We start from the raw sequence: 72089 nt of genomic DNA, 5'->3' as shown, positions 1-72089 counted from the left end.
TTCAACAAGACAGGAAGTCAGAAAGATCTGAAAAGAGCACCAGTTGTCAAACTGGAAGGCTGGGGGAGTCAAGCAGAACATTTCAAAGCAGCCATGCCTGCTTGTCATTAAGATGAGAAACCAGATACACCCTTTCCTCCTGCAGCACCAAGTGATCTTAACAAGGCAGCCCAAACTCACTGGCCCATCAGTTCCAGTGACAACGTTTGGGTGAGAATGGGATTCGACTCTCTTCATCTCCCAGGACCAGATATTGATTTAGGTTTCTGACGGGAATAGAATTTTATTTTCTCAGTGATTTAAACAGACATTCTTTAGAAAGAAACGTCGGGGCTGAAAGTGCAGTCCTGTGAATGGACTTACTCTTTCAGCCTTCCCTTCTTTCCTGGTTGGCTAGGGAAGCACCTCTCAGCCCCTCCATCTTCGGGGATTCTCTTTGAAAGAGCTTGTGGAAACTCAGCAGAGGAGGGGGTTAAACTACATTGCCACTGAAAACAAATGAAAAGTGAATGATTACTTGGGAGCTGAGCTGAAACTGAGCCCTGCCCTGGCAATACACTCCTGATGACAATGTGTAGTTACATGAAAGGCCTCCTTGGATTTCCACAGAAAAGGGCAGATTAAAAGCAAACAAAGGGATAAAAAGCATCAACCTTAAATAGCTGGAGAAAAGCCGGGTAGTAGGAACAGCCCTTGCCAGGTTATGTCTCTTGGGGCCTCTGGGCCAAATCCCATTTCACACCAGATTTAATGGAGAATTCTTCTGCAAGTCAAAATCTGTCCTCTGCCTTTGAACATCTTCCTTTAAAATGATGTGAATGAGCTTGACTTCCTCTTCAGGACCACCAGGCCCCACCAATGCCCCTGTAAAGTTGGTGTTCATCCGGGGCCTGCCACCTGAATTCTCTCATTTGGAGATACAGTTTCATCACTGATTTTTTAAAAATTCCTTATCTGAGAAGAAAGGAATATTGAGACATTTAATTGGCATATAATGAGATAACTATAACAAGTTAATTAGTTCTCAATTAAGTTGCATTTACCATACTTCCTGAATGTGTTCTCAGCAATTAGGGGCGTCTAATGAACCTGCAGGAGTTGCTTGGCTTCCCACAGTAAGCAGGAAGATGAGACCATCTCTCCTTGAGTCTGAGGCAGCGTGGCATTGTTTTCTTGAAAGTCAGCATCGGAGTATACATCCAACCTGTCTCAGAAGCAATTGAATGTAACTGCTGGTCAATTCAGTGAAACAATAAGCTGAATGAGGTCTGTGACACAGGAACAAAGTCATGGGATTAATGTAATGGAAAGAGCACTGACTTTGGAATCCAATGGATGTGGGTTCAAGCCCTAGGGCTACTGCTTTCTAGTTACGTGACTGTCTTAGTCCATTTGTGTTGCAATAAAGGAAAACCTGAGGTTGGGTAATTTATAATAAAAAGAGGTTTATTTGGCTGATGGTTCTGCAGGGCTGTTCAAAAAGCATGGCATTGGCATCTGCATCTGGTAAGGCCTCAGGAAGCTTCCACTCATGGTGGCAGGTGAAGAGAAGCTGGTATGTGCAGAGATCACGTGGTGAGAGAGGAAGCAAGAGACAAGGGAGGGAGGTGCCAGGCTCTTTTTAATAACCAGCTCTCTTGGGAACTAATGGAGTGAGAACTCACCCTCCACTCACAAAAAGAGATTTACCCTATTCATGAGGAATTTATCTCCATGACCCAAATATCACCCGCTAGGCCCCATCTTCAACATTGGGAATCAAATTTCAACATGAGATTTGGAGGGGTCAAACTAGCCGAACTATAGTGGTAACTTTGGGCAAGTATCTTAGAATCCTGAAACCTCAGATTCCCCATTTTTATGCGAGGCATTACAATGCTGGCCTCACTATAAAATTGCTGTGTAGATCGATGAGAGAATACAAGGTAAAGTCCTACAGTTTCCATGTATAGTAAACTTTTTTTTTTTTTTTTGAGACTGAGTCTTGCTCTATTGCCCAGGCTGGAATGCAGTAGCTCAATCTCGGCTCACTGCGATCTCCACCTCCCGGGTTCAGGCAATTCTCACGCCTCAGCCTCCTGAGTAGCTGGGATTACAGGCGTGCACCACCACGACGACTAATTTTTGTATTTTTAGTAGAGATGGGGTTTTACCATGTTGGCCAGGCTGGTCTCGAACCCCTGAACTCTAATGATCCACCTGCCTTGGCCTCCCAAAATGCTGGGATTACAGGCGTGAGCCACCACGCCTGGCCAACACTGTTACTAGTTTGTGAATGTTTCTCTATGGCTTCTGTCATTTTGAAAGATTTGGCCAAGAGATTACCTGGCTAAACCCTTGGGGTGTTAATTGTCATATTTAGTCATTGCAGGAGCCCACTAGTCAAATTTCACTGCCCTGTTAGTGGAGAAATCATCATGAAAGCATTAACAGAATATTACAGCATGGCCAGGGAATGTATGTGGAGAAGGTTAATTATTCATTTTATCCTGGTGTTTCCCTTAAGACCACATTGTTCAGTGAAATTGAGATCTGAAAAAATGATTGAGTGTTATCAGCCAAGCACCGTGGAAGAATGAGACTGAAACTGTCCTCTCTGGGGAGGAAATGGAGTTATGGAGGGGAAAGGAAGGGATTACGGTTCTCGGAGAAGCATGTGCCCCACAGCTCCAGGGTTCTGGCTCTCCCTCTGTATTCCTTTCTAGCCACAGGTTTTCACCTCTCCTTCAGCTCCAGCTATGATTAAAAAGCCATGTTGAGGAATCATCAGAAGGAGGGAAAAAAATTTACAAACTAATTTGCATTTTAATGAATTTTTAATTGAACCAAAATCTGTTGTTTCTGTTTAAAGATGCAGTGCTGACTTTGTGGTCTCTGCTGCTGAGGGCCAAGTGGGAACTTAATGTGATAAAAACAATGATAATGCTAAGCTTAATTAGGTTTGAAAACTTGTCTGGAAAGGCTGCAAGGAGCCTGGGAATGGCGAGCATTTGCTAGCAGCGGGCTAAGAAAGAGGATTGGATTGGTAGAGGCTTTCTGCCTTATACCAAAACCACAGCCAGGCACTCATCATGGGCCAGGTGATTGGTGTCATGGCTGTAGTGCTTTGGAATTTCTAAGTACGTGTGTCAGACAAGTCCAGCCAGTAGTTGGTGGACAATACATTTCTACACTGCCTTTTTTTTTTTAATCACCAACATCTCCTCCTTTTCTATATGTTACTTAGCAGGGTCTTAGTTGAGGTCATTCATGGATAAGACACACATATGGTGGTTAAGGTGATTGACATGCCCTTTTGGAGGAGGCATTGAGAGACCACCATTGAAAACAGTTGTCAGTGGTCTGAGATTTTACCCTTCTACCCTATCTGGGACAGGGACAATGAACTTTATTACTTACAGGGAAATCTGTAGCCAGAGTTTCATGTTCATGCCAGTTCTCCATGAGTCCCATGAGGAAGGGAGGAAGTGACATAGGTGTGCCTTGATGGGTACCTGCACAGGCAGTGGGCTGGGTGACAGGGGATGAGCCCTGAGCTTGGAGGATTTATCATTTTTATAGGGAGGGAAAGAAAGCCTACTCTTTGGGGAGAGACATGTCCCTGAGAAGCAGCGCAAGTGAAGAACAGTCAGGGCCTTGCATCCTGACACAGCCAGCAATAATGTGCAGGGATGCTCAGGGGCCATGATTGGTCCCTCTCCCAACAACTGTGGCCACACACTACTTTCAAAGTCAAGGACAATGTGTCAGCTCATTTCTTTCTTTGCTAGAAAGGAGTAAGATATTTGTTGAAATTACTGTGCCATTAGTCCTCCATTTTGGAATATTTGTGTGGTGGGGGAGAATTCTGGAAAGTTAACTGTTGTGTACCTCCTTCCCCTCTAAATGTTAACTGATGAGTACCTCCTTCCCCCATTTGCTCCTCCAGGCCTGTCTGCCGTTTCTCCATCTCCCACCTCCAGTTTTCAGCCCTCTGTCCAGCAGACAGAGGTGAGCCCACTTTCTCCCAAGGTGATGACTGTGGTAGGCCCAGAGGAAAAAAGACTTTGCATGCTTCATTTTAAAGATTAAAAACCCACTGCCCGGTAGTGTGGCCGAAAAATTTTGAAAGATTGTTTCCCAAGTAAATGTTTTTCTTTTGTAAACACAGACTAGATAGAAATCCCATGGGCTGATGCCAGGGGAGAACAGTCAGAGAGGAAGTACGAAGTTTAGGCCCTTGTGAACTGTCTCTTCAGGCCAAGTTGGCAAGTGCTTACCTGATGGAACCCCTAGAGAAATTTGGGGATAAATCACACTAGGAGAAAAATGGTAGCCCAAAATATGATAGAAAAAAACTGAGAAATCCATGAATTTTCTTACGGTGTGCATGAACAGTTGAATTTTCCCCGTGGCCCAAGGCCAGCTGCTGCAGGACATCAGGGTTGACAAAGGTTTCAGCCCATCCTGTGGGTTCCAGCGTGTCCTTGGTCTCCCTCATATTAGGTCTATCTTCTCTTCCCAAAATACTGCCCTGAAGATTTCAAATCCAACATTGGACACGAAGACAACAGTGTTATAGGGACTGCTTACAGCTGTGTAAGATCAAATCCGTGAAACAAACTTTCCATCTATCTGCTAGCCTACCTATGTATCTATACATCCATCCATCCATCTACCCACCCACTCATCCATCCTAGTGGTTTGGCTTCTCTGTGGCTTAGAAAGGTCACTATGGTTACATGGAGAAGGAAACATCTAGAAACTGGGGGGTCTGTGAACACAGAAAGGAGAGAAAACATTTGAGAGAAATTTCTTCCCTGTGCTCCCTTCAGTCAGTGAGCTCTTTCCTCCCCCAAATCCTTTGGACTCCTAAGTCCTCTCATCCCATAGAAGCTCTAAGAGAGAAGGGAGAAACCAGGCCATTTTCAAGGTTATCCAAACCGTGGGGCAGGGCCATGTCAGGGGTTGCTCCCTACCAGGGTCAGAGGCTTGTCTCAGCTGCAGGAGGCGGAGCGGCCCTTGTGAATTGACAGCTTTTCAAATGCATTTCTTATGATCATTAGTCTAGTCAAAGAGCATGACTCACAAACAAACCTAATTATTTTTAGCATCTCTTTTTAAAAGGTAAAAGAACGATTTTTTTTTTTTTTTTTTTTTGAGACGGAGTCTCGCTCTGTCGCCCAGGCTGGAGTGCAGTGGCCGGATCTCAGCTCACTGCAAGCTCCGCCTCCCGGGTTCCCGCCATTCTCCTGCCTCAGCCCCCCGAGTAGCTGGGACTATAGGCACCGCCACCTCGCCCGGCTAGTTTTTTGTATTTTTTAGTAGAGACGGGGTTTCACCGTGTTAGCCAGGATGGTCTCGATCTCCTGACCTCGTGATCCGCCCGTCTCGGCCTCCCAAAGTGCTGGGATTACAGGCTTGAGCCACTGCGCCCGGCCAAGAACGAATTTTGTAATAGCCTTTTCCAGTGGCTTACTGGGAATTTTTAAAGATAGGTATAGAAAACTCCCCTACATTTTATTTTGTTTTACTTTAAAATTAAGATTCAATCTAGGGAAGACAAAATCTAAAGATATGTTAGAGATGATTTAAACACTTGGTTAAGATAGGTGTCTGAAAAATAATAGTTTTTCAAAGTGAAGGTGAGAGAGAGTGCATCAAGGAGGAATGGTTGAACACTTATAAAACCTTCAGATCTCATGAGAACTCACTCACTATCACAAGAACAGCATGAGGGAAACTGCCCTTATCATCCAATCACCTCCCACCAGGTTCCTCCCTCAACATGTGGGGATTATGGAGATTACAATTAGAGATGAGCTTTGGATGGGTACACAGAGCCAAACCATACAATTCCACCCCTAGCCCCTCCCCTATCTCATGTCCTTTTTACATTTCAAAACCAATCATGCCTTCCCAAGAGGCCCTCAAAGTTTTAACTCATTCCACTATTAAATGTCTCTCAAAATCTCATCTGAGACAAGGCAAGTCTCTTCCACCTATGAGCCAATAAAATAAAAAACAAGTTAGTTCCTTCCAAGATACAGTAGGGGTACAGGCGTTGGGTAAATACACGCATTCCAAATGGGAGAAATTGGTCAAAACAAAGGGGCTACAGGCCCCAAGCAAGTCCAAAATCCAGTGGGGGCAGTCATTAAATCCCTCCTGCACTGCCTTGGCAGAGGTTCCCCATGAGGACTCTGCCCCTGCAGCAAACTTCTGCCTGGACATCAAGACATATCCATATACCCTCTGAAATCTAGGCAGAGGTTCCCAAACCTCAACTCTTGACTCCTGTGCATCTGCAGGTCCAATACCATGTGAAAGCCTCCAAGGTTTGGGGCTTGCATCTACTGAAGCAATGGCCTGAGCTATACCTTGGCCCCTTTTAGCCACACTGGAACTGAAGCAGCTAGGACACAGGGTACCAAGTCCCTAGGTTGCACGGAGCAGCAGGGCCCTGGGCCCCGCCCACAAAGCTATTTTTTTACTCCTAGGCCTCCAGGTCTGTGATGGAAGAGGCTGCTGCCAAGATCTCTTACATGCCCTGGAGATATTTTCCCTACTGTCTTGGCAATTAACATTTGACTCCTAGTTACTTATGCAAATTTCTGCAGCCAGATTGAATTTCTCTCCAGAAAATAGGTGTTTTTTTAGTTTATCATATCATCAGGCTGCAACTTTTTCAAACTTTTATGCTCTGCTTCCCTTTTAAACATAAGCTCCAATTTCAGATCATCTCTCTCAAGTTCAAAGTTCCACAGATCTCTAGGGCCAGGGCAAAATGCTTCCAGTCTCTTTGCTAAAACAAAGCAAGAGTCACCTTTGTTCCAGTTCCCAAGAAGTTCCTCATCTCCATCTGAGACCATCTCAGCCTGGCCTTCATTGTCTATATCACTATCAGCATTTTGGTCAAAACCATTCAACAAGTCTCAAGCAAGTTCCCAACTTTCCCACATCTTCCTGTCTTCTGATGAGCCCTCTGAACTGTTCCAGCCTCTCTGCCTATTACCCAGTTCCAAAGTCGCTTCCACATTTTCAAGTATCTTTATAGCAAGATCCCACTAACTTAGTGCCAATTTACATATTAGTTCATTTTCACACTGCTATAAAGAACTTTCCTGAGACTGGATAATTTATAAAGGAAAGAGGTTTAATTGACTCCCAGTTCTGCATGCCTAGGAGGCCTCAGGAAACTTAGAATTATGGCAGAAGGCAAAGGGGAAAGGAAGCACCTTCTTCACAAGGTAGCAGGAGAGAGAGAAAACAGAGGGGGAAGACACAGAACTGAACCATATCAGCTAGATATTCTACTGTGAGCTTTACATTCATTCTCTCATGCAATCTTTTAATAATAACCCTTGAAGGTAGGTACAGTTATTGTCACTTATAGATAAGGAAACTGTGGCACAGAATGAGAGAGTAAATAGCTTAAGTTGACATACAATTAAATGCCAGTGCTGGGGTTTGGACCTGGATCTGTCTCATTCTTAGGCTTAAGTTCCTATATTGGAGAGGAATATTAGGTCAAGGTTCTGGAAGCTTTTGAAGGTGAAGTTAAGGAGTTTGGGCACCTTTTAGGCAGGCCTTTTCTGAAGTTTGTTTTACAAGCTCTAGTCTTTAGATTTTAGCAGATGTTTCAGAGGGCAAAGGGCATGCATTTCTGTAATCCAATTCATTGAGAAGACCCAAGGAACACAGGAAAACAAGTCTTTGTACTCCCTCTAATAGGCTAACATGCACTGTGAGCTGGAAAGAGGGGATCTGGTTTGCAGCATTTCCCAAACTTATTTGTCCACATTTTCTTGCTCAGAAAATCATCCAGGGACTAAGTGCAGTAGGCAGTAGAGACCCTCAGTTTCTGAGTAGTGGACTGCAAACATGTCAGGTTTGTGTTTATGAAGGCATCTCGGGCAGTGGATTTGAGGATGGACACAGTGGTGCCAAACCTCAAGACAAGGAGACCAGTCAGAAAGTAGCTAATTCTATTAAGGGGAGAGGGAGAGGGAGAGGGAGAGGGAGAGATGGAAGTAATCTCACTCATCCATCTGCTAATGAAAATTCTGGGCTCCAGGAACTCAGATTACCAGAGTATCTTCAAGATTCTCATCCAATTAAGAAAGTATTGAGCCATCTCTTAGGACAAAGCACAGTGCTTAGGGTTGCGAAGTGGTCTTATAATAGGAATAGGGAATCTAGAACCCCACAAGGATCATGTTCGTGGTAACAAAGACTCATTAACATCAGCAGACTGAAAACATGCACATGAAATTCTGAGATGGGATAAAGACAGATTAAAGTTTGGGTGTCTGGCTTGGGGGCAGGGGTTCATGGAGAGAGAAAAAAGTGTGGGAAGACAGCAGACAAATGTAAATAATGTATTAGATTCTTTCTGGTTTGATTGGGGGTGGGGGTGCAGTGGAAAAGCAGGCAGTGTAAACAAGGAGATTGGATATAGTGTAGTGTTTGATAGGGATGCCACTGGGATCAAACAGACCTTGCTTCAAATCCCAGCTCCACTTAAGAGCTCTGTAACCCTACCAGGTTACTTTCCTTTTCTATGCCTCAATTTCCTGTTCTATAAAATGGAAACAATAATGCCTAACTCCTAGGATTTTTGATAAGATTAAATGAGATAATGTAAGTAAATTTAGCAGAATAGAGCCAGCTCTTCCCAGCCCATGAGAACTGGGTACCTATTTCATAACTCCATGTTCAATCGCCTCATGACAGTAGCTTGAAATCAGCCATGATGAGAGTGTTTACATCGTGAAATTGGCAAATGCTACAAATCAGATTTTTTTTTTCTAGAGAGCCCATAGTTAAACATTTACCAGCACATTGCTACATAGAAACCCCAATTATGGAAACGTATTTTATGTGAGTTTGAGAACAAGGGAGCCAGCGTCTCTCTGAGATGAGGCAAGATCTTCCGGTATGAGAAATGGGAGCATGCCAAATTCTCACAACTTTTCCTGAACCTGACCCTCTAGCTCTTTCAAAGGTGTGGGCTAAGGAGAGCCAAGTGCAGAAGAAGGTGTTGTGCTGTGAGGTTACGAGCACAGCTGCCCACTGGGAACCGTGGAGCTGACTCTGATCATACTCAATAAAGAGTCCCACATTTAGAGAGTCCCACATTTTCATGAAAATTTTGTCAAAACTGTATGGGATGGCTACATACTGATGTTACTCTTACAGAGGATTTATTAATCAAAGGTATGGATGTTTTCTTACTGAATTAAACAGGGTTAGAGCTGGGAGAACTGTCTAAACCTGGCAGAGGGTCATCTAGAACATGCCCCAGACATCCCACTATGGCGCAGCCTTGGTTTGAGTTTCCATGATCACAATAGAAATGTGGAGGGCACAAGGCTGAGAATGCCAGAAACAATTTCCTTTTTCACCCCATATCACAAATCTCGGAAACTTATCCAGTACAATGGAAAAACTACTGGTCTAGAAGGAAAAAGAAAAATAACATTTATGGACACCTAGGCACTTTACATATATTAATTTATTTAATTTCTACACTCTGAATTAGATACTATTATCTCTATTTTACAGATGAAGAAATGGGAGCTTGCAAAGGTCAAATAACTTGCTGAAGTTGCCCCAGCTCATGAGAGGCCAGGTTTGAATCTAGATGAACCAGATCTCAAAACTCTCTCTCTGCCTCTTATTCCATGCTGTTCCCCGAGTCAGAAGACCCAGGTACCCTCCCAGGTCTGTTACTTTCTCTTCTCTCTGAGGCAGTTTCTTCACTGATTAAAAAAGCAGAAAAAAAAAAGATGTGGGTTGTGAGTGGGGATGTGGATACAAATGTTTTTCATCACAGATTGGTTTGAGGCTCAGATAAGGCCATTGTGCCTACAAAAGAGCACTCTGAAAACCATGAAGAGATATCCAAGAATGAAGATTAGCAAAGGCTAGACCTTAGAGACACCATGTGAGGATATAGACATACTCTAGCTGCAGTTCCTCCTCGGTCTGTACACCTGGCCCATTGCCTCTGCTTTGATGTCAGCTATAAGCGTGCACGGTTCAGCTATTGGCTCCCATTCCATGGAGCCAGCCTCTGGGCACACTGCCGACAGTCATTTGCCTTATGGTTCACAGTTCCTGTCCACACCAAGGCCAAGCTAGCTCATCCAGGAAGGCCATAGATTGGCGAAGTGCATCCTCTGCAACACCCAATGCTCCACTGCAATGGAAACACTTGAGGCTGTGAGTGCCTTTGTTTCCACTCACCTCATCAACTGATACCTTCATTTCTTATTTCCCTTGCCAGGCACAGCTGTGTGTGTTTTGTTCTGTTCTTTGAATCTAATTACTTTTTCTTACCATCATCACAGGCTTCTCTGGATTGTGAGTGGGTTCTGTTAAAATGTCTACTTTGGAACACATGAGTATTTTGACTATGGCTTTTGTTATTTACTTGTAAAGGATCTGTTAAAACAAACCAAAGCAGTGCATAAAGGGCACATCTGGGTAAACTGTCCCATACTCCTACCCAAGTGCAAAAGTGTGTGGTGGAGGAGGCAGCATAACTGCCTTAGAACCAGATAGGATAGATGGGATTCCCAACCACATGTCTTGCTGCCTGTGTGGCCTTGGACAGTTTCCTAACCCTCCCTAAACTCCAGTTTTCAAACATAAACAAATGGGAATGCTGGTGCTCTTTTTATGTCAGATGAGAAGTCAAAGAGGCTAAAATGCTCAGTAAATGTTAGTGCCCCACATCTGCCCACAGGGAGGACTTGGTGGTGAGCACAATCGGCTTCTGCCATCAACCCAAATCTCTTTCTCATTTCACTTTGCTTTTGCTATCATTTATTGCCCATTCAGGTCCAGCATTCTGATGCCCAGGCAGTTGCCTCTGCTAACTTATCCAGATGCTCTGATTCTAGCCATATCTGATTCATATCTCCACCTTGGGGATTTAAATGAAAATTGCTCTACTGTTGCCTTCTAAAAGAATGTCTGTCAGTTCTCTTAACTCTGGAAATTGCTGGGCTCCAAGCTCCCCCTCAAGGAAGACTTTCAGCAACATGGCTTGGATAATAGTACAACTAATGCCTAGTGAACACCTGCTGTGTGCTAGACATTATGCTCTGTTGTCTCACTAATGCTAGAAAAAATGACTATTACTTTATGGTACCATTGATAGCTCAAGGGAGTGCTTATACATGTATGTCCAATCCAGTAGGGTGAAACTCCTCTTTCTCTCTTGTAGGGTGATATTCAAAATATTTTCCAGTGACTAGGGCTTGGATACCAATCAATTGGGATGAGGCATTGAGGGATGGCACTTGGGAGTTTTGGGGACAGCAGCTATTTAACCACCAGAATGGAAACATTTTAATAGTTCAATTTTTAATATTTTAACAATTGATATAGCTGAGCTAGGTGACCTGTGTTAATATCAACCCAAACCTCTTCTTTAATGGTTCAGACACTGGAATGGTGATGAAATATTTCTTTACATACGTTAGTTGCTGTTAGGGAAAATGCTGCCCTTGGGCTGCCAGAGGTAGAGAATGAAAGCCAGATCTGCGGCCTCTGGGATTTCAGACAGGCAGAAGCAGGTGGGCTAGTTGAGGGCATGCAGCCCAGGGGTTAAGAGCCCAGATATTGGATCAGATGGCCTCTCTCCATCTCTTACTGCCTTTGTTATTGGCTTGTTGAATCTCCAAGTTTTTCTGTTTCTGAAATGGCGACAACAGTACTACCTCATAGGCTTTTAATGCAATTTTATGAAACAAGGTATGTAAGTCACTTAACACTCTACTGGTTGTTCATATAATTGGAATAATATTTTTAAAACACCTTTCCCAGTTTCTTTTCTTTTGAGTAATCTTGTTTTTTTCTTCCCCCCCCCCTTGATTTTTTTGTCTTCATTGCCTGAGGGAAAGAAAGGACAAATGTATCTAGAAAAGAAGAGGATATGTAAGAGGCACAGCTCCTATCAGACCATAGGAGGAAGTAGAAAGTCCTTCTATAGTTGGGAAGGGTGAGGAAGAGTGAGAGGATGAGGAATAGCAAGAGGGAGAAGGGCAGAGAGTCAGAGTGTTCTTGCTTTATTCCTGCTCCAATTCTTCTGGGAAGCTGAGGAGGATTTTTTAAAGAAATATCTAAGGAATTTAGGTGAATTCCAGAGTAAGACAGCTTGCTCCTTGTTTCCAAAAATGCAGCCCAGGAAAACTCAGCTTGGCACCAGGACAGAAGGGTGAAGCCCAAGAGGTAGAGGACAGGGGCTGAGGATTTCTGGTCCTGAGATAGTGCCCCGTTCCCCTGTACCTACCCCTGGCATCTGGGGACCCAGAAGTTCCTGCATGTCCCAGTTGGGGGGACACAAAGTACTGAGAGATTCTGGTGTCCAGAATGCAATGGAAAAATAGCTCCAGCAAGCGAGGACCTCCTAAGTGGAGGTGCATGGTAGGGACTCCACACTTCCCCTTGGACCTCAGCAAAATACCCAGGAAACAGGTGATAACAGTTACTCCCAGTGAATACCAGCACGGGAAAGCCAGCAATGAAGTGAGAAGAGGGACCACGTAGCAGTGGGGCCTGAGGACCCGGGAATAGAGTAGACCAGCGGTTCTGCTCCCTTCTGCTCTTGAGTACCAGCTTGGGAAGAAGGGAGGGAAGAGATCTCTTAAAGGGAGAAAAACGAACCAGATAGTGTGGAATTTGAATCAAGAAAGAACTGAGAAACTGCTACCTTCAATAGATAATGATACATTTTTCTTTTTCTCAGCACCATTCTACTGTCCTCCAAAATGGGGCTCACATGAAGCCAGTTTCAGACATTGACTTTTTCGTAGGTATGTTTGGATCAGTCGCATTAGCTATTATTAGTAGCAATGAGATGAAGCAAATGACTTCATTGGCTCCAATACCATGCCTGGCAATGGTTACATGTGAGGCAAGAATAGCACAGCACCAGGGAGCTCTTGATACTTCCCACCCAAGAGCAGCCCATCACACCCCTCCAAGGAGAGCCCAGCAGGCCAGGAAGCCGCTCCCACACAAAATCTCAGGGCCACACCCCAAGCTCCTCCTGTCTTTCAACATCTTCTCTTCTCTTCATCCCTTTGCTGGGCCTGTTTGTATTCATGGCCTGAATTCACACTTTTCTTCCTGGACCTGACCACATGCTTCTCCAGTTGGCAGGTATCAGAACTCATCTATGAAATCATCTCATTCTCTGATCACAGCCCTGTCTCCTCGAATATGGTCCCTAGTTACCTTCTTCCTTGCTCTGACAGCTGTCACAGCTTGAAGTCCAGGACCTACCCATAGTTTCAGCTACTCTCTTGCCAGCATCCTTGCCTCCAACCCCTTCATCTCACCCTCTTACCAAAGTTCCAACTCTGTACCATTCAACTCCCAGCCCTCCCCTGGTAGGTGGCATAGGATGAAGCAAGCACGCACCCACCCACACTGGGATGGATGCACATTCCCAATATTCCACCCTAAATGAAGCTGGGCCACTGCCCAGGAGCACTTCTGTTTTCACCAGCCAGCTCTTGGTCCCATTCTTCATGATGGCTTTAATCCGATCACTCTTGTGCCCACTCAGTCTCAGCAGGTGATATGACTTTACCACCAGAGAAAAGGACCACCACCAGAGCAAACATCCTCAAGACTTCCTCCAGCTGCCTGACGTGCACCTGAGCTTAGCTGTTTCTCCTTTCCCTCTGCACCACAGACCAGGCCACCTCCAGTGCCTCAGACTCAACACCCTTCTATTCCCTTTGGACTCTCAGCTGGTCACTAAGTCCCATGAGTCTTTTCAGATCTTATCTAGTTTGACATTTTGGGAGGATGACTCCCTTAAAAAAACCATACCACCCCCTTTTGATGCCAATTCATTACACTTTCTAGGATCTCCATGTACATTGCTGGCTACTTCTACTCAATCCCTTTTTCAAGGGAGGGCTTCTTTGTCCTTGAAACCCGTCCTTTAACCCACTGGTAATTAAATGCATCCAAATCACCTGGAGGGCTTGTTAAACCAGGAACTCCTGGGCCCACGTCTCTAGAGTTTCTTACTCTTAGGTCTGGAATGATGCCTGAGAATGTACATCTCCATCCAGTTCCCAGGTGATGCTGATGTGTTGGTTCAGGGACCACACTTTGAAAGCCATGGCTATAGCTACTGGTGGCCTGAAGTGTTTGTGTTAGGCTCACTCCTCTTCTCTACACCAGTGGTTCGTGACCTTGGTTGCACCTCAGTATAACCTGGGCAGCTTTTAGAAGGACATGAAGGTCTGGGTGCCACAAAGAGCAAGTTAATTAAACTCTCTGGGGATGGGACTCAGGCACTGTCATTTATAAAAGCTGCCCCAGAGATTCTCAGATGCTGGTGGGGCTGAGAACCACTGCGCTACACTTTTTTCACAGGTGAATTTGTGCGCTAAAATGGCTTCAATTACTCTCTACATGCTGGTGGTGACTTGCAAACTTCAAACATTAGCCTGGATATTTTTCTGAGCTTCAAGCCTGCACATCTAACTGACTGCTGGAATCTACGTTCCGGAGAACTCACATTCAGCATGGCCATGCTGGAGCCCTTTGTTTCCTACCTGATCCTCCACGGTTTCCATCTCCATGAAGGTGACCACCCTCCACCTAGTTGCCTAGACTAGAAAATTGGCAGTTAGATTTTACTCTTCAGCTTTGTATTAGTTTCCTGTGTGGATGCTGTAACAAATTTCCACAAATCGATAGCTTAAAACAATAGAAATGTGTTCTCTCACAGTTCCAGAGGCCAGAAATCCAAAATCAGCTTCATTGGGTTGAAACCAAGGTGTCAGTAGCAGCCACATGCCCTCTGGAGACTTTAAAGGAGAGTATCTTGCTGGCCTCTTTCAACCTCCAGCCAGCATCTCTTGACTTGTAGCCACATCAACTCCAGTCTCTGCCTCTGTGGTTGCATTGCCTTCTGCACCTGTGTGTGATCAGATCTTCCTCTGCCTCTCTCCAAGGATACATGTGAGTGTATTTTCAGTCCACCCAAAAAATCTAGGATAATATTTCCCATCTCAAGATTATTAACTTAATCACATCTGCAAAGTCTTTGTCTGCCATTTAAGGGAACATTTACAGCCTGCAAGGATTAACCCATTTATGCCAGAGGTTGAAAATTTTTGTGTGTGTGAAAAATTAGACCTTGGCGATGACCTTGAGCAGTAGGATATACATAATTCCCACAGGCTTAGTGTTCCAATAATGGAACACTGGGCATAAATGGGGTTAAGACCAGATAACCTTGAAGATATTGTTAAGAAGTCCTCCACAAGCTCCCTCACCCTCATTTCTCCATCTTCAACTAATATCTGAATCTTGCCTTTTCTACTGCCCAAATGTCTCTTAAGTCTCTGCCCTTCCCTCCATCTCCATTGCTACATTCAAATCCATGTTCCATCATCTCACCTGAAGCACCCGGTAATTCTGTAACTGATGTCTTGGCCTCCTCCATTGCTACCCTCCACTTTTTGCCATAGGCAGAGTAATTTACCCCAAACAGTGTTGCTGTTCTCCTGCTTTACCCGCTGTGGGGGGCTGCTCATCATGATGCCATTAATCATGCCTAGGTAATGAAGCCTCCATAAAAACCCAAAAGGACTGGGTTCAGAGAGCTCCTGGATTGCTGGGGACATGGGAAGGGAGCGTGCCTGGAGAGGGCATGGAAGCTCTGTGCCCCTTCTCACATGTCTTGCCTTCCCTCTACAGAAAGCCCACCCTCCTGCTTCTGGCTGTGGGGCCCCGTGACCGCCGCCTCCTGCCATAGCACATCTCTTTCACTGCTCAGGTGTGCCAGTCTCCGTGACCTCACTGCCCTGGCACACATACTCCCTTCTGCCCGGAGCAGCCTTCGCACCCTCCCAGCCCTCACCAGGTCACTGGCATAGGTTTCCATGGCTACCTCTGCCTCCTGCATCACACACTGGGGCATAGGTCAATTGTAACTGAGGTTTAATTTTCTGTTTCCCAACTAGACCATAAGCTTGGAAGGTGGGGAAAGGTTTGTGTTTTTATTTGAAGGAAAAAACCCAAATTAGTTTTTTTCTCTCTATTCTCATGCTCACAACACAGAACGCTTCACCTCTGGTCACCAAAATGTATGTGGGAATTTCTTCCCATGACCAACCAATCGATTTTCCAGTGGTCACTGACTGAGTATTCCTTAATTTAACTCAATTCTGACACCATCTACCTGGTGGTAGAGTCAAATCCCACAGGTTAAAGGCTCAGTCCCAGAAGACCGCCCACCTTCAGACACACCAATCACAAGTAGTTGGTTGTCACCTACACTTCTGACTGACTGGCTATAAATTAGGGTTCCCATTATCTCGGGTTTGATTAATCTGCTAGTGCAACTAGCTTTGCAAAATTATAACTGAAGAAATTATGACAGTGAAAGAAATCAGACCTAACCGACTCCATCTTGCTTCTGACCTGTAACCTATCCGTTTTCATTCCTGGGTGTAGGTTGAACTAACTTTGGGAAGGAATTCAGTTAATGGTTTGACTTTGAAACAAAATTGATAATAGCCCATTCCCAAAAAGACCCCCTTCTTGCCTGGGGTCCAGTCTACCTTTGCAGGACTAACAAATTAGCTACAGGATTAGAAATCACAGTTTAGGGGTCATGCAGCCTCTGGCTCCAAGAGTCTGAACCTCTCCATATTGCTCCTGGGGGTAACATCACTATTGTAAAACCTAAGATCAGTGCTTGAGATATTTTGCAGACCCTGAACTGGATAGATCAGCTGACACCACCCCGACCAGTAATCTGGCTCAACCAGTTCTGCCATCACACCCAGGAACAGAAGGCAGCAAGAAAAACTCACTTGGACCCCCTATGATTGCATCTCCAACCTGGCCAATCAGCACTCCCCACTCCCCAAGCCCCTACCTGCCAAATTATCTTTAAAAACTCTGATCCTGAAATTCTCAGGGAGACTGATTTGAGTAATAATGAAACTCCAGTCTCCCACACAGCTGGCTCTGCGTGAATTACTCTTTCTCCATTGTAATTCTCCTGTCTTGATAAATCGGCTCTGTGTAGGCAGTGGGCAAGGTGAACCCATTGGGCAGTTACACTAGGATGGTTCACAGGACTTAGGGACATACTTGTGTTTACCCATTTATTATAAAGGATGTTACAAAGGGCAAAGATGGACAGCCAGAGGAGGAGACGCAAAGGCTAGACATGTGGGAAGGGGCACAGAGCTTCCATGTCCTCTCTAGCCACACTCCCCTCCCACATGTTCAGCAACCAGGAGCTCTCCAACCCAGTCCTTTTGGGTTTTTATGGAGGCTTCATTATAAAGTCATGACTAATTACATCATTGGCCATTGGTGATCAATTCAACCTTCAGCCCCTCTCCCCTCCCTGGAGGTTCAGGGGTGGGGCTCAAAGTTCCAACTGTCTGGTCACATGGTTGGTTTCCCTGACAACCAGCCCCCATCCTGGTGCTATCCTGAAATCCAGCAAGAGTCACCTCATTAAAACAAAAGACGTTCCTGCCACTCTGGAAATTCCAAGGGATTTAAGAGTTCTGTGTCAGATGCTTCTATCACTCAGGAAATCACAAAGTCTTAGGAGCTCTGTGTCAGAAACTGGAGTCAAAGATCAAATATTAGAACAAAAGATTTTCCTAGTACCCCTGTCTACAAGGGTTTTAAGAGCTCTGTGTCAGGAACTAGACACAGAGACCAATATACATATTTCATATTATATCACAATTTCACAGTACTGCCTGCCTCAGAGTAGACATGAAGCAATACTTATTGGGTTGTCATTGTCCTTCCCTTAGCCCATTGCCCTGCAGGGTCCAGGACACCATTTGGACTATTTAGATATCACTAGTACACAATGAAAACTCAGTTCCTAGTCGCAGGGGCCCCAGGTGCATGTTTCTTCACATCACTGGAGCACACCTGTGTACTCTCTCCCTCCATCAATGGCTTTGCAAGAAGCCCAGTCAGCATGATGTTGTTTTTTTCCTGCTTGGCTGGAGACTGATCCTGCATTGATTCTAAGCCCTGGCCCTAGTTCCCACACTTACCATTCCAAGTCCTTGAGCAAGGCCAGATGCTACAGAACCTGTAACCCTAAACTCAGACATTACACCTACAAAATTCAGTCCTATGCCCCCGGGGCCTCCCTGCCTGCTGCCTTTCCCAAAGCTAAGCCCTGCATACAGGCAGGGAAGGGGCACAGGTCAGATGGCGTTTGATAACAAATGAATCTCAGTTAGTGTAAGCAAAAGGGGATCAGGCTGTCTCATGGACACAGCACAAAACAAGAATGCAGATAGAGTCCCAGGCATGGTGGGAGTCCCAGGCCCTCTCTCAGCCCTAGTCCAACTGACCGGCGTTCCTTCCTCTTTACTTTCTGTGTCCAGATCTTATGACTTCATCTCCAGTTCACAGCCCCTTGCTTTCAGCATTGATTTCAGAATGTGGTACTTACTCTCTGCCTCTTGCTAGTTGATTATTGTATCAAGCACCCAACTACTAGAACTTCATCATCTAGCCAGCCTGCCCACCCCTTGCCCCACAAAGTGGGCGTGGGCAAAGCATGTGCATGGCTGGGGGTGCGCCTGTATGTATGTCAGTGCAGTTTCGTGATTTTCCTTGTTTATTGGTCTATAGGCCTTCCTCATCTGCCCCCTGACCAAGACTGCCAGCTTGTAAGACCATCCTCAGCCTCACTCCCTTACTTCACTGGCCACATTTCCCTACACCACGTTTCAGAACTGTGTGCTTGCCATGTGCTGTTCCTCTCCTTGCAATGCCATTCCTCATCTCTGCCTTGTGACCTTTTACCCATTCTTCTAGGAAATGCTCCTCGTTTTCTGAAACTTCCCTATTGCCACAACAGAGTCAGGCATCCCCTCCTGTGTGCATTCACGACACTCCATACTAATCTTCATTAGAGCATTTGCCAAATTGCATGGCCATGGTCTGTTCACAGGTCTGTCTCCCTGATTAAAACATGAACTTGCTCAGTAGGTCTCATTCATCTCTGATTGTCTATGACAAGCCCAAAGCCCTGCAGATAATTGGTGCTCAGCATAACTTTTGTTACAATAAAGCACGGACCCCAAAGAGAAAAGATCCCATTTAGCAAGCCTAGAACAACCTCAGGCAAGAGGAGTAAGTGCCCCTGGGAGAATCAGTGGCAGAGGCTTCTCTCCCTCCTCACTTGTCCTTCCACTACTCCCACTTCTTTTGTGATTTAATTGGGATTTGGCACTTCAGCCTCTTGGCTGGCCCCTTTAGGAGGAGAGTCATCAGCAAGAAAAGCTCTTCATGTTGCCTCACACCTACAGGGCTTGCTGAAATGATGCCTCTGCCCCTCCTCACCCCTCTAGCACCTGAGCAGGCTGGCCAGGGGCCCTGCACTGGGTTGGATTGGTGAGCAAAGTGGCTTAGAGGAGTCCCTGCACCTGGCAGCATATTATCTAGGCAGCGCTGGAGCTTAGGAAATTAATGAAAAGGGAGGGAAGTCGCTGGGATTTTAGATTTGCAATCAGGGGCTCTGCGACCCCCGAAGCTGGCAGTGTTAAGGGAGCTAATCTGCTGACCGCAGGAGCTCAGCTGGTCTCTGTTTGCTGCGCTCCGCTTCACAGCAGGAGCCGGGCACTTTTTTCTCATGCCAGACAATGAGATGCTGGTGGAGAGGCAGCAGGCATGCCACTGCAAATGCCAGGCAGGGGCAGCCGTGCCAAGATTTGGAGGAGGAACAGATGATTCCCTGGCAGCCCACGAGGCTTAACCCATCCGGCTACTGATTCAAAAGGAAATCTGGAAGGAAACTGATGTTCCTTGAGCACCCACTATGTGCCAGGCACTTTATGTGGTTACCTCACTGAGTCTGCTTGACTCACTGACTCTGCCTGTCAACCCATCTGACAGAGGAAAAACCCTGGGCTCCTGAGGTTAAGTTCCTGCTTACAGCAGGGCCACCTCTTACTGTCCTGCAGGCTGTGCTCCGCAATAGGGCCCTTGGCCAAGCTGGCAAATGAGGGCTATAATGCAGCCCACATTCTTGAGTTGCCAAGCTGCACCTGGAGGGGACACGTTTTCTAATTTACAAAGTTCTCCAGAGACCAGCTACCACCCTGCTTCACAGCTGGAACCAGGATTCAAATCATGTTGGTCCACATCCTCAGTCCTGCTCCCCTGTGTATTTCAGCCTTAATTGCAAATCCAAAGGAGGTCTAAACTCAGGTCACAGCAAATGAAATAGAAAGTGGGAGGGACTCAGTGGTGGAAAGAACAGGATCCATTGACCTGGTTTTCCCCTGACATTTTATTTCTTCTAATCATGGCTTGATTCTTTGCTTGTGAGTCCTCTGGCTGCTTCTCATTTTTCAATAAAAACTTTGGGCTGCAATTAGATAGAGCAGGAAGATGGAGACATCCTTTTGCCTTTTTTTTTTTTTTTTTTAATCTGTCATCAATAACCAACACTCTTTCAAAACTTGAGTTTTTCTGGCCATAAGGCAGATAGCTTGATTGGTTTGCTTACCTATAATAAAGTTAGCTCTTGGAGGTCAGAACCTTCAAGAAATTGCTGTAAATAATACAGTTAAGCCCAGCCAAACACATCCCAATTGATAGCTTTACTGCTGTCTCCTTAGTGCCTCGCCCCTGCCTCTGCCTCCGTCTTCACCCTCCCCAGCCCATCTGACAAACCTCTGGCAGATAAGCCTTCATGAATCAGCTCATCATTTTTTCTTCCCAACTCAGAAGCCTTCAGGGGGTTAATTAGAGGATAAAGTCCTAACTTTATCCAAAGTGATTCTCAAAGTGTGGTCCCCAGGCCAGCAGCATCAGCATCACCTGGGAACTTGTTAGAAATGTGAAAGTTTAGGGCTGCCCTCCAGACCTGCTGAATCAGAAACTCTGGGGGTGAGGTCCAGCATTCTGTGTTAGTACAAGCCAAGTACTTCCCAATTCTTGCTGAAGTTTGGCCTATCCTAAGTTCTGGTCTGTTCTATATTTGGACTTGCCATCTCTTTGTTACCTTTTACTCCAACTTCTCCTGGCTCTCCTGGTCATGGAGACCAGGAGATATAGCTCCTGGTCATGAGCCATATCACATCTGCTTCTGTGATATCCCCCAAGTGACAGAAGCAGCTAGATGCCTCCACCTTCTGCCTCTTTATTAACATATCTGTATCATGAAGACACTATTGTACCTAGTTGACCTCTACATTTCCTTTGCAACTAGGTATGGTCACATGATTCAATTCTAGCTAATGATTTTTTTTTTTTTTAGACAGAGTCTCGCTCTGTCACCCAACCTAGAGTGCAGTGACGTGATCTCCTTTCACTGCAACCTCCATCTCCCAGTTTCAAGCGATTCTCATGCCTCAGCCCCTCCGAGTACCTGGGATTATAGACATGCGCCACCTTGCCCAGCTAATTTTTGTATATTTAGTAGAGACGGGGTTTCCCCATGTTGGCCAGGGTGTCTCAGACTCAAACTCCTGACCTCAGGTGATCCACCTGCCTTGGCCTCCCAAAGTGCTGGAATCACAGGTGTGAGCCACTGTGCCTGGCCTCGCTAATAATTTTAAATGGAAGTTGTTGGGAGGAACCTCTGAGAAGGAAGGACAGACGGCTGGGATGAGCCCCTTTTTGCCTTTTTACTTGTCATTCTTCCTCATGACTGCTGCCTGCAATATGAATATAATGCTGGAACCCTAACAGACTTTTAGAACTTTGGGGTAGCCTCAACAGGGAAGCTACACACAGGCAAGCAGAAAGAAGGAAAAAGTTTATGTCCCTGATGATCATGACACCACCATAGCAGTCGTGAATATCTGACCTCTGGGCTTGAAAGGAAAGAGAGAAGTCCTCATATGTACAAGCCACAGAAATCTGCTATTAATAGCACCCAAAGCAATTTAACTTCAAATAGTTTCCAAGCCTCTCTTCATTTGTACATATCCAACCTGCTGTTCAAGGCCCAGTTTGTTTCATGTCTTATTTACTTTACAGATCATTTAACACAGCATCATCATAGGCTGTCATGGCATAGACTTTCTCCCCTGCCAGTCTGCAGGGCTGTGCCTGCTCTTTTAGGGCAGGGGCTCAGACTCATTCATCTTTGTATCTTCAGATACTAAGCAGGAATCTGAGGGAGACAAAGCCTAGGGGTTCCCCTGGTATCTGTGCCTGAGTTCTTATGTCCACACTGTTTTGCCAAACCCTGTTAACCTCCATAGGGAAGGCACCAGGTTCAAGAGGCTGAAGAATAGACCCAGAGCCAGCAAACAAGACATGGGGTTTTATTAGGGGCTTACATACAGGGGAGAGAGTCCAATGGCAGCGGATTGGACAAAGTACCTGCCTTACATACAGTCCGGTGGTGTGGGCTGGCCAGATAACTGCACGGTCCAGTGGTGGTAGGAAGGGTGGGAAAACCACAACCACTTGCAAACAGCATACAGCCCATGCAGAATTTTCACTTAACACCCTCCTCTTAATGGCCTCCATCAGGCAGCCTTTGTTTAGGCTCAGGGTCTCAATGCAGTCTCCAGCCTGTGCTCCACGGGATGGGCCGGGGGCTCAGGTGTTTCTCATAGACAAGGAATGACTCTCTGGGTTAGCCACTCCTGGACTCCCTAGCTCAGAACACACACTCAGGTGCATCTGCCATAAAGGGTCATTCTTAGGGTCTGCTTAAGTTATTGCTATCAGGTGGGTTTACCCTAGAACCGTTCAAAAGGAAAGTGGCATTTACTCAGCACCTATTGTATGCCATGTACCATGTTAGGCATCTTTTCCCACTCATGATTTCATTCCTTTCTCTCAGGCACCCAGAAACATTTGGAGTATCTTCATGGTACATTTGAGAACTCTGAGCTTGAATGAGATAAAAATGACCTGTTGGCTTATCACAGCACAGCTGGTAGCTGATAGAAGTGGGGTTTGGGATGTTTCTGGTTGTAAGAAACAGAAAATCCAATTTAAACTGTCTTAAATGATAAAGGGAAATGATTGGCTTATTATAAAACCCAAAACCTCCAGAGGTAGGCTGGATTTAGGCAAGTGTAGTCCTAGAAGGCACCTTCCTCTACAATCAGTAATATCACTGGATTTCACTCTTGTTGAACCAATTTAGCTTCCTTGCCTACTCCTGAATCATTTGCAGGGTTGATGACAATGGGATACACATTTGCAGCTTTCAGGCAAGTGTGCCAATAGAGGTTTCCAGGCAATAGCCTGTCCCTTTTCTCATCCACCGCCTGATTCCATTCCACATATGGGGACACCCCCACCCTAAGTGCAAACTCCACATCTGGCCTAGGGGTGTCCCACTGGCAGCACAATCTGGCTTTGGGAGGACAGAACTGGAGAAGAGGCCAGTGGGTGCCCTAACAGGATAGCCTGAACTCCTTGGCCATGGTCTGCAAAATGGCCTGCAAAAGGAGGTGCAGGCTCCTGGTGGGCCTGTCCCCTTAGTCCCCTCAGACTCTTACCTTGTAGGGAAATAATGGATGAAGAAGGGTCAGAGCTGAGCCCCTTAAAGAGGGGCCCAGGGTAGGGGCTATGTTGCCTAATTGTGGTTCTGGATAGAGTGAGCCTCAGCAGATGGCTTTTCCCAGACCTGAAAGTATCATCACAGACTTGAACCCCAGACCTGAGTAAAGTGGAGTATGTTTAGGAAGGAATGACATGAGAATGGATGCTGAAGGGGCAATCCCGAACTATGTCTACAGTGGCCCAGAAGAGCTTACAGGCAGGGTCTGTGTTTTGTTCACCGTCGATTTCCCATCATCATCATAGAGCTGGTGCTGAAGTGAGTACTAGATATATGTTTATGAAATGCTGAATGATTGATTCAAAAAGGCTTTCTGTCATCCCTGTCACTCATAGTTTTTTTTTATATGTGTCTAAGTCTTTTTGCTTTTCTTCATTTCATGCAACCTTTTGAGTTGCTCCAGATGGATCTGCTGAGCCTCCATCCCTAGGTCAGAGCTGCAGGTGGGCCAGGCTTAGTTTCCTCCCTTGGCAGGAGTGACATCGATTGAGGCTGCACACACAATTCCAAATGAGAAACTTGGTGCCCTTAACTAAAGGGCACCACATCTCCTGTATACTCCACGTCCTCAAACGTTGAATCTCCAAGTGTGGCATGCATCGTAGTCGGTCTTCTAGATTTTTAGATCTCAACTTTAGAATTCTTTTCACATGAGAGGTACAATCCTGCTAGTCATCACAAAGCATTTTGCTTGTCCAGGTTAGTGCTGTCAATGGCCATGAATGGAAATAACTACACTTTACTGCTCAGAATGGCCAGGCCTGTCTTCCTTCCTTTCTTCACAATCAACAAGGGCCAGCCCTGTGCTCCTTGCATGCCAGCTCCTGGCAGTGCCTTCTCTGAAAGGGAATTTTCCTGTCCCTGTGATGAGAGCAAAATGTATGTCACCTCCTGCCCCCAAGAGATAGCACTGCATTTTCTGAAACATGAATTTTGACCTGTGATAATGGCCATCCTCAGATGATGGCCTGTCCCTGGATGGCTGGGACTGGGGCTCTGCTGAAACAGTTGCACAAAACACACTGAAAATGAGACCACTCTGGTTCTGCATTTTAATCCTTTGAGTAAGTAATTTGAATCAACACACACGAACCCAGTGGAGTATGATGTAATCTACATATTCTGAAGTCTCCAAACAGGTTCCCAGGGTTGGCAGAATCTGCAGTGTAGGGACCCATGTTTCATTTAACTTGTTCTTAACTCAAATCTTCTTCCTACTCGTTGTACCCATCAGTTCCTCCTGAATCAGCAGATTGGTATAAATTCTCTGGGGTAATGGTTAGAGGACTATAAGTACAAGAGCTGCATTTCAAATACATTTTCTGTTGACTGGCCTATAGCAAGTTCTAAATAAAGGGTTGCAAGTCTCATGAGGACATAAAGCCAGGTCTACTTTGTTGCCTCTTATATCTTGAGCACCAGCACAGTAATAGGTGCTATGAGGCTTGTAATTAATAATGAATGAATGAATGAGTGAATTCTCTGTCCCTGGATCCAGTAGGTTGTAAACTAATTAACTCTGGCGTAGGCTTCATTTCTTCTCTGTCCCTACCCTACCCAGAAGATAAAGGAATAGTTACCCCCATGGCTTGAGAGTGTCAACCTTAGAGAATTGCCAGTTCTGACATGTTCAATGTTGTTGATTTCAGGGGATTTCTCTGTTGCGGGCCCTGGTGCAGAAGTAGGCACTGTGAACTGAGCTGGTGAGCCTGAGTGTGAAGGTGCATGCAGCGCTGGTCTTCACTGTCATTCTCATCATTGCCAGGGTGGCCAGGGCAGATTAGGAAAAGAGGTGATAAAAATGTAAGTGTTCAGGAAGTTAAGGCCTAATTTAAGCTTTGGACTTAGAACAAATGTTCTCTAATTTAGAGTGAGACCCTGCTAACGAAATGACATTTACAGTTTTCAGTTTCAAAGATGCAAGGGAAAAAAATCAAATCTCGAATGCAATGTCTCACCAGTGAAAGATGAAACCCACACAAGTTACAAATGACCATGTAATGGATTTCTGACAGATGACTGTGATATGGTTACATGGTGTTTTGAATGTGACAGGATCTGAAGAAGGAGACAAGGAAAGTATTGGAGAAATATTCTTGAGTTTAGGTGCTCTCTGAACAGATGTTGCTGTAGGCTGAGTAATGGTCCTTCAAATACATCCATGCCCTACTCCGCGGAACCTCTGAATGTTACCTTATATAGCAAAAGGGACTTCGCAGATGTGATTAAGTTAAGTCTTCTGGGATGGGGAGATTATTCTGGATTTTCCAGGCGGTTTGATACAGTCACAATGGTCCTTATAAAAGGGTGGCAGGAGGAGTCGGAGGAGAAGGAGATGTGACCTTGGAAGCAGAAATGAGAGTGGTGAGTTTTGAAGATGGATGAAGGGTCATGATCCAAGGAATACAGGCGGCCACTAGATGCTGAAGGAAGCAAGGAGCAGATTCTTCTCCCCTCAGAGCCTCCATCAGCAACCAGCCCTAGTGATGCCTTGATTTTAGTCCAGTGAGACTGACTGCAGACTTCTGATCTTTAGAACTGTAAGGGAGATAACTTGTGTTATTTTGAGTTGCTGTTTTAGTGGTGCTTTTTTACAGGAACAATAGGAAACCAACATAGAAGTCAACCCTGAATTGACTCCTGATCTTATGATGAGTAGTTTCTTGTATGTCTGTCATTTTTTTATTTGGCATTTTGATGACTTGGTGTAGATATATTAATACATAAAGCATAAGGGGATTGCAGTGGGGAGCAAGACCATGTCACCAGTTTGCAGAGTTATTCTGCATTCCAGTTACTTGAGAAAGTGAATCTGAGCTTTTGTGGCCTTGGTAGCCAAGGGTGGTTCCCACTTCCAAAGAAAGCGTTAGAAAACGTAATTGTGTTTTATACAAAATAACCTTCTCAGGTTGGACCCTTCTAAACCATTCACCATAAAACCTTTGAGGATGTCGTTTTAAGTCTCTGTAACTTGGTGTGGTAAGATGGTTAAAAGCATGGACTTTCAGGTTACAAAAGGTAACCTGGGTCCAAACCTTAGATACAACACTCCAGCTTTGGGAGTGCTAGCTAAAGAATAACTAGCTCTGGGGCTAGTTAAATAATACTTTTAGGCAATGTTTCATCTGTAAAATGGATAATAAAACAATCTTCATAAGATACGTTGAAGACGGAATAAGATATGTGTAAAGGGGCTAGCCTGTAGCCTGCCACATATTGATCATTTAATCAGTGGGTGTTATTATCTACTTGTCTTTGGAAGGGCCATGGTAATCATCCACATGAATGAATGCCACAAGGGCCAATACAAATCCATTTTGGGAACATTTGTCATCTTTTGATCATCCAACGGATAAAAAAATCAGGGACAAGTCCTTGGTACCATTGTACAGCCCTAGCTTGGATTAGGCAACAGGAGTGTGCAGTGTGTCGTGCTTTCTTTCCCTTGACTCCTCAGTAGTAGGAGCACATGCCAAGTGAAGCCTTTCTTGGCCTGGACCCAGGAGTGACTGTGATGGGCAGAACTCCCTGCCGACCTGCAGTGGCCACATAGACATGTGGCACTAGGGAGTTCTCTGAGCACCAGACTGACATCTATCAGCATAAGTGACTGCTCCAATTGCACACCTCTGAGTGACATTTCAAACTGAATATGCCCAAACCAAATTCTTACTTCCCTCTCTTCTCAGGACTACTCTCCACAGCCTTACCCACTTCATCATGCGGCACCATCACCCTCCCAATTGTTTAAGCTAAAACCTAGAGATCTTCCTGGATCTTTCCCCATGTCTATTTCATCAACAAATCGGTTCTATTTCCAAACAGAATAAAGGCTATTCACTAATCTGCATCTCCAGCACAACCACCCTAATCCAGGCCAGGGGCAATGCAATTGCCTCCTAATTTCATTCTTTGCTTTTATGCCTATCTTTCTACACCTGTTCTCTGCACAACATCCAGAGTGATCTTTTAAAATCAGGAAGTATATCTTGTCAATCTCCTGCTTAAAATCCATTCATTCATTCACTACCACATTTTTACAGATAAATTATTAAGTACAAGGCACTCTTCCTACACACTGGGGATACAGCAATATAAAGGCATTCCCTTTCTTATAGGTGCACATACAGAGGCTCACGAACAACTGCTCAACAGAGCAGAGAAATAAAAATCAAGGTCATCAGCTGAAAATGAGGTGGAGGGGAAACGTTTAGGTGGTTTAAGGCAAGAGGAGAAGGTATGGGAGGGTTGTTTTGGAGATGAGGACAAGTTGACTAGGGGACTAGGGTAGAGTTGCCAGGACAACCCTTGAGGTTGTGTGCATAAATTTAATGCCGAACAAGCTCTCTCCAGCTACATCCAGCTCCTTCAAGGCAAATCGAGTATTTTTGCAAGTTTGGGATTTTGTTAGACAAGTGCAATGGCAGAAAGAGGGGAAGGAAGTTGAAGCTATAAAAAGAAAGAGTTTATTGTGATGGGATATGGATTTAAGTTGAGAAAGAAGGAGAATGAGAACTTGAGGGAGCGATGGATGATAAAAGCATGTTGCTGACTGGGTGCAGTGACTCATGCCTGTAATCCCAACACTTTGGGAGGCTGAGGTAAGCAGATTGCCTGAACCTAGGAGTTTGAGACCAGCTGGGCAACACAGTGAGACCCCTTCTCTACAAAAAGTACAAAAGTTAGCCAGGTGTCGTGACACATGCATGTGGTCCCAGCTACTCAGGAGGCTGAGTAGGGAGGATTGCTCCAGGCCAGGAGGTCAAAGATGTAGTGAGCTGTGATCATGCCACTGCACTCCAGCCTGGGCAACAGAGTGAGACCCTGTCTCAGAAAAAGAGAAAGAGGGAGCGAGGGAGGGAGAGAAAGAGAGAGTTAGAGTTAGAGTTAGAGTTAGGTTCCATGGGCTGGAGTAGTCTTTGTGGGGTTAAGGAATGGTTGGGATTAATACTACAAGGAATAATGATGGAGAGATGGTGATTGCACTTAAAATACAATCCAGACCATAATGCATCTTCCAGCTCTTCTCCACCTCATCCCACATTCCACCTTAGTCCTTAGCTCAGCCACACTGGCCTCTTTTCTCTTCCTTGAACATGCTCAAACTCCCTCTCCTCCTTTTTCCATCCCTATTCCATATACCTGAAAAGCTCTTCCCCCAAATAGTCCAGTGGCTGCATCCTTCTCATTATTCAAGTCTTTCCTGGCCCCCCACCACCCCTCATTCAGAATTCAGATTGATCATACCAATCCTGGAGTACTTACCTGAACCTGAAATAATCTTATTTGTTTTTTGACTTGTTTAGTGCTCATCTGTCCCTCTCAACTAGCAGGCAAGCCTTAGGAGGGCAGGGGTCCTATGTGTCCTGTTCCTGCTAAATTCTTTCCTCTTGCAACAGTACCTGGTGCATGGGAAGAGCCTAACTGAGAGCTGATTAATGGACAAAGGCATAAATGGATTTTTCTGAACAAACTTTCCCTTTATCATTTTAAAACTTATTGATCTACACTTTTTTCCCCAAGAAGTCCCAGTATTTTTGCTGAAATCAGCTGGAAACCCTTTCTAATAGTAGTTCTCAACCAGGGGCAGCTCTATCCTCTAGGGATATTTGGTGATGTCTGCAGACATATTTGGTTGTTACATCTGGGAGTGAGAGGCATACTATTGACCTCTAGTGGGCAGAGGTTGTGGATGCTGCTAAATACCTCACAGTGCATAGGCTACCCCCACTCCCCACAAACAAAGAATGCGCTGGCCCAAAATGTCAATAGTGCTGGGGCTGATAACCCTGCTAAGGGCTGAGAGTAACCCACCCTGTGAGAACTGCTGGCCAGAACAAACCCTATGTGAAGTTAACTCCATAAGTCACTGTGAGTAACTCACATGAGTCCATGTGAGTTAACTCCACGGCTTCCTGGAGATGTGGTGCTCTCCCCAACACTGTGAAATTTCCCCATAAATCCTGTCTTCGGACTGTATCCTGCAGACTTCCAGGAAGGAAGGATGTGTGCTATGAGGGAGCCACCAGACTCACACCAGGCAAGATCAACAATCCAGAGATGTTCCCATGTCTTCTAGGAAAGGACACAACCCAGAGGGCAGAGCTGCATTTGTAACTGGTTGTTATCAGCCAGCTGAGGCCCTGGCAACCTTGAAGTGGCCAAGCATATAATGATGTGGATGTGAAAGCCCATACTGCAGGCCCTGAAGGTCCAGAACTAAGGGGTTCTCACCTCCCAAAGCCCTTCCTAGTCATCAGGAGAGATCCTGTTTGCAAAATATTTATTCAAGGCTTAATTACTAATAGATCCCTGCATGGAGCCATTCCATGGAGAGACTGCACCACAGTGTGGTCTAGTAATCAGTGCCCCATGCATGCGCTTATCAGAGGGGACATATGGGTGGAGAGAGCAGGCCCAGGGACCAGAGGAATCTCCTCTCCTTCCTTCTGGGCTCCTCTTTAATGAGGGCCCTGTTGGCATGCTAATCAGCATGGGATCCCTGGAAGTTAGGGAGAGCCCTGCCCCGTTGAGTTCCTGCTCCTCTACCCAGACACGTTCAACCTTGTGGATTTCCTGCAGCCTGAAACATCAGCCCTGCTTCCAGCCAGTTGGTGTCCTGAGCCCTGTTTTGAAGAAGGCTGAGGATTACCCCTGAACTAGCCTCGACCCATACAGGCCCACCATCCTGTGGCAGTCAGTGGGAATGGGCTCCCTAGGTACATTGTTCTATTTAACCCTCATCACAAGTATGGGGTATGGTTTTATCTTTATTATCCTGTTGATAGAAAATACAACACTGAGGTTACTTGACTCTTCCCAAATCATATAGCTAGAAAACAGGGGAACTGGTCTCCTACTCACCAGTGAAATTAAACACTTTATTTTTGGCACACATGATCCAGGTACTGGAAATGGATTCCAATAGGGAGGAGAGGACAGATTTAAAAAGCAAATAATTATCACACCATACACAGGGACTCATGACTGGGCTCTGCTCCACTCTTAAACCCAGTGTTCTTCTGTACCCCGGTACCAAACCATCCTTCATTGGTAATCCAGGTGGGAGATAGTAGTGACTTAGACCAGGGTGTAAACGGTGCAGAGTCATCAGATTCTTGTAAGAAACAATCAATTCTTACATTATTAAAGTTACTCCAGATAAGGACAATAGGAGAAAAGAAATGTATAGTCTTATTTTATTTATTAATGTAGATACAAAACCCTACACAAAATATTAGCAAACTAAAACCAACAGTGCACTAAAAATATACAAGGAACCCCTTGCAGATAAATAAGAAAAATAGCAAACTCAATAGAAAAAATAGTCAAAGGATGTGGACATATAATTTATGAAAGCGGAAGTCTAAAGCATCTGAGGAAATGCTCAAAATGATTACTAATCAAAGAAAGACAAATACAAAATAAGGATAATGCCAAATATTGGTGGAGACTTAGGGAGGGGAAACCTTGAGCACTGCTGCCAGGAGAGCAGACGTACATGGGCATTCTGTAGAGTACAGCTGGCTCTCTTAATTGAGTTAAGTTAAGTAAATACACACTGCATGACTCAGCATTTCTATCCCTTGCTATGCAGTCCAAAGAAATTCTTACACAGCTCCCCAAGGGACATACATATACAAGGTTTTTCACTGCAGCGCTGGTTGAGGTGCCAGGAAGCTGGAGACCACCTGGCTGTCTGTCTTCTGTAGATTGGATAGGTAAATGTGGTGGGTGTGCACAGTGGAGTATGGTGCAGCAGTTTAGAACCCACATATTAGTTGTAGCCATAGCAACATAGATGAACTGTTTAAGAAATGGTAATTAGTGAGAAAGGTAAAATGCCAAAAGAAATGCATAGCTCAGTTAAAAAATGGAAATACATGCATACAAAACAACACTATTTTGCAAGAATACGTACAAACAGAAGCGCAGAATCACATAGGGATGGTTTTCATCATTGGAAGGGAACCAGGAGCGGGGTATACCAGTCAAAGTTCCAGCAGGAAACAGGTGGCACCTCCAAATGAAGATAACTCAAGATAGGTGTATGTACAAAGGTGTGGGAGGGTGTAAGGAAACTCCCAGAGGTAGTATAAAAACCTGGAGTTACTGGAAGTAGAACTGTTACTTCAACACAGCCTGAAGGGAGGGAGGAAGGAACAGTTACTACAGGAATTCAAAGGGAAGAGAGAGTTCTCGCCCCAGGAGAGCAGTAGTGGCCTTCATGGTCAAGAGACTTAGTTAGGGACCTTAACCTCATCTCCTCTCTTCCTTGTCCGGCTACAGCTCACCACGGGCCAATCCAGCAGAAAGCCAAAGGGCAAGGAAAGCCATTGATATATCCACTCAAGCCTGCCTCTTGGACAGAAAAGTGTGAAGAAGTGTATTGGGGGATTGGGTCTAGAGGGACAAATGGCAGCTGTGTGACTAATGGGCTATAAGGAAAAAGGGCACTAGTTAATAAAACAATCAAATAAATATAAACATAGAGGGAGGGCGAATAAAGACAATTTTCTACCTAAGAGGAATCCAGGGCCAATGGTAAAAAAAAAAATGAATTTTTTAGACCATATATTGATATCCTATACTGTGTGTGTTTGACACAGGTAAATTTGTTTTCTATATTCATATTTATCATATTTACCATAAAGTTTGTCAGTTAACCTGTAAATGAAAACACCAGTGGTCTCAAGTAATAGTAAAAATTTGAAAATGTAACCCTTGAGTATGCAAGTTTTTATTAGACTTTTCAGAAACAGTTACATACATGGAATTTCTGAGCCAAGCTTTTGTACAATCCTTCAGACCTGCAGCATCCCCTGGGACCCTAGTGTTTTAGGGCCAGAGTTTAAAAATTACTTTCTTGAATGAATGCATATCTCTCTGTGATTATCTAATCCAAGCCATCAATCTCCATAATGTCTTCTCTCTTCCAGCTCTGGCCTTTGATTAATCCAAATTTCTCCTAGTTTCTTTTATTACAGAGTATTAATGTTTAAAATACCATAGTCTATAAGAGTGCAATTAAGTGGCCTCTGGAAAATTCCACTCCTTCTACTTGAATGATGAAGCTTCTGAAAATGACTTGACCATAACGTAATCAGAGGATAGGCCTTCTTCCCCCCCGCCCCCCACCTTTTCCCATAGTTGGATGTTAAATGTGGTATTTGTGAACATCACTGGAATTTGCTAGGTGAGACACAATGAAGTCCAGGCTTTGAGATCAGCAGTGACTTCACGAGGCCTGAGGCAATGACAAAGAGCCCCCAGGTAAGGTGGCTTCCATTAGGGGTGCTTCCCCCAGACACTACAGGGAGGGACCAGGCCTCAGTAAGGTCCACAGGCCAGCTTTCTTTAAAGTGAGAGTCTGGCAACAGACAAAACCAGTGCATAGTTCAGACAAATGAAACACATTATCTGCATGCTCCACGTAGAGGAAAAGACTGTCTTGAGGCTTGGAAATGCCACACAGATCTCCGGAGGACTAAAAGAGGCTTTGCGATGGGATATCAGAAACACCCAGCTCTTTGAAGGAAAATATGAGTGGGCTTTAGGGACAGAGACAGAGTAGACGGGAGAGCAGCTTCACTGAAATGCTTAGACTTCTGAGACCAGAAGAACAAACTGGGATCCAAATTAGGATGGAAAGCAGGCTTGGGGGAGGTTTGCTTCACCCCAGATTTGAGCAAGCACAACCTCTTCTACCGAAGGGATAGATGAGACATCTGGACTTAGAACAGGTTTCTTGCAGGCAATTCTGTCCAGTTCACTTGATTGCTTCATGGTTTCTGAGTCTGTTTTCTGTGTTTTGTTTTTTCCTGCTTTCAGGGAAAAATTATCATTGTGTCTTAGCATATTCAGCCTGCTGTAACAAAATATCATAAACTGGGTGGCTTAGAAACAACAGAAATTTATTTCTTACAGTTTTGGAGGCTGAAAAGTCTAAGATCAAGGTGCTGGCAGATTTGACGTCTGGGGAGGGCACATTTCCTAGTTCATTGATGGTGCCTCCTAGCTGTATCCTCATATGGCAAAAGGGATGAGGCATCTCTCTAGGGCTTCTATTATAAGTCTATTGTAAGTTCTATTACAAGTCTATTGTAAGTTCTATTACAAGTACTAGTCCATTCATGAGAACTTAGCCTCCAAGGACTAATCATCTCCCAAAGGCACCACCTTCTAATACCATCACATTGTGGGGGTTAGGATTTCAGCATATGAAATCATTCAGACTATGAACCTTTGTAGCTCTTAACATTTGTGGCTTCTTCCACAACCTGATGTTGTATAGACAAGGAGATGGAAACTCTCAGAGGTCCTGGCAGTTTGATGCTGGAAGGCCCCACAGCACAAAACGCAGAAAGACCTGGGATCTGGGGGCCTGACAGCAAACAGGCAAGGTTTGGCCTCACTGTGGAGACTGGCGGGACCTTCATGGGTACCATGGATGGTTCCTTAAGGTAAAGGAGAGTCCTGAGAAGAAATGTCCAAGTCCAGCCTAGCTGGTTCTGCCTTCCCTGGCTTGCTCACTTACCAACCATAAGCCACTTAAACTGATGGTTAAGTGCACCTGTTGTCTTCAATGAGCACTGGCTATGGAATTTTAATGTGTTAGTGATTCCTAACCTTGTGGAGGATGGGGAGTTTCTATAACTCATAGCATACCTTGTAGAAATCATGGAACATTCAACTATTCACAGTGAAATTCATTTGGGAAAAGACCATGTCTGTACTGTGCCTTTAATCCTAGCACAGTGATTCGCACCTAGTATATGCTGAATAAATACTTGTGGAAGGAAAAAAGGAAGGAAGGAAGGAAGGAAGGAAGGAAGGAAGCAAGGAAGGAAGGAAGGAAGGGCTGGGTGTTGTGGCTCACCCCTGTAATCACAGCACTTTCGGAGTCCAAGGCAGGCAGATCGCTTGAACCCAGGAATTCAAGACCAGTCTGGGCAACAACTCGAGACCCCCATCTCTACAAAAAATACAAAGATTAGCTAGGTATGGTGGCATGTGCCTGTAGTCCTAGCTACTATGGAGGCTGAGGCGGGAGGATCACCTGAGCCCAGGAGGTTGAGGCTGCAGTGAGCCATGATCACGCCACTGCACTCCAGCCTGAGTGACAAAGTAAGACGCCATTTCAAAAACAAAAAACACACACAAACCAATTAAAAAAAAAAAAGAAGAAAGAAGGAAAGAAAGGAAAGAAGGAAGGTAAGAGGGAAAGAAGGAGATGAGGAAAGGAAATCAATTAAATCAGAAGTAATATTCTCCAGAAGTTATTTTCTAATCATATTTTATAGATTTCCTGTATTGGTTTGCTTTTGTGCTTAATCATATTGATTCATCAATACTTGCTAGCAAAACAATCAGTAGTAGGTAGGCAAAATTTTAAGAAAAATTATGGAAAGAAAACTTAACACAAAATTCCAAAGATCCACTTTTATCACTTCATTTTTCCAATGCTCCATTTTGGTCTAGGTCAAACTGTTTCGTGGGCAGAGTTGGAAAATGACTGCTCTCAGTAGATAACTTGACAACTGAGTGAAACCACTGCTCAATTGAAGTATACAAATATTTACTCAACACCTGTGTTGTGTAAGGGAGGTGCCTTGCTAGAGGTGTGAGGCTGATACCTGCCTTCCAGGAGTAAGTCTAGAAGTGGAAGGCAGCCTATGATTCTTCCTGAGTAAGTATCCGTCCATCCTTCAGCTATCCTTCCTTCCATCCATTTTTTAAAAATAAACCCATTCACCCATTTATTTATTTACTCATTCAACAAATATATACAATATACAGTTACAGGCACAGTGCTGAACTCCAGGGATACAAATAATAATTAACCTAAATGAAGTAGGTGGAGGCTTGAGGTGATTCCAGAACAGGTGTTCTCAACCCAATGCACATTGGCATCGCTTGAGAACCTTTACAAGCTCTGATGCCTGGCTCCCATGCCCAGAGGTTCCTATTTAGTTGCTGGGGGCTGAGGCCCAGGAATAGAGCTTTTTGAACACCCTCCAGTTGATTGGCTGAGCACTCTAACATGCAGCCAAGGTTGAGAAATGCTGCTTTAGGAGGATGAGTTTGACTTGGCTGATCAGATAAGGGGAGAAAAGGTAGTCCAGAAACAAACAGATACAGGGGCACAGAAACACAATACAGCAAGTGTAGAAGACATAATGAAGAGTAGATGTTGTTGGAGAATGAAATATTAGCTGGGCACAGGAAATAAAAGCTGGTCTGTTGCAATAGATGAGAATGAGGGGCAGAGGGAGAGCCCAAGGAGGCTAATCCTCTAAGCCAGGAGGATTTGAAAAGACCACTTAAAGAAGGTTGCATTTAAGTCCCTCTCTTGAAGGACAGCTAGAATTTGACAGGTGGAGACTGAATGAAGTCTCTCCAGGGGGAAGGGACAGAAGAAATGGGCTAACCCTGTGCCATGTCTGGTATAGCTGGAGCCAGAAGTTCCTAGGTTAAGAGTGAGGTCTAAAGCAATAGGAAGGAAAAAGTATGTGTCCGGTATGTACTATTTTGTTTTTGTGTCACAAGAAGAGTTGAACTATTTTTGATAATGAGCAAATGGTAGAAAATGCTTTTAAAAAAGATTGAAGGAGTGATGGGAGAGACCTAAGTTAGATCCAAGGCTTAGGAATTTGGATTTTTAGATTAAGGCAAGGCAGAGCCATTGAAACTTCGTATTTGGAGGAGGGGAACGCCAAGATGATGTTTGAGATTTAGAACTACGCTGCTGCATGGAGGGAGGGTGGCAGGTGGAAGAGTCTGAAACGAGGCTAATGGATAATTTCTAGGCAGTAGACTTTGCATGTCTCTAGCGCAGTTGATGGACACATTATTTTAGTCTAAATGAGTAAGAGACATTTTCTTACCCTTTAAAACTCAGAAGCTGATTTAAGTGAGGAGTCATTTCAAAGATCAATTTTCAAATTGTTGTTGGTGGAAAGCAGCTTGTGGGGGTGGATATGAGGGCGACGGGGTAGAGACAGAATTGCGTTTTTATGAAAAATCTCACTGCCTAAAGAAAGGAAGCAATTAGCAGAAGATGAGAGTATAACCTGTATTACCTGTTCCAGGAAGGCAGGGGCCCTGAAGCTCACTGGTGCCTGCCCCTCAGCCCTCAGGCCAGACAGGGCACCAGGGGGATACCCTCAGACAGCTGCCTGATCCCCACAAATATCTCTCAAAGTAGAAAACAAAAAGCAGACAACTCCTACCCTTCCCTTTCCAGACTGAAACATTGAAAGAAAGAACAAAGGGGGAATGGGTCTGCCCTACCTCTAGGTCTGGGGGTGGTAAGCCACCGACTCTGCAGGTTAGGCCCTGCTCTGTCCTGAGCCCACCCTGAGCAGGACAGAGGCCCTTTGGTAATAAACGCCCACAGTGGTAGGGAGGGTGTCTGGAATTTAGCTGGTGAGTGTAGGGCTGACATTTCACCAGATATGCTACTTGTTAAAACACTGAAATGCTTTCTTAGGAATTGGAAAACTACTGCTGAGTCTAAAGGCTTTGCATAAGCCTTGCATAAGCCCCTGGGACCTCCTGAGACAACCCAGACTTCGTTCATGGTCTAACGACCAAAGGGTCAGTGTTCCTGGCATAGTAGGGGGCTCCAGGCTCCTAGTCCAGCATAGTTACCTGCTCAGGTGCCCCCATCTGCCTTACTGGTTGTGCATGTTTGAATATCAGCCTATGAGTGGGAGCCCAGGCCTCCCTCCTGAGAGCTTCCGTCTTGTCCTCTCATTCCCCACTGGATGGAAACAGTCTCTGGAGCCAGAGCCCTGACCCTTGCAGAGTCCTCCCTTGCCTCCTTTCCTGGAACCTGGCTCTGCCCCCACCCCACACTGCCAATGCTCCATCCCCCACCCCCTATCACTGACCTGGATCTGGCTTTGAGTTTAATTGGCCCTCCCTTCTCCAGGTACCACTCCAGGTACACAGCGATTACAGTATTGTTCCAGATCTAAAGTGTGACTTAGGCCTGGCTAACACTGTCTCAGAGCACATACTCGACCAGGTCTCCTGGTCAACCTCCCACCCGTGACTTTTCCCATCCAGGCTTCATCCAATCCTAGTTCCTGCTCCGACATCGTCAGCTCGTGGTTGCTGGAATGCCAGCATATCCACCAGCCAAGTACTTCTGAGTGGAGACAAATGTAGTGTCATATAGGACAATCTCAGGTATCCACAGGTCATCTCAGTGGTGAGCAGGGGCCTGTCACTCAAGGCAGTTGATGAAAAACTGAGAGACAGAATGGTTACAGCTGAGGCCTTGGTACTCATGCTACCACTTATGGGCTGGGTGACCTTGGGCAATTTACTGAACTTCTCTGAGCCTTGGTTTCCTCATCTGTAAAATGGGGGATATTATGCTATCCTGCCAAAGTTGAGATGAGATGAGCACTGAATAATATGTAAAGTACTTGGCAACTAAAGCTGTTCAGTAAATGAGAGCTGTTATTATTTCTCATATTTCTTTTCTCTTCCTATAGCTGCTAGGCCTCTCTTTCCTAGGTCCCATTCAGACCAAGGCTCAGGAACAGTATATTGCTCTTTACTTCCCAACTCCACCCCAACACCAACAAAGGATTTCGGTTTAGGGTTTTAGCCCTCTGACTCTTTCCTCTCTTTTTCACCTTACTCATTAGACTCAAACTCTGGCCCCTGTCCATCCTGCTGGCCATGACAGGCACTGCTGAATGCCTACCCAGTAGGTAGGCATTCTTCCATTTCTTCCTCTCCTACTTATTAACAGATTCCTGCTTTTGATCAGGGCAATAATATACTTAGCTAAAGTACTCACCTTCCCAGACTCCCTTGCAGGAGGGTTGGTCAAGTGTTTATCTAGCAGACACTTAAGTTGCACTTGCTACAGACAAAGCATGGTTCTAAGCACTTTACAATTTAGTCCCCACAATTTTTCTAGGAGAGAGGTACTATAATTCCTGTTTTATCTGTAACAACACTGAGATACAGAGAGGTTAAGTAAGTAGGCTGAGAACACACAATTATTAAATGGTGGAGCCAGGATTTGAACCCAGTCAGTTTTTAGAGTTAGTCCTTTTATCTATTATGCAAGGCTACTTCCAGTCAATACAGATTGGATTTCTGAGTAACTTTGTGCTTTGCTGACACAGCTGTTAATGCCTTCTTGCTTCCTTTCTGCCTCTTCTTCTGGCCAGGAATGCTGATGGGAGGCACAAGGTAGAGCCACTTGATCTTATGGCCATGAGGTGACAGGTGTGATAGAGCCTGGTACACAAGCTGCTGCACCTCCTCTGGGAGGCCTCCTTAGGCTCCTTGTTATAGGGGAGAGTCACCCCTTATTTAGTTAAGCTGCTGTAGTTGGGTTTCTGCAGCTAAATGATGAACCCTACCTCACACCCTGGCCCCCATCTCCCGAAAGGAGAATTGTCACATGGGCTTACTCACAACAGAAGATTTTTCAGGACACAGCCTGCTTCAGGCTCACATCCGATGGCCAGGGAGTGCCCCTCAAGTGACCAGCTGCAGTGCTGTTCACAAGCTGAGAGGCTGCGAGTATCATTACAGCCTTTCCCAAACCCACTCCAAGTTAGCCATCAGTGATGATAATGGACAGGCTCCATGGGACTTCTCTGACCTGGCCAAAAAGATGCTGGCTCTGTTCTCTTTCCTGTGCTGGATCTGAATATAAGAGGAGCATTGTATGGTGTGGGGAGGATCCATTTAAGCAAGATACAGATAATCAGAGAAAAATCAGGAAGATCAGCCAAATAGACCCTTAGCCAGGAAAATAGAATAGCTTCAAGCTTTGTCTCCTAATTGCCTGGCAGGATGCCTAGCACATAGTGTCAGCTCCATGCATTTCATTCATTCATTTGTTTCAGTTTAGTGGTAGAGAGAGGGGTTCGTGCATGGACATGATAAACAAAACATATAGTAAAAAAAAGAAAGTATAAAATATCTCTCACTCTTGATTCTAGTTATCTTTCGTTGCCAAATTTTTGTATATCTTTTCAAAAATAGCCTATGATTATTTAAGTTTAATCAGCAAGACTAGACTAGGCTACACTAATCAATAACCCAAACAATAGTGACTCAAATTAACAATAAACATGGTTTATTTTCCATTTGTACCACATGACCATTATAAGTTGGTAGGATACACTGATTCCCCAAATTGCCAGTTACTATGCCAGAGGAAGAGAGACAACTGGAGGGTCCCACAGCAGCAATAAATACTCTAGCCTGCAAATGACATGCTTCACTTCTGCTCAAAACTCATTGGCCAGAATGAGTCACATGGCCCCTCCCAACCACAGTGGGAACAAGATGTCCAATCCAACCATGTGCTCAGAATGGGGAGATCTGGGGTGGTCTGGTGAATAGCACAATTGATGACACACATAGTTTTGCATTTAGTTTTTGTTTTGTTTTATATTTTGAAAACAAAGTGCTTAGAACACTGCCAGGCTCATCAGTGTTTGCTATAATCATTTTTACCTATATTATTTCATATATTATAATGTATATTAAATATATTTTTACCTATAGAGTCTTCTTTTTCAGTGGATGTCTGTTAAATGAGAGAATGGAATTTCAGCCTTTCAGCCTTGTTTTTTGTTTCCCTGGTGCTGCAGGAGAATAAAGAGGACAGGGAAGCTGTAGCTTAGGAGCTCAGTAAATGCAACACAGACGCAGCATGACAGACAAAGGCTAGGCCAGTTCAGGGGAGAAAGATGTGCGTGTTGGACTTTCTGGCAAAATTCCTACACTGTGCTGAGCCTCAGGACCCGTTGCCAGCTCTGTGTTTGATGGCCTTCTGGGTCCACATAATGATGAATACTACTGGACTGACTTGGGTTTTTTGCCTGGGAAAGAACAGAAGTTGGCATGATACCAAAGCTCTCCCTGCCTCTTGGATCAAGCTCCTCCAACCATGCAGGACAACCACACAGAGCCCTTTAAAGGCACTTGCGATGATTTAATTAAATCTGACAGAATTTTTGAAAAAAAAAAAAAACTACTAACTGGAGACCTCAACCTTATTTCCCATCTATTTTTTTTTCCTGCTTCTAAAGGTTAACAGCAGAATTAACTCCTTCCTTAAGCCTCAGAACTATATTCAGATTGAGCATCCCAAGAGAACACCCCTTTCTCTCCTTTTGAATGAACTTACTCCGTTTACTTTGCCAAAAGAGGAGAAAATATATGCAGGCAGCAATCTGTCATTGTCTGGGTAGAGAGCTTAGAATATCTCCCAGCATCAGCGTGAACCTCTGAAGCTACAGCGCATTCAGGCTGGTATTTGATGGCAAAGCGTCGCCACTTCAGCCTGGAATGGCCCTTGTCATCAGAATCTAAGTCTGGGCATTACACAAGGGTTCGTGAACAGGGATGTCCGAAGCCACCAGTGTGTGATGGTGGTAGTGGCCTTGGGACAAGCCTGCCTCCGAGTTGGTGGGCCACGTCTGGAGAAGACGTTAGTGCTGAAATGACATGGGAACTAGACCATTTCTAAACTGGATTCAGCTTGGATTCCACTTCCCGCCAGTGAGTGGATTGTTATTAACAGGCTCATCTGAATGAGGAAGGGGGCTGAGTAGGAAATTAGCACTGGGTGAAGAACTTCACGTGGAATTATCTCCCCTAGTTCCCATGTGAATTCTGAGTGTTCAGCCTCGTGCTACCTACGACAACAGTTTTGTTGAGGGATTTGACTGCAGTCATATGACTTGTAAGTAGCAGGGCTCGAACCAGGGTCTTCTGACATCTTGTCCAGTGTTTTCTCCAGTCTCCCTGTCCACCCCCTGCCCCTACTTCCCCAGGGCCTTCCCAAGACCCAGGGTGTTTTCATATAGCCCTGAAGTCTCTGCTATGGTAGCTTTGCAAGATTCGCTCTTCCCTGCAAAAACTCCTCCCATTTGGTCCACTATTCCTTCACTGCCAACCCCTGTAACTTATCTGTCCAGGACCAAATTCTCCCAGGACCTTGTTTTCTAAATCTAAGGGGACGATCAGGATTTTAAAGCCCCAAATTGGTGCTTATCACTAGGGAGAAGAGAGGAACTTCTCTCACCCCCTAGTGGGAAAGATTCGAATCCCCAAGGCGTAGGGGAGAGAGGTGGAGATTGAAGAAACCGTTCGAATAATATTACTCTGCTGTTGGTCAGCATGATACCCTATTTACTTTGAAATTCTGAATAACTTGAAAGAAGGCCTTGAAATTTTTATGTTTGTCAAAAGAGGACTTGCATTTGGAAATACTGGAAAAATGTTGATATAACTACCATGAAGATTTGTGTGGTTCCTATTTACATCTATATTTTAAAGGAGCCTTGGAGACATGGGACAAGCATTTCAAAATAAACCTCTAAAGCAGGCTGTCTGGCTCCCCTGGGGACAGTCTTTCGTCAGACTGGCTCTTCTCTCCTTTCCAGCCACACCACTGATGGACACCCAGGTCTTTGGATGAAGGTGTACAAGCTCCCGCTTTCTCACCAACAGCCTGCGAAGCCTTTACAAGTGGCAGGAGGGCCACTTCTGCAAATGTGGCATGGCCTCTCGTCTTTTGTCCTCTCTCCTCATGAGAATTTTCAGAGCCAAAGATCCCAGTGGTGGCAGAAGGCTGAAAAACTGGTGAAAATCAAGAAAGACTCAGAAAATATTCTGAACGAAATGTCTGTGTTCCAGGATGATATTGAGAAATATGTGGCTCCTCCCATGCCCATTTCCCTGAGATCTTCTTCCCATTCCTGCCATGAAACAGGAGACACCAGCGGCCTCAAGGAAGGGGTGGCCCAGAAGCCAAAAGACAAAGGCCCCAAGTTCCTGGCTTTTAAAATAAAACAAACAAATGAAAAACTGCTGTCCATACCTAAGGGAAGAAGATTTGGTAGAATAACTACAACAGATAGTATTTTCCCCACCTGGAGAGTTGAAAATATCTTTGAGTTGCAAGAGAAAGAAGAGTTGGAAATGAGGTGTGACTGTGAGTGTGTGTATGTGTGTGTGTGCATGTGTGAAAGAGAGAGAGACAGAGAAGGAAGGGAGGAGAGATGTTGTAATTCTAAGATATACTTCAAGCATGGGACTGTGTTATGAGTTGAACTGTCTTCCAAAAAGAGAGGTTGACATCCTAACCCCTAGTACAAGTGATTGTGACCTTATTTAGAAATGGGATCTTCCCAATATAACCAAGTTAAGATGAGGCCATGCTGGATTAGGGTGGACCCTAACCCAATGATTGGTGCTCCTATAAGACAGTAGGCTTGGACACAGAGACACAGATACAGGGAAAAAGGCTGTGTGTAGACAAAAGCAAAGATTGAAATGATATATTCCTAAGTCCAAAAACCCCCAAAATTGCCGCCAGCACCAGACGCTAGAAGCAGTTAGCAAAGATCTTCTTCTAGCATGTTCAGAGAGCACGCTGCCTTGATTTCAGAATTTTAGCCTCCAGAACTGGATAAATTTCTGTTGCTATAGTCACCCTATTGGAGGCAATTTGTTACAGCAGCCCTAGGAAACTAATACAGGCTGGGTCTCTGAAACAACGTAATTCTCAGAGGAATTTGGGGATCTGAGAGTACAGAGAAGCCCAGGGGGCAACGTCCTTGCACCATCATGGCATGGGGGTGATAAAGAAGAGTGGGCTGTGAGGGTCAGGGAGCCCTCAGAGTTGTCAGAGGGGTGTGGGAAGGAATACACATGTTCCTGTGTGCTGAAGAGGGGAGTCAGCCAAGAGAATAGGCACTGGCAGGCTCATAGACATGATGGGGTTTGCATTAGCTCATGTTGGCTGAGCCCCTGCTCTGGGGAGCAGAGAGAAATACAGACACATCAGCAGATGCCTACGTGGGCAGACACCACTCATAAGCATCGGAGGGGGCTCATAATAACATCCCTGTCCATCATCTAAGTTCAGAAATAATTGAGAGATAGAGAAGTTGGGCTGTCTTAAATCCAAGCACCATCTCTGTAAGGGAGAAAGACGAGATGGCTGAGTTCAGTGGAAACAATGGATCTACTAATAGGTACAGCACGCCAGGGTTCCATGGACTAATGTATTCACAGAAGTGCAAGTCAACTGCAGCCTTTCCTTGGCAGGGGCAGATGGGAGTGGATGATTTCTGTAGACAGATCTTAAAGAGAGAGAAACAGAAAAATAAGCATAGCTTCTCTTAGATAAGTCATGGACGCATGAGGAAAAGAGCCTGGAGTACTACTCGACAAATATTTCTGCATTGGGAAACAAGGACTGGGGAATATGAACTCTTTCTTTTTGCCTACCTGGAGCTAATGATCCTGCATGGGGCTCCCTGAACTCTGATGTTACTCCTGGGGAAAGGAAGGGGACAGGGGGAATTCTGAACTGCCTGTGTTTAAACCTAAGTGCAAAGATTTCCCAGTATTGGCTAAGATTACATTTTCTGCCTTCAAGTAGAATGGGCTTCAGATAGAATTTAAGTTGAGTTGTAGTAAAATAAAGATTCATCATGTGCAAACCTGTGTTTTATGAACTGGGTTCAGACTCGCTGCATATGCAATAGAGAGATATACGGGGGATACTGAGAGGAGAGATAATAACAAACCCTGCTCTTCCGAATTTGCTAGCCACGTAGCCCTTGGTGAAATTACAGTACACACGGGGCAATGGTCACGCTGTGGTTCCTGGAGTCGTCCGAGCCCAGGGCTTTCCTTTCCCTGGGTGCCACAGTGGAGATGCTGACATGCTCAGTGGGAAGTTGAGAGGTTATCCTCCTGGTTCTTAGTGATGCTGGAGGAAGTTTTCAGATTGCAAAAGCACTCTGCTGATGGATGCCAATAGCAGCTCAGAGGAGTGGGAATTCCTAAATACATCACCTCAACTTTATGGATAATGCAAATAGGTCAGGGTAGGAGTTGAGACTTACTTAAGGTTATGTGGTTGTCCAGAGCCCAAGCTGAGATTTGAATTCAGATCTCTGTATGCCCAGGAGGACTAAGATGCCTCTGTAGACTGGAAGCTTCTTAAGAGCAGGGCTATTCTATGTTTGTCTTTACAATTTCCATACACCCACTGCCTGCCTCAGTGCTAGCATAGGTGGAAACAGCCTAGTTGTAAATAACGTTAATGCACCCAGAAGGCTCTTTTTCCAGAAACAGATGGCAAGCAGTCTTTTATAGCAGGGGCCTCAGTAGAAAATCATAGAGGTTTGTGTCCACTCATATTTCTAACTCCATTGGGAACTTTGTTTCTGCTATTTTCAGTCTCTCCTCTTGGTACACAGCGGTTTGTCCCTACCACCTGCTCCACGTGGCCACAGAGACCTTTAGGACGCCTTTGCTGCTCATGCTGGCAGTCCCCCGGTGCTGGGGCACATTCATCTATGCTCACCCTCCCTTCCTCCTCCTCGAGGTGAGTTCCCCATGCCAGACAGAACATACAATGGGAGAATTAGGTGAGGGCTGTAATCATTTGCAAAAGTGACAACTTTTTCACCCCAGAAAGACACGAAAGAGCCTAATAGAGTGTTTTTTCTTCCTTGGCCCTTGAAATAAACTCTGGCTTCTGTGTACGTATATTTGGTTTGTACCAGGAGCCTGGTTAAACATACACTTTGTTTATGCTTCTAATACATTTTAACTAGCATTTATGGAGGGCTTGCTTTGTGCTAGATCCTCATGGGGCCAAAGAGCTGAACAGTTCTCCTCTGAGTCCCACCTGCAAACTGCAGGGGAAGCCTTCTGCATGCAATGCCACCTTCTCTACCTGCCTGTTTCCCACTCCTCCCTTCACAGAGCAGAGCACAGGGGCCATGGCAGGTACTAGAGAGGAGAAAGAAACAGCTGGCCAGAGCCCATGTCACATGGGGATTCCCGGTGGGAGCTCTAGTAGCTGCATCAATTATTGGCTCCCAAAAGGAAAAAAAAAAAAGATTGATGTCACTCTGGCTAAAAAAAAAAAAAAAAAAAAAAAAAAAAAATACATATTTTCATAGATGGCTTTTCCCAAACTGAGATGAGAGATCAGACTCCAAAAGCAAGATGAATCTTAAACAGATGGATGTTGTCCAAAAACATTTCCATCAGCTTCTGGTTAATAGCATTTACCCAAGAGAATAAGAAGGAACAAATATTTTAAAATTTTTTTCTAGATTCTTTATGCATAGCATTTTTATTGCTATTTGGATAAAATTATACTCTATATTCCAAATGTCATGTTCTGTTTCTATTCCTTAGTTATGCATTTGAGAGCACTTTCCACATTTACCAGTCTTCATAACTACCTTTTAAAAGCCGACTGTAGGATTATTAGGTTGTCTTCAATCTTTCATGAAAATATATAAAATGATTAAACACAGTTTTGTGCATAAAGCTCTTCTTGTCTAAATTTGCCTTTTAATTTTGTATCTGTGGATTTTTCGATATGCAAGAGTATTACATTTTAGTTTGTCACATCTACCAATCTAGACTCCTATAATTCCTACTCTTGGTGTCTGTTAGTGCTACTCCAAGGGATCCAAAACCACCTGGGAACAGAGACCAACGGAAGCTGTGGCCCACCTCGTTTTAGTTTACCTGGTTGGGTTGGTTGCTAAACCCATCTTGAACACAGTGTATTTACTGGCAGGAGTTCCTGTATAGGTCTCGAATATGCTTGTTTTTTATCTTGACTTTTAGAGGTCTTGGGGAGTTAGGCATGTCCTGTCAGAAAATGAGCCACTGAAGTTTTTCCTTCCATCTCTGTGCTCTTGGGGCCCTGGTGGAGAGCCCATTTTTGGGTTATCTCTCCGCTGGTTTTCCATTGCCCTTTTCCAAATCTCATCCTGCTTGTCACTGCATCTTCTTTTTGCCTTTAGGGGATGCTCTTCTTCTTTAGCTCCCTTGACGCACTCACTCTCCAAGGTGCTCCTTCTAGTGGGAGATTTTAGGGGCACTGAGCCAGGCGAATGTTCTTATTCTGACATGTGTTGGGGACATTGCTGCAGAGATTGCATCGGTGCCAAGTCATTTGCTAAGATCCCATTCTCTCAACCCTCAGCTCCGATAACTGCCACGGTATGTTTCCTGTGGGAAGCATTCCCTTAGGTTGCATCTCTGAGGGCTGGGGCACAGCTGATGTGGTCACCGTCCTGTTTACAGTTCTCTGGATCCCTATGAGCTGAGAGATAAAATCCAAAGCTTTCCTTCTGACCCTCCAGGTCCAGACCTCGCTAACTCTTCTAAGCCCCCTCTTTTGCTGCTTTCCTCTTTCATATCCTGCACCTAGCAGCTGCAGCACGTGGTCCATTCTCACATGAGCAGAATGACAAGACAGCCAGGTGGAGACCCAGAAGCCACGCACCAAGACTTCACTCTTGAGATCTCAATGTGGGATCCAGGTCCTAACAACTGAAACCTTAGAGCATTCCGAAAATGAATAAAAAGGCAACATACTCAATTAAAACAAAAGCAAAACCCCATGAATTGGTATTGTTTCATTTATGGACCACTTACAATCCAAATAAATTTTTGTAATCAAATTGCTTGATTTAAACAATCCTGATATCTTCTTTTAAAAAGCTTTCATTTTCTCACTCCTGTCAACCTGTGCCCCTGCTGTTCTCTCTGGGCTACACTCTTCCAACCCAGAGAAGCTTAACTTGCTTCTGAGATGGCACATCTTATGGCATATTTAATTATTTAGGTAGTTTTCCCATTTACTAGGACACCATATTCTAAAGGGCAGAGTACCTGACTCCCATAACCTGTAGCACCAGTGCTAGCCCAAGGCATGGCCCAGTTGTTGAGTGAATACTGAAACTAATAGAAGGGAAGAAGAGCGGCTCTGTAGAGAATAAACACATAATTAATGTGATAAAATAGGGGATAATCTAGGAGGTACATCTAAGTGTACTGTGCCTTATCAAGCATTTTTGAGCACACTTGGCTTGTACTGCTAACATTCTAAAGGGAGGAGGCAGTATTTGCTCTGACACTCATGGTGCCTTGAAGTGGGATTAGAAAAAACAAGAGGGCAGGCAGCTAGTAGATCCTTTCGCATTCTCTTCCCATCATCAACACCTAACATGACAGCTGTAGGGAAGGTACACAGATGGAATTTAAGCTCCTCCCACATTTCACCTTCCAGTGTATGAACGGTTATCATATCTTGAGAGACTCAATTTGGTAAATCACGACTGCAAGAATCTCTCAAAATAGCCACAGATATTTGCACAGTGCCTACACATACACCATTTTATCCTCGAAACCTCTCTGGAAGGTTGGAAGGGCATGTTTTGTTATTATTCTAATCTCCATTTTACAAATGAAGAAACATGCTTGGAGATATAAACATGCTGAAAAACATACAGCAGAGAAGTGCAAAGTCAAGATCTGAACTTGAATCTCTCAGACTCCAGATCTATTTACTACCTACTGGTGGTTAAAAGATAGTAAAGAGAAATACAAATCTTCATCCACATGGCTAACTTTGTGTTCATTTTTAAGTGTGCTTGGTTCTTTGGCCAATGGATATTTGTAACCATGTGAGTCTTTCTCAGGTCTTTCTCTTCCTCTTGTATCGGACAAAGAATGTTCATTTCATATATCATTGATAGCTAGTCGGCTACAGCAGTTCCACCAAGGCAATGTAAGTCATTAATAAGACCAAAAATGTATTTTGAGATGCAAGAAGGAAGTTATTAATGCTGAATTTTATACTTTTTGGCTTCTGAAGAAATTAAAAGAACAGAGTGTTGTAATGGACTGAGTAGTATCCCACAAAAATATGTGTCCAAGTCCTAAGACCAAGTCTATCAATGTGATCTCGTTCGGAAATATGGTCCTTGCAGATATAATTAAAGATCTTGAGATGAGATCATGCTGGATTTAGGGTTTGCCCTAAATCCAATGATTGGTATCCCTACAAGAGAAAGCAAAGAGAGAATTGAGACACATAGGGTCACAGGGTAAAGGCTGTGTGAAGACAGAGGCAGAGATTGGAGTGACGCAACCACAAGCCAAGTGACACCTGGAGCCACCAGATGCTGGAAGAGGAAAGAAGGATTCTCCGCTACGGCCTTCAGAGGGAGTGTGGCTCTGCCAACACCTTGAAATCAGACATTTGCTCTCCAGAGTAAATGTGGGAGTAAATGTGGGAGAATCAATGTCTGTTGTTTTAAGCCACTACATTTGTAGTTATTCATTACAGCCACCCTAGGAAATGAATACAGATTTTAATACCAGGAAATGGGGGTGCTGCTGTTACAAGTACCTAAAAATGTGGAAGTGATTTTGGAATTGGATAATGAGCAGAGGCTGCAAGAATTTTGGGACACATGATAGAAAAGTTTTATATTTGTGAGAATACCCTTTTTTGCCCTGGGTTTGCATTTGCAAGTTGCTGAGCACCTTGAAGAGTCCCCACCTGTGCCTTTGGTGGGTGAGGATGTTTTTCACCCCAGCAAGTTCACTCTGCTCTTGGAAGGCCAGCCTGTGGCCCTGTGCTTTGTGTTCAGTGTCCTCCTGAATCACAAAAACCTCACGAGGTGCCTGTTGAGCGGAGACTCCTGGGACCTGAGATGGTGCTTGCCAGGAAGCAGAGTGCAGGAGTTCCCTATTGTGGCAGCCACCCCCAGAGGCTGACACTCCAGGCCACAGGCGGATTGGAAATCAGGACAACTCCAGCAGGGGGACAGTCTCTTTAGTGAAGAATGTCTGAAAATACTTGGTTCATCCATTGTGTGCAGGGATGTGTGCCTTCTCTGCCAAGTGGAGGGCAGCATGATTCAGGAAGAGAATGAGAGTGCTGGGCTTTGGAGCCAAACAGATGTGAGAGTGAACAGGTTGTCCTGCCTACTGACTCCATGACCATGGGCAAGTCATTGATCTTCCCTGAACTGCGTTACCATCTGCAAATGGGGATGATCACATCCACCTTCTGTAATTGTTGCAACAATTAAATGAGATGGCAGACAGAATAACATGGTAATGTGCCTAACCTGGTGCCTGGCATTTAGCAGGCACTAAGGGAAAGGGAATGGTTAGTTCCCTTTCTCCACTTTGAATGGGGGCTATAGTTACACTGAGTTATATTCAACAAGCGTTAATTGACTTTCTACTGTGTGCTGTGCATGTACAGTTATGGGGAATACAAAAATGAATCCAGTGAAAAAGGTCCTTGTCTTCAGGAAGTTCACAATCTAGGAGGAGAAATAGACATGTGAAGGTAATGACAGTACACAGAGAATGGCAGCACTAGTTGTTTCACAGGACAAAGTTTATGGTACCCAGTATTACAATATAAAGAGGTTCCCCAGAAAGGAATATTTTGTTCCTCCTCCCTAGGCGTGAATAATCAACAGGTGCCATTTGAGAGGTGAAAGGAACCTCCTGGGTGGAAAGGACATTCAGGCAAAGACCTGGGATCTGAGTTGCTGTACTGGGGGAAAGACTTTATTGATGGAAAAATACAGTATTTTCTCTAACCCACCTTTAAGGCACCTGAAGTCTTTCCAGTGGGAGTCATTGGGGAATTGGTGTCTAATGGTCCAGCAGGGAAACAACAATATCCACTTTTTACTTGATTAGTCCAATATATTGCCCAAGGCCACTGAACAGTGCAAAGGACTAACCTCTCTAAGACTGGGCTCTGTCACCTAGAAAATGGGATAGTGACATTACTCGGAGATTAAATGGGATATTTTGTGCCACATGTCCAGCGGAGAGCCCTGGCACCCATAAGTGCTCTTGTACAAGTTATCTCTGAATTCTGGAAAGGCAGGAGGGAGGAGGCGAATGCCCCTCACATTCACATCCCTTCCTTGTCCTCTAACCAGGGTGACCATGAGAGATAAGACTTGGCTCCAACTTTGACTCGAAATACCTTATTAATGGAAAAATCTGTCCTGGTTGCCAAATGCAAGACCTCCGGGGATTGAGGGCCTTTCCTCTTTCTTCCCTAGGGCCAAGTGTAAGCCTCAGCAGCCTGTAGTTGGGGTTTGTAATGGTAAAGATGCACTCTGAAGTCCATTAACAGGATTGGGGAGAAAGAGCTCGGTGACACCCAGGTTGCTGGAAGCCTGGCAGTGGGTGGCTGTGTAAGTCCTTTGAGTGGATTAGGAGTGACATCAAACCTATGTGTGTGTCAGTTTAATCACTGTTTTTATTATAACAACTCTAATGGAAAATTTAAAGACTAAAATACATCGCTTCTAATCCCACGACTCTCTGAAATTGATTTCATTTTATAAAATGATTTTCTGGCCTTGTCTATTTGCATATATGTATGCAAACACATACATAAATCTGCATATTTATATGCACGATTTTACTTTTAGTTGACCTACAAAATATATTTTGGTTTTCAAGATTAACATTAGAATATAGATCTCTAATGTTACATATTTTTCATAATTTTCATTTTAATAAGCACAAGTCATTTCTTCAAGATGGTAGATTATGCTTTGCTTAACTGCTTCTTTTACTTTGCAGACTTTAGGGTGTTTTCATTTTTCTTAATGTTATAAGCAAAACTTCAGTAAATATATATGTGCATATAACCTTTTTTGGAACCATTGCCTTCAGGAAAATTCCCAGGAGTGAGGTTTCTGGGAAGCAGCAATCTGTTAAAATGCTGGCTCTGGAATCAGGCAGATGTAAATTCAAATCCCAGTTCTACTGTTTACTAGGAATATCACTCTAGCTGTGTCATTTAACCTTCATCCTTCATCTGACGGTGCATGTCAGTCAGATATTGCTGCCTGACAAGCAAGCGCAAAATATGAGTGGCATGTAACAATAGGCATTTGTTGGCTTATACATCTGTGGGCAGGTTGGGGTTCTGCTGATCTAGACTGAGCTCTATTCGGTGAACCTGCTTCTTACTGCAGGTCTGTAGGTTGTTGTAATGCTTCTGTACCATTTGTCTCTCATTCTCTTCCTGGTTTCAGGCATATTCTCCTCATGCTACTGGCACATACACAGGAAAATAAGCCCACATGCACACGCATTTTTCAAGTCTCTGGTCATATCACATCTGGTAACATTTCCATTGGCCAAAGCAAGTCATGTGGCCAAACAAAAAGTGGTGGGGCAGGAAAATCAGTTCTGATCCTTTGATGGAAAGAACTTCAGGTACAAGTCAAAAGGAGTGGATACAAAAGGGAGTTAAAAATTGGGGAACATTAATGCGATCTACCAGAGCGTACCTGCAGAGTTGTTGTGAAGATAAAATGGTTTTTAGTGGTCAGTAAATATTACCTTTAGGAGAGGAGGGGTGCATTTCTGTTTTTATTTCTCAATTTCTTCCCTAAGCTTCTTATGGTCCTTGGTACACAATAAATATTTGGCAAATTATTTTTGCTATTGCATAAAGTTGGCTATTACTATTTGTCTTAAGGATAAAGGACCCTCATCTTACTCCCTACTGCCTACCATATATGGTTACACCCCACTTTGCTGTGTTCCTCCAACACTTTGCCCAAAACTACACTGACATTTATCACATTCTATCATATATAATAGGTTCAACATCTGCCTTTTCTACTAAATAAGCTGCAGAAGAGCAGCGGCTGTGGCTTACTCATCTCTGTTGTCCCAGAGCCTAGCACAACATCATGTTCCTAAGTGCTGAGATGAAGAAATAAATCAGCACTCTCAATATTTTATGTCTTCCTTTTCTTTCCTCATCTTGGTCACGTTTATCTTCTTGAACATATAGAACATGACAATAAAAGTTATTTTAGGGTCCTTGTCTCTTATTTCTATAATCTCTATGATTTCCAGGTCTTTATTTCTTGATTGATTTTTTTTCCTATGGCTATAGGTCATATTTTCCTTTGCATATCTGGTAAGTTTTTTTTTTGTTTTTTTTTTTTGACAGGGTCTTGCTCTGTCACCCAGCCTGGAGTGCAGTGGTGGGTTCACAGCTCACTGCAGCCTCAACTTCTGGGCTCATGCAATCCTCCTATCTCAGCCTTCCAAGTAGCTGGGACTACAGGCATGTGCCACCGCACCTGGGCTGTCTGGTAAGTTTTTATTGGATGCTGGATATTGTGATTTTTATGTTGTTGTTTGCTGGATTTTGTTGTATTCCTTCAAATAGTATTGAATTTTGTTTTGGCATATAGTTAAATTCTTTGGAATCTACTCAGTCCTTTGGTGCTTGCTTTTAAATTTTGTTAGGTCTGGCCCAGGGCAGCCTTTATTCTAGGGCCAATTTGCCCCCACTATTAAGTTCATGCGTTTCTGAGGATTTTACCCATTATTACATGCATTAAGAGCCCTTCCACCCTGGCTAGTGGGAACATAAACCATACTCAGCCCTGTGTGAGCCCTGGGAATTGTTCTGTGTATTCCTTTCTGATGGTTCTTTCTCCAGTCCCAGGTAGTTTCCCCTTAAGCATGTGTAGACCAGTACTCAGCCGGGCCCAGGATGCTTTCTGCATAGACTTGTGCTGCTTCCCCATAATTCCAACAGCCCTGCCCTCACTGGACCCTCTGCTCCATCTCCTCACCTCAGGAAGACCTCCTGACTCTACTTGGGCATCCCCTTCCTGTCTGTGCTGCAGCCTAGAAAAAGCCTCCAGCAGTAATCTGGGCAACCATAGGGCTATCCTCAGTTGTTTCTTTCTCTTGGAGATGACAGTCCTTAGCTGTCGGGTGACCATAAGTGTTATTTTCATATATTTGTCTGGTTTTCTAATTGTATGAGTAGGATCGATCTACTTCTGGTTATTCAGTGTCAGCTGGAATTGGGTCTAACTTTGGCTGTTGCTCTGTTTTGGGGTGGTTTTAGCTTGTAAAAGAGCTCTGCTCTCACGTGGTCAGGCCCTTGATACCACCAGCTTTATATCTCTCTAATACTCTAGGCCAGAGCTTCTTAAGCTGGACACCACTGAAATTTTGGACTGGAAAGTTCTTTGTTGTGAGGAGTGGTCTTGTGAATTTAGAACATTTAGCAACATCTATGACCTCTACCTATTAGATGCCAAAAACACAGCCCCCACCCATGTGACAATCAAAATATCATCAGACATTGCCAAATGTCTCCTGGGGGCCTAAATCATCTCCAGTTAAGAACCACTGGACTAGGCTCTCCAGTTGGCGGCAGAGCCCTCACTTACAGCTTCCCTGTGGCAGAGGTCTTTTTACTCTCTCATGTACACAGATGTGCTCTTCCAGCCAAGCATTCACCTCACTAGGAAGATATCTCATTGATCAACATTGCCAGTGATCTTAGGACTTTAAATGCCTTTTGTTCCCATGACTTTGAACACAGCAGGAAGACTCTGAACCTGAAGAGTGAGAACATCACTTAGACATCAGTGTAAGGTGAGGGGCAGGTGATGGAAAGGGTTCATTTTCTCAGTTGGAATGTCTTCTGCTGGGTACCTCATACTGAAAGCATCAATACATATGATGGAGATGGAATTCTCAGTGCTTTCTACATGTTTTATGATAACAACACAGTGATTGAGAACTGGTCCCTGTAATTTGTATCTGGAAAATATGCCATTAGTGCTAAGAAAAACAGATTCATGAGACTATTCTGGAGACCAGTCCTCTATTAAAATGAATCAATATTTGGAAGGCCGAGGCAGGCAGATCATGAGGTCAAGAGATTGAGACCATCCTGGTCAACATGGTGAAACCCTATCTCTACTACAAATACAAAAATTAATTGGGTGTGGTGGCGCAGGCCTGTAGTCCCAGCTACTTGGGAGGCTGAGGCAGAGAGTCACTTGAACCTGGGAGGCGGAGGTTACAGTGAGCCAAGATGGCACCACTGCACTCCAGCCTGGTGACAGAGCAAGACTCCATCTCAAAAAAAAAAAAAAAAAAGCATCAATAGATGGAACCATCGCCATAAACATGAGGGCAAATAGGAATGTTGCCACCAGTAAACAAAACTTGAGGAACATCAACTGCTATTGACTACTAAGTAGAAACTGAAATCTTTTAATGAGCAGCCTCATGCATGTTTCTGTGTCTTTAATTTATTAGATAGTTAATTTTTTCTTTGCATTTGAAAAATTACACAATCTATTTTTATTGAAAAAATTAGAAAGTCTAAATAAACAAAAAGAAAAGGACCATAAAACAACCACTAGATATAACCATTATTATCATCTTGGTGTACACTCTTACAAACAACTTTTCTTTCTTTCCTTCTCTAGATCCTTGTTTATATACCTATCCCTATATATCTTTTTTTTAAAAATTGAGATCATGCTGTTATAAGTTCTCTTTTTTGGGGGATGGAGTCTCACTCTGTCACCCAGACTGGAGTGCAGTGGCGTGATCTTGCCTCACTGCAACTTCTGCCTCCCGGGTTCAAGCAATTCTCCTGCCTCAGCCTCCTGAGTAGCTGGGATTACAGGTATATGCCACCACACCTGGCTAATTTTTTGTATTTTAGTATAGACAGGGTTTCACTGTGTTGCCCAGGCTGGTCTCGAACTCTTGAGCTCAGGAAATCTGCCTGCCTTGCCTCCCAAAGTGCTGGGATTATGGGTGTGAGCCACGCGCCCAGCCTATGCTGTTATAAGTTCTTGTAATCTGTTTTTTAAATACCTAACATTATATCATGCACATCTTTCTATATTAATAAACATACAGCTATGTAATCTTTAACAAGAGTGCATAGTATTCCATTGAATGAATTGACCATACTTTAATCAATCTGCAATTACTAGTGCTCATATGTGTTCTGAATTTTATCTTTATAAGCAAGACAGTGATGGACACTTATTTATATATATCCCCATGTGCTTTCTAACTATTTTTCATAGACACCCAAGTCTGATCTCCGTTTATTTCTGGAATAAGGTACATTATAAGGCACACTCCTTTTTTAACTTTTAAATATATTTTTACTGGAACACAGACTTTGTACATTGATCTCAAATGCTATGACCTTTACATAATCATGCTGTGTGAAATAGTTTTATTTCTTTCTTTTCAATTTTTACCTAATTTTTTTTTTCACATAGTGTGCTGGCTAGGATTTCCAATACAAGATAAATGTTTGAAGCTAAACATCGTGGCTTTGTTTCTAACCTTAGGAGAAAGCATTCGTTCTTGCATGATTTACATGACACTAAGTGTAAACTTTTTGTAGATCACTTTTCAAGGTTGAGAAGGTTTCGTTCCATTTCTAGTTTTGTGAGTTTTTATCATGAATGGGTACTGAACTTTGTCACTTTTTTTCTGGATCTAGCAAGGTGATATGATTTTCCTGGTAAATATTCTCATTCTTTTACTTTTAATCCAATTGCTTATATATAAAACATGTTCCTGTAAACAGAATAAAATTGTATATTGCTTTTGTGATGTAGGATGATAATTTCCGCTTTTTAATTTGAGTTCTTAGTCCATTTACATTTAATGCCAAATTGATATGGTTACCTAACCATATCAATGGCTCACTGTATAGCTGTTAGCCTTTTAAAATTATTATTGTTGTACTCTAAGTTCTGGGATACATGTGCAGAACGTGCAGGTTCGTTACATAGGTATACATGTGCCATGGTGGTTTGCTGCACCCATCAAATCGTCATCTACATTAGGTGTTACTCCTAATGCTATCCCTCCCCCAGTCCCCCACCCAGTGACAGGCCCCTGTGTGTGATATTCCCCTCCCTGTGTCCATGTGTTCTCATTGTTCAACTCCCACTTATGAGTGAGAACATGCTGTGTTTGGTTTTCTGTTCTTGTGTTAGTTTGCTGAGAATGATGCTTTCCAGCTTCATCCCTGTCCCTGCAAAGGATATGAACTCATCCCTTTTTATGGCTGCATAGTATTCCATGATGTCTATGTGCCACATTTTCTTTATCCAATCTATCATTGATGGGAATTTGGGTTGGTTCCAAGTCTTTGCTATTGTGAACAGTGCCACAAAAAACATACGGGCATAGTCCTTTTAAAACAGGTTCTGAATTAGTGTCATGAGAAACTTCTTTTACTTATTGATGGTGAGAAAGGAGGTTTGTGAATGTGGCCCAAGTGTCAGGAAACTCTGAGAAGCTCCCTTTGCCTCAGGATGCCAACAATGATGTACTTAAAAAAAATCCTGTGTTCCAAATGGAGTTTTCAACTTTGTCTTCAGTTTGTTTGTTATGAAAGTAATACATGGGAATTTCAAAAAATGGAAAACAGAAAACACAACAGTCACTCACTATATTCATTTTCTATTGCTATGTAACAAATTACCCCAGACTTAGCTTAAAATAGGCCAGGCGTGCTGGCTCACACTTGTAATCCCAACACTTTGGGAGGCTGAGGCAGGAAGATTGCTTGAGCCCAGGAGTTCAAGTCTGGCCTGAGCTCAATCTCTGTAAAAAATAAAAAAATAAAAATAAATTAGCTGGGTGTGGTGGTGTGCACCTGTGGTTCCAGCTACTTGGGAGGCTGTGGCAGGAGGATCACATGAGCCCAGAAAATTAAGGCTATAGTGACCCGTATTCATGCCACTGCACTCCAGCCTGGCCAACAGACTGAGACCCTGTCTCAAAAAAACAAACCAAAACAAAATTTTTAAAACTGCTAGCTTAAGACAGTATACATCGGCTATCTCCGTTTCTGTAGTCAGGAGTCTGGGTGCAGCTTAGCTGAATCCTCTGCTCAGTCTCGCTCATGCTTTACTCCAGGCTTGCAGGAGCTCTCTGACTTCTTTCATCTCCCATCACTAGACCCCTTCTAGGCACTCACTTGGGTATGTCTGATCTTCCCAGGATAATCTTCCTTTTGATTAACTCAGCTGATTACAGGTCTTAATTACATGTGCAAAAATCCCTTTTGCCATATAATATAACATAAACATAGAGTGATATCCCATTACATTTACAAGCCCTGCCCACCCTCAAGAGAAGGGGAATTTACAGGGAATGTACACCAGGTGGTGGAGAATTGTGGGAGTCACCTTAGAATTTTATCACATCCATAGTGCTAACTGCCTAAGAAAACCAGTCTTCATATTTTGGTTATGGTTCCAGATTTTTGTTACCCCTTTGTTTAGGTATTTATTGTTTTTTCTTGTTGTTGTTTGGTTGGTTTTTTGTTTGTTTTTTGAGATGGAGTCTCACTCTGTCACCCACACTGGAGTGCAGTGGCACGATCTCAGCTCACTGCAACCTTCACCTTCCAGGCTTCAAGCAATTCTCTGCCTCAGCCTCCTGAGTAGCTGGGATTACAAGTGCCTGCCACCACGCCTGGCTAATTTTTTTGTATTTTTAGTAGAGACAGGTTTCACCTGGGTTGACCAGGCTGGTCTTGAACTCCTGACCTCGTGATCCACCTGCCTTGGCCTCCCAAAGTGCTGGGATTACAAACATGAGCCACTACACCCGGCCTTATTGTTTTTTAAAGTTGTATTTATGGTCTTCAACATCCTTGAATTATTTATTCTCTCCATATTAATGTGCCAATGCAAAATTTTGGTAAGCATCATTTGAAAGTTTGGGTTGATATTTGTTATGGCATGGTGTTTGCATCCTCTCAAAATTCACATATTGAAGCCCTAATTCCCAGGGTAATGGTACTAGGTGGGACCTTTGGGCGGTATCTGTGGTCATGAGGGTGGGGCCTCCTTGATGGGATTAGTGTTCTTATAAGAAAAGGAAAATACATCAGAGATTCTTCTTTCCACTGTGTGAGAATACACAGCTAGAAGGTAGTTGTCTGCAAGCCAGGAGGAAGGCCCTCACCAATAACTGAATCTGTTGGCTCCTTGATCTTGGACTTCCTAGTCTCCAGAATAGTGAGAAATAATGTCTATTCTTTAAGCCACCCAGTCCACCATATTTTATTATAGCAGCCCAAGCTGGCTGAGACAATATTATGAATGGGATTTTCCCCCCATTATGTTTTTTAAATTAACTATTGCTATTGCCTAGGTTTTAAGTTTTCCACTTGATTCTTTTGTCATTGATTCCTCATCATGGGTGCCAGGGAACATAGAGGTGGTGACTTTCTATTCCTTTTTCCTATTCTTTTTATAAAGGAGAATGGAAACCCTAGAATAGATGAAGGATGGCTTCTCTGAGATAGACTTTCTTTCACTGATGAAATATGTATGATGACACGTTGCCTAGCAATGGTCACCAGCTCTGCCTGCATATACAAGAAGGAAACTCAAGGGGGCATTTCCCTTGGAGACACAGCAAAGAGAAAAATCAGCTTAACGAACACAGCGTCTGCTTCCTTGATGAAATTCCTCCTAGTTTCAGGCAAAGGAAATGTTTACTGGTGAAATGGTCGCGCTGGCTGGAATAATTTAACAGCTGGGTGAGAGCAGAGCAGGAGGGAGGCTCTAAAGAGATAAAAGCAGACGGATTGTCAGGAAGCACTTATCTATCATGCAACAAAATGTTTTATTTTTTGTCACTGTCCGCTGATGTGTATCCTGACAACACTGTCCTTGTTCCCGTCCTCTTCCCCGATGGTGGCTGTCAAACTGGTGTTCTCATTAAAGTAAACCAGGCCTCCTGGGTTGAGGTCCCTGAATTTAGGACCTACTTTTTTTTTCGGGTGTGTTGACTTCCAGGTATTAATTAGAACATTCCACAAAGAAGGGGCACTAAAATGTATTATGTTAGAATGTAATTCTCTTTACAAGAAGGGTGTTCAAAGAGTATATTTGCTTCCTCAGAAGTCATTTTTCTCTTCCCTGGGTTATCATCAAACCACAGAATGCTGAATTAGAAGGAACTGTGAAATCATTACAATGGGGCCCAACTCGCTCGCTCTTTGTCTTCCTTCCTTCCTTCCTTCCTTCCTTTCTTTTTCTTTCTTTCTTTCTTTCTTTCTTTCTTTCTTTCTTTCTTTCTTTCTTTCTTTCTTTCTTTCTTTCTTTCTTTTCTTTCTTTCTTCTCTCTTTCTCTATTTCTCTTTCTCTCTTTCCTTTCTCTCTCTCTCTCTCTCTCTCCATTTGTAATCACTGGGGACATTCCTTCCCTCTCTCCCCAAACCCCATATTTTGAAACTAGAACCACTACATTGAGGAAATATAATTGCAGGTAAAAGCAAAGAAATTTAACATTTTCATCAACATGTGCAGCCTTAACATAAGTGCGTGATTTCTATTAGACATTTTGCAATATTGAAAGGCACTCAGTGATCTCATAATTCCCTTTGTGGATGTCAAGGAACAAAGCATCCCAAGTTAGAAATCATGCATCCAATCTATCCTCCTCATTTTCCAGATGAGGAAGGGGAACTCCCCAAACTAAATTACCCAAAAGGGCCTGTAAGTACTAAGAAGGGAAGCTGGGGCAGCCGCATGGAAACGTGATCAGAGGAGTGAATCCCTGCTGTGAATGCGCATTAGAATCATTTGATGAGCTTTTAAAAATACAGACACCTGGGTCCAGAGATACTGATAGAGTTGGTCTGGGTTGGGGTTGGGAAATCTGATTCTAATGTGTAACTGAGGTTAGAGATATTACAAATGAGTTCAAGTCTGGAGTCACTGAACCCTGATCTTCTTTTAAGAGCTCTGTTCTCCCCCGTCCCTACCTCGATCAATTTGCCTTGCTAATAGAGGGAGGGCTTCACTTCAGCAATGATGAGAGCTCAAGCTGGGCTTTCATAGGAAGGGAGGAAATCCTAGTGGTTTATGAGAACCACACTGAAGACTTTGCAGAGACCCCGTGAATAGAAAGTAGTTATAAGCGGAAGTATACATGGCCAGGAGGGGCGGAACAAGCAGATTCACAAGCTGTCTGACACTGGACACATTGCAAACATCTCCAGAGGTCAATTTGCTCATCCGTCAAAATGGGTCTTAGCATATACGGATCTTGCTAGATAAGAATCATAATAGGGAATGGGAGAGATGGTGGCAACCTGGGGACTTGGTGCTCCTCCTGCAGAGGGTTGCTCATTGCTGTCCTGCAAGAATAGGAGCCCAGTACTGAAAGATGTTGTAATTCTTCCAGGTAAGCCAGAAATCCAGATTTTGTGTAAAATCTCCTGAGTTTTAAAGTTTGGAAACACATCCAAATGTTTTAAATGCACTGCTGGGGACAGCATCAGAGGGGTGGGACTCAGCTCTAGGAAAAGCAGCGGTTTGTGATTTCCGACCCACCTTATTTCTCAGATCCCTTCCAGATCTAACTTCCTAGGAATCCTTGATTGGGTTATGTTTCTGTGAGAGTTGTACCAACTGACAAACCCTGGGAAGCACATTTGGTGGCTACTGCTCCTTTACAGCTGAAAAGCTTATTTTGCCTTGGTCTTTGCCAGTCCCACCTGCTGCAGCCTGCTTGCTATTAAGCATCCATGAACAGCAGAGACCAGGTACAGCCAAGGGTGTGGGGCACGTTTCTGATCTCCTGTGAGCCTCAGCATCTCCTAGCTCTGAAATGGGGACCACAGCTCGAGAACTGTGAGCAGAGGCTCCGGGTAAGCTGGAGCTATGTGCTTGCCAAGAGCCCAGACAGTTGCTCCTGAAGGTGAGGGAGTGCCCAGCAGTCAATGTGGGGTCCTCTCCCCAGAGCTGAGGTCAGAAGATGATTTCACTAGGTTAAATTGCCTGGCACTGGACCTGAGTAAAAATCTAGATTCCCCTCCACCCTCTCCCAGCTGAAATCAGCCTTCTAAAAATATCTCCGGCAGCAGCATACTCCATCTGACTGGCAAGTTACAATCTTCAAAGCAGTTTTCCTGCTGCTCAGTCCACAGGGGTCCTTCCCTGGTCAAAGCTTTTTTTTTTTTTTTTTTTTTTTTTTTTTTTTTTTTTTTTTTGAAATCTGCCACCTTCTCCAGATCAGCAGAAAGCTGATGGGTACTTTGTTTGATATAAGAGCAAATGCTCAGCCGTCCAGTCAGAAACAACAGCGATATTCACCGACAGAACCTTCCTCTATTTGCAATTTGGGATGTAGTAGAGGAAGGACCATCTTTGCACATCAGGCCCTAATCAGATGTGCAAAGAACATTTGGGGTGCTTGGGGGCAGCTCTCCAAAGGCTGCAGAACTTATTTATCGGTACAAGTCTTCTGGGAACACTTGCATACGAGGATCAAGAGCATTTAAGAGGTTTATGTACTGTAATATTCAATGGAAAAGGGTGTAAAATAGATTACACAGTATTATCTATCTAGTCTATTAAGAAATGGGAAGAAATCCACTGAAATATTAAAATGGACAATCTCTTAATGCTCATGAGATTATGGAAACATTTTAGACTCTTTATGCTCTTTGTATTTACCAAAACACCACAAACAGCTTGTACTATGTTAACACACTTTTGAAAAGTTTTAGTAGTTGATAATAGGTAGCAGTTTTAGTTTTGTGTGAAAGGTTGAGGTGAAATGCTATCTGAATTTTAAAATTATTTTACTCTTAGGGTAATGTAGCTAATAACTTCTGACAGTGATGGATACTACGTTCTTTAAATTACATTAAATTGTTTTGAATCACAAGAATCAGTCTGCAAACAACTGAATAAACTACTTAAGATATTTATGGCCTGGCGCGGTGGCTCACCCCTGTAATCCCAGGACTTTAGGAGGCCGAGGCGAGTGGATCACGAGGTCAGGAGATCAAGACCATCCTTACTAACATGGTGAAAACCCGTCTCTACTAAAAATACAAAAAATTATCTGGTCATGGTGGCATGCACCTGTAGTCCCAGCTACTCAGGAGGCTGAGGCAGGAGAATGGTGTGAACCTGGGGGACAGAGCTTGCAGTGGGCCGAGATTACGCCACTGCACTCTAGCCTGGGAGACAGATATATATATTTATACCCATTTGATCTAGTAGTTCTAGTTCTGAGAAATTATCTTAAATATTAAATATGGAAGACAGTTATCCATGAAGATGTTCATCATAGCAGTATTTTAAAAATAAAATGGAAACAAACTCTTAAAGACATTTTAATGTATGTTTTAAACTAAAAGTATTAAATACAATTTAAATAAAAAACGTGAAATCATTAAAAATGATAACGAGAAAAATTTTAGTAAAATGGAAAATGCTTATGTTTCAATGTTAAAAGAAGAAAAACCTAGCAAACAAAATTGTATATAAAGTAAAACTACACATGAAGATTATAAGTAGTATTTACTACCTAGAGCTGTGGTGAGAATTAAGTGAAATAATATATCTGAACCTTTAGCAAAGTAGTAGAAGCATTGTAGCATTCAATAAATGTTAGCTCTGAGTTTTCTATATATGTGTATAGTAAAAAGATGAAAGAAAGGGTTATTCAAGCATCTTTTAATTTGGTGGAGTTATGACTGATTTTCAGGAGGGTTTTCTTTCCACTTGTATTTTCCAAATACTTCATAATGAATGAACAAATATTTCTTCAGCTATGGGGAAATAAATTATATAAACAAAAATAAAGGTCATTCTGTGTTTGGATTCATCATTAAATTGACAGTGACGAGGGTTGCAGGGGAAGGGAGATCTTGTGATGCCTTGAACATTCCAGTTGATCCAGCTATTGGGTTGGGATGGTGTCACTGGCTCACACAAGATGATGGAGGTGATGGCCACAAGGTGACATTTAGAAAATCAAATAAAGGTGCAACACCTGCAGACAAACTCAACCCTATCACACAGGGCCAAGAAAGGCACACTCTGACACTCGGGGACACAACTTAAGGACGGATTGAAGGAGGAGGCCTCTGTGGGCTTGCCTCCTCTGCTCAGAAGTGGCTGGGTGCACAGTGGGGCATCTGCTTAGACAGATAATGATACATTTTTCCATCCATTCTGGGAGCACTGGATATATTTTTCTATTAACCAGTCAATCAGGAAAATGTCATTGAGTGTTGACGTGTCCTGCACAATTTGCTCTAATCTAGCAACCAGTAAAATGGCCTCTGTGATTGTCTTTCTGGGCATGGTGGTGAGGGCTATGTGGGGAAAGAGGTGGTGATGGTGGTAGGGCCTAATATGCGGATTCCAGAGAATGGATTTTTGGAAGAAACATCAATGTAGTGTTCTAGGGGAGTCTTCCTGCTGTGGCTTTTATCTCCCCAGCCTCTTCCATTTCCCGCAATGTTTCCATCCCTGAGTGCATGTGTCTATAAACTACTTAACCGGAAGGCTGGTGCTTGGTAAAAAGCATTCTGAGTTCCATCATTTTGACGAGCATGTTCCATTAAATGATCTACTCCCACAGGTAATAGAAGGCATCAAGGAGTAAGTCTCTTTTTTTTTTTTTTTTGTGCAGTTGCAAGATTTAATAGAGTGAAAACACAGCTTCCATACAGAGGGAGAGGACCCAAAGAGGGTAGCCGGCTGGAAAACCTGGGTTTATATCCCGATCATTGTCCCTCCCGCTGTGCTCTCAGGCAATAGATGATTGGCCATTTACCTCCTGTTTTTGCCTAATTAGCATTGTAGTGAGCTCTCTTTACTACTTGATTAGCTGGGTGTGAGTGAAGTTGCAAGCTCCGTGTTTAAAGGTGGATGGGGTCACCTTCCCAGCTAGGCTTAGGGATTCTTAGTTGACCTAGGAAATCCAGTTAGTCCTGTTCTCAGTCCCCTCTCTCAACAGGAAAACCCAAGTGCTGTTGGGGAGGTTGGCCGACCGCTCTTAACTGCTTCCTGCTGAATTGGGGCACAGTAGAGATCGTGCAGTTGAGATTTTCTCGGGAGGGGTGGCTTTGATGTCATCAACATCAGAGCATAGGATAGCAGGCTGGTCCAGGGGTCCGCGGTAGATTTTAGTCATGGACTACATCTGGGGCTCCATTTGAAGAACGATTTGTAGCTTTACAACTTTGATTCTGGAAGAGACAAACTTAACAACGAGGTTAAAGATACACAGATTCAAATGTATGGCTTGAAGTGAAGGGGATTATTTCTTTTGGCACACTTCACAGGCCCTGACTATCTGCTTGATAGTTTTGAAAAGACCTGGTCCAGTAAATAATAATTTGGCCATCTGATGGGTGCTATCAATGCCTAAGTGAAAGGTTTGGTGAAGGGTTTTGAGTAATTTCCATTGGTTAGTTGCTGGTGAAAGTATTTTCCCTTCTTTGGTGGCTAGCCAACCTGAGAGGAGGAAACTATGTCCTCGTGAGGTTCCCCACTCTATTTCTTCTGCTGAGTACTGGGGCTTGGTTTCTCGGAGGGGATTACCCCATACTAGGGTTCTTTCTATAAGCATTTCTAATGGAGGGTCCTGTCTTGTGGCTCTTTTTGCTTTAATATCCGCTTGGTGGTTCCCTTCTATTTCCCTTTCCTTTCCTTTCTGACGACCCCAGCAGTGTAAGACTGCCACCTCTTTAGGTTTCTGTGCAGTCAATAATAATCTCCTAATGGCTTCCTGATGTTTGATGTGTGTTCCTTCAGAAGTTAGGATTTCCCTTTCTCTCCATATTGCTGCATGGGCATGGAGGACTAGGTAAGCATAGAGTCTGTATATATTTACCCTTTTTCCTTCTCCTAATTCTAGTGCCCAAGTGAGGGCTATTAGTCCTGCCAGCCGAGCGCTAGTTCCTAGAGTGAGGGGATTACTTTCAAGTATTCCATTATCACTGACCACTGTATACCCCGCTTTTCGAAGTCCTTTTTCTACAAAGGAACTTCCATCAGTATGCAAGTTGAGGTCGGGATCAGTCAAGGGAACCTCTAGAAGGTCCCCTCGAGTGGCATAGGTTTGAGTAATTACTTGTTGACAGTTATGTTCTATCTTTTCTTCATTGTCTGGAAGAAATGTGGCTGGGTTAAGAGTTGCACTAGTGCACATTCACAGCACTGGCCCTTTAAGTAACAGAGCCTGATATTTAAGTAAACAGTTGTCTTACAGCCACAAATCTCCTTTAACAGTGAGTATGCTGTTTGCATCATGAGGTGTCCACACAGTAAGATCTCTTCCCTGTATTATTTTAACGGCTTTAGATACTGAGACTGCTACTGCCTCCACTACCCGTAAACAATGAGGCCAACCCTTTGCCACTACATCAATTTCTTTACTCAGATATGCCACGGGTTGCAAGATGGTCCCTTGGACCTGTGTAAGGACTCCTTACACAGTCATATACATGTGATATATATGTCACAAGACTGTGACATATAAAGACAGTCTTGCCCTGTTGGCAAGGTTAACGTTGGGGCTTGGGTTAGGGCCTTCCCTAGGGCCTAGAAAGCCGCTTCTGCTTCAGGTTTCCATCTTCCTAAATGGGTATTGGCTTTCTGAGTTTCCTTAATTAGTGTATATAATGGCCTGGCTATTTCGCCGTACCTGGGAATGCATATTTGACAGAAGCCTGTTATGCCAAGGAACCCTCTTAGTTGCTTTAGGATTTTGGGGTGAGGATAAGCCAGTATAGGCTGGATACGTTCCTCACTGAGGGCCCTGGTGCCTTTGGATAATTTTAGCCCTAAGTAACCTGCTGTGAGCAGAGCTGAGCCTTTGGTTTGGAAACCTTGTAGCCACAGATGGCGAGGAAATTTAAGAGTGCTTGGGTACCTTGATGGCACAAGGTTTCTGAAAACTAAAAAGTAAATCATCCACGTACCAAAGGACAAGAGTGTCCAGGTATGAGAACTGGCTCAAATCTTGGGCTAATGCCTGGCCAAATAGATGGGGGCTATCCCCGAACCCTTGGGGTAAAACACTTCAGGTGAATTGAGACGTTGGGTTCGAAGGATCTTCAAAGGCAAACAAGAATTGAGAGTCAAGATGTGCAAGGATGCAGAAAAAGGCATCCTTAAGGTCCAGGACTGTAAACCCCTGTGCTTCTTCTGGTATTTGGGAAAGCAGAGTATATGGGTTCTCAGTGGTCTCAGTGTTTTCAGGTCACGCCCTTGTTTACACTGATAACAAGGTAGTATTGGAGTGTTATGGGGTCCTGGAGAAGACCTTCAATGATCAATTATAGGTTTTAAATTTACCCTGGCTTTTAAAGGAACAGGGCACATTGTTTTTTACAATTTCTATCTTTCTCTTTCTTTCTCTCTTTGACTCCCTCTTTGTCTCTCTGCCTCTTTCTCCTCTCTGTCTCTGTCTCTCTCCTCTCTATGTCTCTCTCTCTCTCTCTCTCTCTCTCTCTTTGTCTCTTTCTCTTTCTCTTCTCTTAGCCATTTACAAACTTGGGGCCTTGGCAAGGGTGGTGGGGAATGGGTCCCACATAACTGCCCATTTTGAGAGCTGTGTGCCTAAATCGGAGGGACACCAGGGACAAGACTCCCTGGGTTTATAGCCTAGGTGCCTAGGGACGCAGTGTAGAGCTTCCTTAGATCCCTTTGGAGATACAACTTGCTAGAGGAAATGAAAGTCTGAACCATTAGTACCTAGGAGGCAGGGATCGGAGGAAGTAGATTCAGTGGTAAGGAGAATTTTGGGGCTACGCTTTCAAGAAAGTTATGGTCGGGACCTAGGAGGTATGGGTCAGAAAGAAAGGTAGGGGCCCACACACGGGCGACTGTTGAGTAGAGACTTCTGGCTGCGCCATGATCTCAACTGGCTAATGCTGGGAGTTCAGGACGATAGCTTCCTGCCTCTAGTCAGCCCTTGGCTTCCCCAGGAGAACTGAAAGCAGAAGCTGGTTCTAGGCAGATGAACGCTCCCAACCCAGGAGGGTTGGGGATTGTTAGAAAGCCCTTCCCCAGACAGCCTCACACCTGAGTCTTAAGTCCGATGGCGACGCTAATCGTTTTTAACTGACTCACAGGTGCCTGGTATTTTCCATCAATTCTAAGGAAGGATAGGATAGAATATCAAGCAAAAGTTGTCCAATATTACTTACTGCTTTAGAAGTACCTTCGTGGTTGCCAAATGTTGCTGGGAGTCCTTGTTCCCAGAGCTCCAATGGTGGCGGGCTGCTTCCAAGATGGTGGCAAGTCTTGTGTTCTCTGACCTGGGGTTCTTGGCCTTATGGATTCCAAGGAGTGGAATCTTGGGCCATGCCGTGAGTGTTATAGCTCTATTAGAAGCCGTGTGTCACAGAAGAGAACTGTGGAACCCAGTGACTAGTGTTCAGCTCTATTAGGAAGAACCCAGGCACTTAGCCATGCAGAAACAATGGCAAGCCTTTAGCCTGATTGGGAGCGGCAATGGGTGCCTCGCTGGATCAGGAGCACAGCGGACACCCTGACAGATCCAGAGGGATGGAAATCAGTGGTGGGTCTGCAACGGTGGCAAACAACAGTGGTGGACGGCGAGTGAACGCTCGGCTTGAGCCGAAACAAACACGGACAAGAAGAGTGTGCAGTTGCAAGATTTAATAGAGTGAAAACAGAGCTCCCATACAAAGGGAAGTGAACCAAAGAGGGTAGCCTGGAGTAAGTCTACTTTTAAAACAGTCAGTGGCACAAGCTTTGGGCCAAGCAAACTCTTCATACTGGAAGCTATTTGTTCCACTATGGCCAAAGACGGGCTTCCCATGTCACTCCCTTTTCTGCATTGGATGTAAAGATAGGCACTGGGGTGGGGAGGGTAGGTGGCACAAGGTCTTTGCCATCAGCCAGCAACTCTTGAAGTCCCCTGGAAGGACTTGCTTTGTCTCTTGGTGCCAATGGATGACATATTTTGCTTTGGGGCTGCTGACTAAGAAACTAATTTTGGGGCTAAGAAACTAATTTCCTGCCTTGTTGAATGCAGAACCCCGAGGCAACTTCACCTTTGATGACTGAGTTAAACTCTCGAATAGGCTGAATAATCATTAGGATTTAAATTAAGGATTAAACACTCCATAAGGCTCCCAGTGTGAGTGCACTCTGAGTACATGCGGCTTCCGTGGATGTCAGTGTGGCAGTGAAGAATGTGATCTCAGAGTCTCTTCAGCTTGGGCTGGTAAACATGGATTCAGTCTCTGAACTTGTAATGCAAAATCCCTGCTCCTCTTATCATAAAATCCAGGCACTCCTACAGTACCAATTAGCTCAAAGGAGGCTTTGCAAATATTTGAAAAGTCAAATCTCTACCTTGAATACATCCAAGGTTGGCCTGCTGTTAACAATAGTACTCATCGTGCTATAGTTCTGGTTTCAACTTTGCTACTAACTTGCTGTGTGACCTTGGGCCAGTCAATCAGCTTTTCTGGAGCTTCTAAGATGAGACAGCTGGGTATGAGGATTGGTGCTGCTCAAATTTTGATGATTCTACTTTAGGCAGGGACTTCAAAGTTCCCACTTTCTTGTTGTGTCTGTTCTCATGAAGCACCCTTAACCTTCAATGCCCCCATCTACCCAACGATTTTATAAGATATACACACAGAATGTCAAGAAATCTCATCTTTTGATCTTCTGCGACGTGGTAAAGCACTTTAGAAAATAAAAAATATGCCACAACCTCTAACCTTTGGCAATTGTATTCTGTAGGATGCTAGTTCCCTAACATTTAATGAATCATTGGAAAAAAAGATGTTTGAATTTCCAAAAGTTTGGTTAATACTACATACTATATCACTGTCTTAAAAATGTATAATGCATACTAGTTTTGTGCCCTGAGAAGCTGTTTAGCCAGCATTTTAAGCTTCCAAACTATTCTATCACTGTGATCATCTTTGTCTGTTTGGCTTATAATTTCCTTGCCACCCCTGCTACCGCCAGCAACAGTTGGTTAGATTAGAGATGAGTATCTCACCCAAACTGGGCCAGTCAGCTGTAGTGGTGGACAATGTGCAGTGGTCCACAATGTGCAGTGAAGCAATAGAGAACTTCAGTCTGAAAAACAGAGCAGATGAGCAAAGAGGAACAAAAGTTAAAGAGTATCTGCATGGCATCCCCAATCCAGTTCACTCCTCAGGTCAGCTGCCTGTGGGTTCCTGAGATACTTCTGTATCCTTATAATAAATTCTTTTCTGCCCAAGCCACTGTGAGTAATTTCTGTAACTTACAATGGGAAAAATTTTCTTTTCTCTTTTCTTTTCTTTTTTCTTTCTTTCTTGGCAGAGTCTCGCTCTATTGCCCAGGCTGGAGTGCAATGGCACAGTCTTGGCTCACTGCAACCTCCACCTCCCGGGTTCAAGTAATTCTTCTGCCTCAGCCTCCCAAGTAGCTGGGATTACAGGCATGCGCCACCATACCTGGCTAATTTTTGTATTTTTTAGTAGAGACGGGGTTTCCCCATGTTGGCCAGGCTGGTCTTGAACTCCTGACCTCAGGTGATCCGCCCACCTTGGCCTCCCAAATTCCTGGGGTTACAGGCATGAGCCACCGCACCCGGCCCTTTCTTTCTTTTTTGGCATGTTTAATAGCATTTCCTTGAGCTTGCAGAATAGTTAACAATAATTTAGTCTAGCATCTCCTGGGAGCTGGGACAGGCTAAGCTGGGGAGTGCTCTAGCACTAAGACCAGAATTATGGCAGAACTGTGGCAATTAGCTTGGTGGTTTTTGGAAAGTAGGTAAGTGTGGTTTAGGAACAAGTCATCTCTCAGGGCAAGTGGAAGAAGCCTAAATAAGCAGAATTGTGTCCAGGACAAGGGAGTGGCCACTGTGACATGCAAGTTGTTACTCTTTGGAAAGACAACAGTGGCTCAAAAGTGTACTAACTGTGTGTGTGTGTGTGTGTGTGTGTGTGTGTCTGTTTAATTTTATAATGCCCTGACATCTTGGGTGCATTGCTGACTGGAGAGAAGCTGCCCTGCACAGGGTTAGTTAATTCCTGGAAATTGTAAATGGCTTATCTCTGAGTCTGCCTTTCAAATGCTTACCACTGATCCATAGCCACACCCCAGCCACCTTCTTCACTGAACTCTCATGTACCAAGCCAATATTTCCCTGCCCTACATCAACCCAGGGCCAGGGACCAGATACCTAGGGGCAGCCTTATGTCCAGATTTATTCAAACTGGCCAATCTGAAGCTGTTTACCCTGCCCTGGGTTTCCCACAGAAACCCCAGTAACAGCTGTGGCCATGCCTTCCCCTGCCTCCTCGCTCCTCAGTGACTCTCATGTTTCCCCACGTGACCCTGCACAGTGTGCTATGTCTCATTTCCAGGGAAGCTGTAACACTAAACTTTTCCTTCAAAGGCATTGACCGCTCCGTGTTTCCACTCACTTTATAAATTAAGTCCTAGGCACATATTAAAAAACATTAGAGGGAAGGAGACAACCTATGGGCTATATCACTCATCATTTCATTAAAATCTTAAAGAGTAGGAAAATAGTCTTTTTAAAACAAAGGAAATCAAAGCCCGGAAAAGTCAGATGACGTGCCTTCAGGTCAAATAGATGGCCCCAGTGGAGACAGATTCGAAATCATGCCATCTGATGCTGAAGCACATACTCTTAATTACAGCGAAGACAGAGAGACCTGGATCCACTCTGTGCTAGGGGCTGAGCACACAGTAGTGGCTATGACAGGTATCATTTCTGTCTTTATGGAGTTTATATTTACTTTAGTTAGGAGACAGATGTGGATAAAATGATTCTACAAATAAATGTATACTTTGAAACCAAGGAAATGCTAAAAGTACAAAGTAGCCAAGGAGTTAATTAAGAGATTATTTTCAATTTGCAAATAGCCTGAGGTTGGAGGAAGGTGGCAAATGTCATCAAGTGAATGAATGGAGATCATTGGGGGTGATTCTAAAAGTAAAAAAGCAAAAATGGGTAAATTTAATATATTATATGTAACCCAATATATCCAAAATGTCACCATTTTGACATGTAATCAATATAAAATATTATTAACAAGATATTTCACATTCTTTTCACAATAAGCCTTTGAAATACAGAGTATATTTTATACTTACAGCTCATCTCAATTCAGACTAACTATGTTGCAGGGGCTCAATAGTCACATTTGACCAGTGACTACAATACTTCATATGGAACAACATAGGGATAGATGATTTAGGTTCAAAATACTAGCTTGATAGCTAGATTCCCACTGCCCTTTGGAGATACAATGCTGGCATCTGTTGTTGCTAATATGAAATATTGTGTCAGTGTGATTGTCATTCCTTTATAGGTAGCTTTTTTCCCCCTTTGGTTGGTTGCTTTTTTTTCTTTTTTCTTATACTTTAAGTTCTAGGGTACATGTGCACAACGTGCAGGTTTGTCACATATGTATACATGTGCCATGTTGGTGTGCTGCACCCGTTAACTCGTCATTTACATTAGGTATATCTCCCAATGCCATCCTTCCCCCCAGCCCCCCACAACAGGACCCGGTGTGTAATGATCCCCTTCCTGTGTCCAGGTGATGTCATTGTTCAATTTTCACCTGTGAGTGATAACATGTGGTGTTTGGTTTTCTGTTCTTGCGATAGTTTGCTGAGAATGATGGTTTCCAGCTGCATCCATGTCCCTACAAAGGACACAAACTCATCCTTTTTTATGGTTGCATAGTATTCTATGGTGTATATGTGTCACATTTTCTTATTCCAGTCTGTCACTGATGGACATTTGGGTTGATTCCAAGTCTTTGCTATTGTGAATAGTGCCGCATTAAACATATGTGTGCATGTGTCTTTATAGCAGCATGACTTATAATCCTTTGGGTATATCCCCAGTAATGGGATGGCTGGGTCAAATGGTATTTCTAGTTCTAGATCCTTGAGGAATCGCCACACTGTTTTCCACAATGGTTGAACTAGTTTACAGTCCCACCAACAGTGTAAAACTGTTCCTATTTCTCCACATCCTCTCAGCA

This window comes from Macaca mulatta, chromosome 7 (genome assembly GCF_049350105.2).
Source record: "Macaca mulatta isolate MMU2019108-1 chromosome 7, T2T-MMU8v2.0, whole genome shotgun sequence".
Taxonomy (NCBI): domain Eukaryota; kingdom Metazoa; phylum Chordata; class Mammalia; order Primates; family Cercopithecidae; genus Macaca; species Macaca mulatta.
The sequence above is the reverse complement of the archived record's forward strand: the minus strand, read 5'-3'. Positions refer to the sequence as shown.